The 72,089-nt window shown below is 38.8% G+C and overlaps 5 protein-coding genes across 7 annotated transcripts in view; 1 reads left to right on the top strand and 4 right to left on the bottom strand.

The window, feature by feature from the left end:
- The first annotated feature begins 45,077 nt into the window (after window positions 1-45,077).
- LOC130714665 (protein NRT1/ PTR FAMILY 2.13-like) lies at window positions 45,078-50,225 on the top strand. The gene is made up of 4 exons (XM_057564587.1): window positions 45,078-45,354; window positions 45,676-45,893; window positions 48,078-48,646; window positions 49,248-50,225. Exons 1-4 carry the CDS (start codon window positions 45,264-45,266, stop codon window positions 50,107-50,109), a joined length of 1,740 nt encoding a protein of 579 aa, XP_057420570.1. The 5' UTR covers window positions 45,078-45,263; the 3' UTR covers window positions 50,110-50,225.
- Window positions 50,226-50,914: 689 nt separating this feature from the next.
- On the bottom strand, window positions 50,915-51,607 carry LOC130712729 (uncharacterized). Its single transcript, XM_057562550.1, has one exon. The coding sequence runs from the start codon at window positions 51,605-51,607 to the stop codon at window positions 50,915-50,917; it is 693 nt and encodes a 230-aa protein (XP_057418533.1).
- A 4-nt stretch (window positions 51,608-51,611) lies between these two features.
- LOC130712728 (uncharacterized) lies at window positions 51,612-54,518 on the bottom strand. Its single transcript, XM_057562549.1, has 4 exons — window positions 53,950-54,518; window positions 53,346-53,574; window positions 52,657-53,236; window positions 51,612-52,579 (listed from the first exon to the last, which is right to left on the bottom strand). The coding sequence occupies exons 1-4, from the start codon at window positions 54,516-54,518 to the stop codon at window positions 51,612-51,614; spliced, it is 2,346 nt and encodes a 781-aa protein (XP_057418532.1).
- A 12,068-nt stretch (window positions 54,519-66,586) lies between these two features.
- LOC130714150 (rRNA-processing protein fcf2-like) lies at window positions 66,587-69,304 on the bottom strand. Its single transcript, XM_057564046.1, has 5 exons — window positions 69,174-69,304; window positions 68,983-69,070; window positions 67,221-67,298; window positions 66,987-67,102; window positions 66,587-66,855 (listed from the first exon to the last, which is right to left on the bottom strand). Exons 2-5 carry the CDS (start codon window positions 68,989-68,991, stop codon window positions 66,744-66,746), a joined length of 315 nt encoding a protein of 104 aa, XP_057420029.1. The 5' UTR covers window positions 68,992-69,070; window positions 69,174-69,304; the 3' UTR covers window positions 66,587-66,743.
- A 1,448-nt stretch (window positions 69,305-70,752) lies between these two features.
- Window positions 70,753-72,089, bottom strand: part of LOC130714149 (uncharacterized) — a 3,636-nt gene continuing 2,299 nt past the window's right edge. For 2 of the 3 annotated variants that reach the window (XM_057564044.1, XM_057564043.1), the window contains 6 exons: window positions 71,888-72,009; window positions 71,661-71,745; window positions 71,443-71,578; window positions 71,210-71,371; window positions 70,975-71,092; window positions 70,753-70,870 (listed from right to left, as the gene is read on the bottom strand). In XM_057564044.1, coding sequence (XP_057420027.1) covers window positions 71,075-71,092; window positions 71,210-71,371; window positions 71,443-71,578; window positions 71,661-71,745; window positions 71,888-72,009 — 523 coding nt within the window. In that variant the 3' untranslated portion in view covers window positions 70,753-70,870; window positions 70,975-71,074. The remainder of the gene's footprint in view (window positions 70,871-70,974; window positions 71,093-71,209; window positions 71,372-71,442; window positions 71,579-71,660; window positions 71,746-71,887; window positions 72,010-72,089) is intronic. The other variant, XM_057564045.1, reaches the window with a different exon arrangement.

The following is a 72,089-nucleotide window of genomic DNA, read 5'->3' as shown; positions in this document are numbered from 1 at the left end:
AATAACCTGAAAGCTTATACTCTGATATTTTCTTATACATCAAGCCAAGGTTAGTGGTACCCTTCAGATATCTGAGAATTCTCTTAACAGCAGTTAAGTGAGTTTCTCTCAGATCTGATTGGAATCAAGCGCATAAATGTACACTAAAGAGAATATCTAGCCTAGATGTAGTTAAGTATAGAAGGGAGCCTATCATACCACGATAGAGCTTTTGGCATACTTTGCTACTAGCATCTACTTTCTCCAGAATGCATGTAGGATGCATTGGAGTCTTGGCTATTGTAGCTTTTGTCATATTGAACTTCTTCAGAAGTTCCTTTGTGTACTTGCTCTGATGGATATATGTTGCTTCTGGTTTTTGATCAACTTGTATTCCTAGAAAATACTTAAGTTCTCCCATCATACTCATTTCAAATTCAGCCTGCATCATCTTAGAAAATTCTTTGTAAAGTGATGGATTAGCAGATCCAAATATGATATCATCAACATAAATTTGCACAATTAAGATGTCATCTTTGTTTCCCAGAATCAATTCCTTGGGGTGAGAGGAAATTATTCTGCTCTTCTTCTGAAGCTGCGGATCAGAGGGACCAGCTTCTTGTAAGGCCCGAGTTTTTAAGTTCATGCTAAGTGAATAAACTTCTTATTCACGATTAGGGTTGATGTAATGTGAAGGGAAACCTGAACGAAAGTTTATTAAATGAAATATATTTATGAAGGAGAAAGTTCAGGAAAAGTTCAAGGATTTCATTATGATCGATAAAAGTTATAGCACGATCGTTACACGCTTAAACCTAGGTCAGAAACCCTAGTATATAGCTAATTTTCACTTTTAGGCACGCTGGCAGTTAATTCCAAAAATCTTCAGAGAAATGTTAGAATTTCTCTTCTTCCATATATAACAATCGTTTCGAGGCGAAACTCTAGGATCTACGAACGTCCGATTCCAATCATCGGAAGTTTGCCGAAACCGAATCCCTGGTATTTCAAAACCCTAGAATTTCCCGACTTTGAGGACTTTATCTATTCAGAGCTTCAAATGAATATTCCACACGCGTACACCCATTTCTCTTGATGATTTCAATCTTTCTTCAGAAGGAAGTTTTCCATTCCGACATTCGAGGCAAAAAGCAACTTATCGGGTAAAATAGTTTTACACCGACTTTGCACCGACTTTGCATTAGTTGCCAAAAATACAAGGAGACATCTTCTTAGCTTGGGAATTCCTTTGCCAAAACCTATCTTAGAATTCATGGAGAATGACGCCGGAAAAATCGGATTCGCGAAACTTTCATTTTCCCGCGAATTTCCACCTTCTATATATAGCAAACAAAGGAAGAAAAAACACAATTTTCCTCCATTTTCTCTCCTCTAAACCGCGGCCAAGAACAAGGAAGAAGGAAGAAGAGGTTTTCTTCATCGTTTGCTTGATCGTCGATCAATCAGTTGCTACTTCAAGGTTTCGAGGTATAGTCGCTAATCCTTACCTCCGATCGCTTTTTCCATAGCTTTTCTGTAGAGTTTTCTGAGCGGATAGTTTATGGGTTTTTGCAAAACTATCCTGAATCTTTCATTTCTGATTCTAAACCTCTTCTATGTATGCCCAAGATCACTTCTGCCGGATTAGATTTTCCGTTATGTCGCCGGAATTCCGCCGGAATCAATTTGAACCTAAAATACCCATTTTATGTAGTTTTTGAGTAAAGTTCCAACCTCTAGGCTGAAAACTATCGCCTTAGCTTAGTGTTAGTAGGATTAGTTGTCATAAACGTCGTTAGTAACGTCCCTGCAAAATTTTATTTTTGGGATTTCAGTTTTGAAAATCCTAAGTTAAAAATCATGACCAAAATACCCCTGCGACAGTTTTTGATCCGATAATTTTTCCGAGTTCAGAATACCCTTAGTTACGGCTTATGAAAGCATAGGAACCAAGTTTGATCGAAGAAAAATCGAACCCTACAATTACCTATAGTGGCCGAGAGCTATAAGGGGGGGAGGAGGAAATTTCCTTTTCCGAAAACTTGTCTTTTCGCGCTAGATTATCGTACCTTAGAGTATAGATTACTTCGAGTAACCTTAGTAAGTATCGATAGCTTAGTTTCCGATAGATTCTGATTGATTTTTGTGGTTTTGTTCTAAAGGTGATTTTGAGGAATTTCCTGAGGATCAACACCTTGCTTGTGAAGAAGAGTTTGAAGTTTTTGCTGGAGAACCTTCAGGTGAGGGCTTCTCACTGAATCTCTAGTTAATGCTTAGGGTCGATATTTCGACATTGTTTACTGTTTATGCACTGAGATTGTGTGTGATTGAAAATGTTTTCTGAGGCTTCGGCTGACAATGTAGATGATTCATCTACTGAATGTTTTTGAAGATTGACTTACATGCTATGTGCTATGTGGGTAATCTAGGATGTGTGGTGCATGCTTTATATGCTAAGTGCTAAGTGTTTATGATGCGATTTATTGATATATGACATGTTGTCGATTGTGATGATTTAAATATGCTTTACACTGAAAATCTGAGATTCTGAATGGTGAGAATAGCGGGCAGGTCATGCCGATTTTATTTTGAGAGTTTTGAGAAAGTTTGATAGGACGAACGAGGTTCGGGCCTTGTATAGGGTTTATGGATCGAGACATTCTCTGGAGTCATTTGGGGATTCGAAGATCCCGAGAACTTATAGGAATTGCGATAAGACTAAAAAGGATATTATTTTGAAAAGAAAATTCATAAGACATTAAACAACCTCTAAATCTTTAAGTAAGGGTAATAATCTCGAAAGGAGGCTTTGGATGAAAATCATAGTATGGAAAACGAGAAGTGTCGTTGGATCCAAGTGTTGAGTCTGTTGTTGTTGTGCTGTTGGAGCAGCGTTGGTTGTTGTGCTGTTGGAGCAGCGTTGGTTGTTGTGCTGTTGGAGCAGCGATGTTGTTGGGCTATCCTGGGGATAAGTCCGGGGAACCGTTAGTTCCCGAGTATGTGATACTCTTGTGCTGTTGGAGCAGCGATGTTGTTGGGCTATCCTGGGGATAAGTCCGGGGAACCGTTAGTTCCCGAGTATGTGATACTCTTGTGCTGTTGGAGCAGCGATGTGTGTTGTGAAGTGTGTCTTTTGTCGCAGAATCGACTTTGCCTTAGGGTAAGATTTTAGAGACTTTAATTTACCTAGAACACGTGGCGACGTGTCGAGTGAGGACGGAGACGTTGTTTGACTAATCATTTTGCATACATGCAACATTAATGAGGTATTAACACAGGACGTACTCTGGACCTCGTCGGTTTCCAAAATGGTCATAAGACCCGGAATGCCGTGAAAGAGCGTTTGTAGACGTCTCTTGTAGCAGACCGAAATGGCAGACCTACGGGTTACGGCTGATCTGGCTACCTTGGTTTGGTGTAAGAGACACGCGGGCGGAAATGGTCCCACCGTTGCTGGTGCTAGGATTGATCCGTTGATGTCCATCCCAGAGGCACGCGAGCGGAAATGGTCCCACCGTTGCTGGTGCTAGGATTGACTCGTTGTTGTCCATACCTTTGCTTGGTGTAAGAGGCACGCGGGCAGAAATGGTCCCACCGTTGCTGGTGCTAGGATTGATCCGTTTTGATGCCCATCCGTTTCTGGATTGCATATTGGTTGACTGGGTTAACCTGCATACATATCACGCAACATGCATACTGACTTAGTTGATGAGTGTGGTTGCTATTTGATAAACTTACTTGGAACATGCTAAATGTTATTATTGTCATTATGATTTGGTGGAACATGCAACCCTAGGAATGATATCTCTAGTTATAAGCCTAAGTGGCTATATATTATTTGTACCTATTGGGTTTATTATCTACATAGTTCTTTAGAGTTGACCCTCGCGTCTTCTGTGTGTGTTTTGGCGGACAACGCCTTTTGTCAGATGAGTATTGCGGACTGGTTCACCATGGTTTACCCTTCGGGGGAAACTAGGTTGGGATGCTGGAACAGGAGCGCATCGCGGTAGCGAGAGGATGACGGATGGTGTACATAGACTAGGTCGTTCTGGATTTCGAATTCGGACGACGATCATGCTAGCATGTAGGTTTTTGTGCTGGTGTGAGCTCCTCAAGATGGGATTAGTGTAGGAGTAGAGTCTTAGCTCTGAACATCATTTGTTTCTTTTGGGACAGGGTAGCTTCCCACCTATAGCTTTTGTGTGGTTTCTTAACAGGAATCACAGAGAGTTGGTTGGACTTAGGAGGTCTTGCTTCAGGCCGATGGGCCAGCTGATTTTCAGTTTTGAGGGATGGTGTTGCGGACACTTCACCTTTATTTTCAGTCTGTACATATTGCCTTCGGGCGCTACACTTTTCTTTCCGTCACTGGAGGTTTACTCGTGACGAGGTTAGTACTACAGCGGGGGCTGTTTATGTATTATATATTAGTTCTGATTTTGTTATTGTTGGGTTTTATTTAATTCAGTCTCGTCTTAGTTATTATCAAAAAAAAATATTCACGTTTTTCCGCATTAAGTTTACTTTTGGTTACTAAAGTGACGCCACCGAAATCGGGGTGTTACACTTCTTCTGGAGAATCTACCTCTGGTTCAGCTCGCTCTGAAGCTTTAACTTTATCAGAAACAGTTATGCTCATATCTGCAAACTTTTCAACTAGCTTTGAATTTTCAGAGTCAAGCTTATCGTCAAATCTAACATGAATAGATTCCTCAATAGTTTTAGCTTCAATATTATAAAATCTAAAACCCTTAGAACGATCAGAATAACCAAGTAATAGACATTTAGAAGATTTAAAATCAAATTTATGCAATCTATCCTTAGTATTCAAAACATAGCAAACACAACCAAAAGGATGAAAGTAAGAAATGTTGGGCTTTATATTCTTCCACAATTCATAAGGAGTCTTATTCAGAATTGGTCTGATAGAGATCATGTTCTGAATGTAACATGCTGTGTTTATTGCCTCTGCCCAGAAGTGCTTTGCCATGTCAGTTTCTTGGAGCATGGTTCTAGCCATCTCTTGGAGAGTTCTATTTTTCCTTTCAACAACACCGTTCTGTTGAGGAGTTCTAGGACAAGAGAAATTATGTGATATCCCATAGGTATCAAACAGACTCTCAAACTTCTCATTTTCAAACTCTCCACCATGATCACTTCTGACACGCACAATCCTGCAACCCTTCTCGTTTTGCACTTGGGCAACAAAGGTAGAGAACACAGAATGAGACTCATCCTTGCGGCTTAAGAATTTTACCCATGTCCAGCGGCTATAGTCGTCAACAATGACCATCCCATATCTCTTGCCACCTATAGACTCAATTTTCACTGGTCCAAATATGTTGATATGCAGAAGCTCCAACGGCCTTGAGGTGGAAACAACATTATATGACTAGAACGGGACTTTTGTAAATTTGCCTTTCTGACATGCTTCACAAAGAGCATATGAAGAGAACTTCAAAGTGGGTAAGCCCCTGACAAGGTCAAGCTTACTCAGCTGAGAAATCTTTCTTATACTGGCATGCCCTAACCGTTTATGTGATACCCATTGCTCCTCATTAACAGAAAGAAGGCACTTTACTTTCTGAGATTCGACCTCAGATAATCTGATCTTATAGGTGTTGTTCCGCCTCTTGCTGTTAAATAGAACAGAGCCATCGATCTTACTTACAGCCCTGCAAGACTTTTGACTGAAAATAACATCATAACCCTTGTCAGGTAATTGACTTATTGACAATAAGTTATGCGTTAAACCATCTACCAACAGAACATTATCAATGCATGGACTATTATCAATACCAATAGTACCAGAACCAACAATTTTACCCTTCTCATTGCCACCAAAACCAACTTCTCCTCCAGGCTTAAGTTTTAGGTCTTGGAACATACGCCTTTCTCCCGTCATGTGTCGCGAGCATCAATTGTCCAGATACCATGATTGGTGTTTCAGTGGACCGATCAAGGATATCTGCAACATAGATAATCTTTTCCTTAGGTACCACTTTCTGGGTCCTTTCTTGTTAGTTACCCCAGAGGTTCTAACAACCTTGGGTTTCTCAACATGATAATGCAAAGGAATCTGAACATCATTTTTAGACATAGAGAAAGTCCCCTTTCTACTGGGTTCAGGCAGTGGTTCGGGCAATATAGTACCAGAGGGTACAAAATGTTCATACAAAGATTTTGCCTTAGGCATAGGAGGCTCCTTTCTACTGGGTCTAGAATAGCCAATGACGTACATTCCATTTCTGCTTACGCCATAGATCATTGAAGCCATTAAGCTTCTGTCTACGCTTTTAGCTAGGAATCTTTGAAAAGATTTTTCATATTTCGATTCATTCTTACTATCAGAGGCATCACAAGCAACAACTTCTTCTAATTTAACAATTTGATTTTTGAGCACAGAGTTAGAATTTACTAAAGCATGATTACTCTCATTTAATTCATAAATTCTTTTCTCATGTTCAGTAGAAGCTTTAGAGACAGCAGATAAATCCTTTTTCAACTTTTTATGCTTAGTCAGAAGAGAGTTATATTTATCCATGATTTCTGACAAAGAATCTTTAAGTTCAGAAGTTGAGAAAGATGCGAATACCTCATTTTCATCATCTGAGTTGGGATCATCCTCTGTTGCCATGAGTCTTTCAACAATTTCACCATCAGAATCAACTTCTTCTGACTCTAAGTCATAAAAATTTACCATGAGGCCTTTCTTTGCTTCGAAGTGCTTTTTAGGCTTCTTGTCTTTTTTCAGCTTGGGACAGTCACTCTTGTAATGTCCTGGTTCTTTGCATTCAAAGCAAGTGACTTCTTTTGATTAGGACTTCTTCTGACCGGATGAAGATTCATGCTTTCCTTTGACCTTTGATGAGGCTTTGTACTTGCTCTGCCTGTGTTTCCAGATGCGATTGAGCTTTCTAGAGATTAGTGTTAGCTCATCTTCATCAGAATCTTTAGAGGTTTCTTCAGATTCTTCTGCTACTTGGAGAGCTTTGGCCTCTTCATATTTGGATTTCAAAGCTATAGACTTCTTCCTGTGAGTCTGATGCTCTTCACAATCTAACTCATGACTCTTCAGCATACTTATGAGTTCTTCCAAACTCAACTGGTCAAGGTCTCTTGAAAACGTCAAGGAAGTTATCAAAGGTACCCAGTTTTCAGGAAGACCTCTAAGAATCTGTAAGACCCAAGTTTTTAAGCTTAGAATAAGTGGAAGAGATTTCCATTTACGATTAGGCTTGATGTATCGTGAAAGGAAAACCTGAACAAGAGTTTACCAAATGAAATAAATTTATGAAGGAGAAAGTTCAGGAAAAGCCAAAGGATCGTATCGAAGTCGATAAAAGTTATGGCACGATCGTTATACGCTTAAACCTAGGTCAGAAACCCTAGTATATAGCTAATTTTCACTTTTAGGCACGACGGAAGTTAATTCCAAAAATCTCCAGAGAAATGTTAGAACTTCTCTTTTTCCATATATCACAATCGTTTCGAGGCGAAACTCTAGGATCTACGAACGTCCGATTCCAATCATCGGAAGTTTGCCGAAACCGAATCCCTGGTTTTTCAAAACCCTAGAATTTCTCGACAATGAAGACTTTTTCTATTCAGAGCTTCAAATGAATATTCTACACGCGTACACCCATTTCTCTTGATGATTTCAATCTTTCTTCCGAAGGAAGTTTTCTATTCCGACATTCGATGCAAAAAGCAACTTATCGGGTAAAATAGTTTTATACCGACTATGCATTAGTTGCCAAAAATACAAGGAGACCTCTTTATAGTTTTGGAATTCTTTTGCCAAAACATATCTATTAATTCACGGAGAATGACGCCGGAAAAATCAGATTCGCGAAACTTTCATTTTCCCGCGAATTTCCAACCTTTATATATAGCAAAGAAAGGAAGAAAAACTCAAATTTTCCTCCATTTTCTCTCTCAAAGCCGTGAGTTCACCAAGGAAGAAGGAGAAGAAGATTTTGTTCAATCCTTGCTTGATCGTTGATTAATCAGTTGCTGCTTCAAGGTTTCGAGGTATAGTCGCTAATCCTTACCTCTGATCGCTTTTTCCATAGCTTTTCTGTAGAGTTTTCTGAGTGGATAGTTTATGGGTTTTTGCAAAACTATCCTGAATCTTTCATTTCTGATTCTAAACCTCTTCTATATGTGCCCAAGATCACTTCTGCCGGATTAGATTTTCCGTTATGTCGCCGGAATTCCGCCGGAATCAATTTTAGCCTTAAATACCCATTTTTGGAGTTTTTGGTGTAAAGCTTCACCCTTTAGGCTAAAAACTATCGCCTTAGCTTAGTGTTAGTAGGATTAGTTGTCATAAAAGTCGTTAGTAACGTCCCTGCAAAATTTGGTTTTTGGGATTTCAGTTTTGAAAATCCTAAGTTAAAAATCATGACCAAAATACCCCTGCGTCAGTTTTTGATCCGATAATTTTTCCGAGTTCAGAATACCCTTAGTTACGGCTTATGAAAGCATAGGAACCAAGTTTGATCGAAGAAAAATCGAGTCCCCTAATTACCAAAAGTGGCCGAGCCCTATAGGGGAGGAGGAGGAAAATTTCCTTTTCCGAAAACTTGTCTTTCGCGCTAGATTATCGTACCTTAGAGTATAGATTACTTCGTGTAACCTTAGTAAGTATCGATAGCTTAGTTTTCGATAGATTCTGATAGTATTTCTGTGACTTTGCTTTAAAGGAACTTTTGAGGAATTTCCTGAGGAGCAACGCTTTGCTTGTGAGGAAGAGTTAGAAGATAATCCTGGAGAATCTGCAGGTGAGGGCTTCTCACTGAATCTCTAGTTAATGCTTAGGGTCGATGTTTCGACATTGTTTACTGTTTATGCACTGGAATTGTGTGTGATTGGAAAATGTTTTCTGAGGCTTCGGCTGACAATGTAGATGATTCATCTACTGAATGTTTTTGAGATTGACTTACATGCTATGTGTTATGTGGGTAATCTAGGATGTGTGGTGCATGCTTTATATGCTAAGTGCTAAGTGTTTATGATGCGATTTATTGATATATGATATGTTGTTGATTGTGATGATTTAAATATGCTCTGTACTGGAATCTGAGTTTCTGAATGGTGAGAATAGCGGGCAGGTCATGCCGATTTTATTTTGAGAGTTTTGAGAAAGTTTGATAGGACGAACGAGGTTCGGGCCTTAATTTTGTTTAGTGGATCGAGACATCCTCTGGAAGCGACTTGGGATTGGGAGATCCTGCAAATGTATAAGACTTGCGATAAGACAAAATGGAATCTATTTTATAAAGAAAATTCATAAGACCTTAAATAACCTCAAAATCTTTAAGTAATGATAACAACCTCGAAGGAAGGCATTGGAAGTCAAATCATAGTTTTGGAAAAACGAGGAGTGTCGTCGGATCCAAGTGTTGAGGAGTTTGGTAAGTTCTGAGTATGTTGGTACTCCTTCGCTCGTTGAGCAGTTTGATAGCCATCCAAGGGATGAGCCGAGAAGCTTCACTGAGGCGTGAGACCTTGTGAATGCGGGATACTCCACTGAGGCGTGAGACCTTGTGGAAAGCATGGATCTTCACTGAGGCGTGAGACCTCGTGAACAACATGAAGCTTCACTGAGGCGTGAGACCTTGTGAATGCGGGATACTCCACTGAGGCGTGAGACCTTGTGGAAAGCATGGAACTCCACTGAGGCGTGAGACCTTGTGAGAGCATGAAACTTCACTGAAGCGTGAGACTTCGTGAGAGCATTGATGACCCGAAGAGTCATCGTGAGTGGTTGCACTCATTTTATGATTATTGTATTTTGTCGCAGAATCGACTTTACCTTAGGGTAAGCTTTTAGAAACTTTAATTTACCTAGAACACGTGGCGACGTGTCGAGTGAGATCGGAGACGTTGGTTGACTAATCATCCTGCATTCATGCAACATTAATGGGGTATTAACACAGGACGTACTCTGGACCTCGTCGGATTCCAAAATGGTCATAAGACCCGGATTTCCGTGAAAGAGCGTTTGTAAACGTCTCTTGTAGCAGACCGAAATGGCAGACCTACGGGTTACGGCTGATCTGGCTACCTTTGTGTGGTGTAAGAGGCACGCGGGCAGAAATGGTCCCACCGTTGCTGGTGCTAGGATTGATCCGTTTGATGCCCATCCGTTCCGGAATGCATATTGGTTGACTGGGTTAACCTGCATTGCATATCATGCAACATACATACTAATTTAGTTGTCGAGTGTGATTGTTATTTGTCAATCCTATTTGGAACATGCTATTTGTTATTGTTGTCATTTACGTTCGATATGGAACATGCAACCCCAGGAATGACATCTCTAGTTATAAGCCTAAGTGGCTATTTATTATTTGTACCTATTGGGTTTATTATCTACAAAGTTCTTTAGAGTTGACCCTCGCGTCTTCTGTGTGTGCTTTGGCGAACAAACGCCCTTTGTCAGATGTCTTTGGCGGGCTGATTCATGATGGTTCATCCTTCGGGAGGAACTAGGGTTGAGATGCAGGAACTGGAGCGTATCGCGGTTGCGAGAGGAGGACGGATGGTGTATGTAGACTAGGTCGTTCTGGATTTCGAATTCGGACGACGATCATGCTAGCATGTAGGATTGAGTGTTAGTGTGAGCTCCTCGAGATGGGATTAGTGTAGGAGTAGAGTCCTAGCTCTGAACATCATTTGTTTCTTTGGTGACAGGGTAGTTTCCCACCTATAGCTTTTTGTGTGGTTCTTTACGGGAATCACAGAGAGTTGGTTTGACTTAGGAAGTCTTATTTTCAGGCCATTGGGTCAGCTGATTCTCAGTTTTGAGGGATAGTGTTGCGGGCACTTCACCTTTTCATTTGGTTTGTATATATTGCCTACGGGCGTTGCACTTTTCTTTCCGTCAGTGGAGGTTACTCGTGACGAGGTTGCTACTACAGCGGGGGCTGTTTATATTTTGTATATTAGTTCTGATTTTTGTTATTGTTGGGTTTTATTTAATTCCGTCTTGTCTTAGTTATTATTATAAAAAAAAAAATATTCACGTTTTTCCGCATTAAGTTTATTTTGGTTACTAAAGTGACGCCACCGAAATCGGGGTGTTACATTGTGGTATCAGAGCACGGTCGAGTCTTTCGGGAGTTGTTGGGGAATAGGTCTTCTGTGCTAGGTTGTGTGACTCTACAAAGAGTGAAAATTGATTGTCTGCAAGCGATTTTTCGCTTAAAAATTGATTGAAGTTATTGCTTAATCATATTGTATAGTTATACTAGATGCTATCTTATGATGAGTAATAACTATTTGTTTAACTTAACAGAACATGGTGAATACTAATCAGCTAGCTGAGATGATGGCCACTATGGCCCAAGCGGTAACAGCGCAGGCCCAAGCGGTAACAGCGCAGGCAAATGATAATGCGACGAGGCGTGCTGCTGAGGAGGCACGTGATCAGCATCAGCGCCAGAGGGAAGTAACTCTGGACCAAAACAAAGGCCTCAATGACTTCAGGAGGCAAAACCCACCAAAGTTCTCTGGTGGAACTGACCCAGACAAAGCGGATCTCTGGATTCAGGAAATCGAGAAGATATTCGGCGTACTACAAACTGCTGAGGGTGCCAAAGTGGGCATGGCGACTTATCTGCTACTCGGGGATGCTGAGTACTGGTGGAAGGGCACCAGAGGAATTATGGAAGACAATCACGAGGAGATTAGCTGGAACTCATTCCGGACCGCATTCTTGGAAAAGTATTTTCCAACAAGTGCTCGGGATGAGCGGGAGTCACAATTTCTGACACTCCGTCAGGGAGGTATGTCAGTACCGGAATTTGCTTCAAAGCTGGAATCTTTGGCGAAGCATTTTCAATTCTTTCATGATCATGTGAATGAGCGCTACATGTGCAAGCGCTTTGTAAATAGACTGAGGCCTGATATTGAGGACTCAGTGAGGCCGCTGGGAATCATGCGATTCCAGTCGTTGGTTGAGAAAGCCACGGAAGTGGAACTGATGAAGAACCGGAGAATGAACCGGACTGGAACTGGAGGGCCGATGAGGTCGGGCTCTCAAAATTTTCAGGGCAGAGAGAAATTTCAGAGCAGGGGGCCATATCAGCGTCCTGCTGGAAGAGGATTTACTTCAGGATCTTACATACCCATGACGGGTACTGCTGGAGGTCCCGGAGATCAGACTTTGAAGAAGGAGATGACCTGTTTCAGATGTGGGGAGCCGGGGCATTATGCTAATGCTTGTCCCGACAAGAGGCCCAAATGCTTTAATTGTAACAGAATGGGGCACACTGCCGATCAGTGCAGAGCACCCAAGACGGAGCCAACCGTGAACACTGCTCGTGGAAAGCGTCCTGCTGCTAAAGCAAGAGTTTACACCATGGACGGTGAGAGAGCTGAGGGGTTTGTCAGAGGAGAGCGCAAGAACGATGGTAACCTTCTAACCATTTCTTCTCATTTCAGTATAATATATTCCATTACTCTCGTAGCGTGTGCAAACACACCTAACTTATTTATACTGTCTAAGCTTTGACCTTATAGTTATTACGCCTATTAACACCTTATTTGACCGTAGCTCGTATTTTAGCTATAGAAGTTATACGAGGTTTAGAATGACACGCTAAGCTTAGAAAGTAGTCTTCTACCGATGCGTTTAAAAGGAAGCTAGAAGCTGAAGAATGAATCTCATAGAGATTTCTTATGGATAGTATACGTATGATGTCGAGGGCGTGTAGTTCCGTAGCGGAATCGTTGAGGATGTGAGGTCAGGATAATTGTGACTATTGGATGATAGGAACTCATTGACTGTTCTAGTGGGGTTTTTCTAAATTTCACCTTCGATGTATTAGGCTTGATCAACTTAATATTGAGGGGGTGATATTCGGAATCAGAGCTGGCTATGGACTTTGATAGAAGGATTGGTAAGATTAACTTGATTTGATCGAGGATTAGTCGGATTTGGGAGGAAAGTTCGTGTTAAGTAATCGATTTTCTTTGGGAAGGAGTTGTCGTTGTAAGAGATGAATATTCTTTTAGGAAATGTTGGAGAGCTACAGAGCATCAGAGATCCAAACTTGGAAAAGGTTTAGGTTTTAAGTCTATTAATTCTTGTCATAAGTGTATAGGACTTGAAGTTGTCATAATTTGATTGGGAGATTAAGAAGTTTATCGACAAGATGGTAATCAAGTTACAAGAAGGAAAGTGTTAGTATTAAGATGAACACTTGAGGTTGTCATATTTGGACAAGCTGCTTAAAGTCTAAGAGTGAATGAAACTCGTTATGGATTTCGGTGATACAAGCTAGAGATTAGCGAGTGAATTTTGCTAAGTGGAATGAGAATCTTAGGGTAAAGATTGACTTCAGAAGCTGGAGATCATATTCGAGTAAGAGTTTTAGTGGTGTTATCATTGATGATTGTAGTTAAACCTCGGCAAGTTGAAAGATGATATGTCTGTTGAGACGCCGTTGGTCAACATTGGGACTAGAATAGTGAAACAATCGAAGGGAAAGCAGAGTGCTTTAGTAAGAGTTATTTGGAACAAAGACACAGACGATGCCATATGGGAGTTAGAGGAAAAGATCAAGAACAATAGTCAGAGCTTTTACTGAACCCTAAGTTTCGAGGACGAAACTTTCTTTTTGGAGGGTAGTAATGTAAGACCCAAGTTTTTAAGCTTAGAATAAGTGGAAGAGATTTCCATTTACGATTAGGCTTGATGTATCGTGAAAGGAAAACCTGAACAAGAGTTTACCAAATGAAATAAATTTATGAAGGAGAAAGTTCAGGAAAAGCCAAAGGATCGTATCGAAGTCGATAAAAGTTATGGCACGATCGTTATACGCTTAAACCTAGGTCAGAAACCCTAGTATATAGCTAATTTTCACTTTTAGGCACGACGGAAGTTAATTCCAAAAATCTCCAGAGAAATGTTAGAACTTCTCTTTTTCCATATATCACAATCGTTTCGAGGCGAAACTCTAGGATCTACGAACGTCCGATTCCAATCATCGGAAGTTTGCCGAAACCGAATCCCTGGTTTTTCAAAACCCTAGAATTTCTCGACAATGAAGACTTTTTCTATTCAGAGCTTCAAATGAATATTCTACACGCGTACACCCATTTCTCTTGATGATTTCAATCTTTCTTCCGAAGGAAGTTTTCTATTCCGACATTCGATGCAAAAAGCAACTTATCGGGTAAAATAGTTTTATACCGACTATGCATTAGTTGCCAAAAATACAAGGAGACCTCTTTATAGTTTTGGAATTCTTTTGCCAAAACATATCTATTAATTCACGGAGAATGACGCCGGAAAAATCAGATTCGCGAAACTTTCATTTTCCCGCGAATTTCCAACCTTTATATATAGCAAAGAAAGGAAGAAAAACTCAAATTTTCCTCCATTTTCTCTCTCAAAGCCGCGAGTTCACCAAGGAAGAAGGAGAAGAAGATTTTGTTCAATCCTTGCTTGATCGTTGATTAATCAGTTGCTGCTTCAAGGTTTCGAGGTATAGTCGCTAATCCTTACCTCTGATCGCTTTTTCCATAGCTTTTCTGTAGAGTTTTCTGAGTGGATAGTTTATGGGTTTTTGCAAAACTATCCTGAATCTTTCATTTCTGATTCTAAACCTCTTCTATATGTGCCCAAGATCACTTCTGCCGGATTAGATTTTCTGTTATGTCGCCGGAATTCCGCCGGAATCAATTTTAGCCTTAAATACCCATTTTTGGAGTTTTTGGTGTAAAGCTTCACCCTTTAGGCTAAAAACTATCGCCTTAGCTTAGTGTTAGTAGGATTAGTTGTCATAAAAGTCGTTAGTAACGTCCCTGCAAAATTTGGTTTTTGGGATTTCAGTTTTGAAAATCCTAAGTTAAAAATCATGACCAAAATACCCTTAGTTACGGCTTATGAAAGCATAGGAACCAAGTTTGATCGAAGAAAAATCGAGTCCCCTAATTACCAAAAGTGGCCGAGCCCTATAGGGGAGGAGGAGGAAAATTTCCTTTTCCGAAAACTTGTCTTTCGCGCTAGATTATCGTACCTTAGAGTATAGATTACTTCGTGTAACCTTAGTAAGTATCGATAGCTTAGTTTTCGATAGATTCTGATAGTATTTCTGTGATTTTGCTTTAAAGGAACTTTTGAGGAATTTCCTGAGGAGCAACACTTTGCTTGTGAGGAAGAGTTAGAAGATAATCCTGGAGAATCTGCAGGTGAGGGCTTCTCACTGAATCTCTAGTTAATGCTTAGGGTCGATGTTTCGACATTGTTTACTGTTTATGCACTGGAATTGTGTGTGATTGGAAAATGTTTTCTGAGGCTTCGGCTGACAATGTAGATGATTCATCTACTGAATGTTTTTGAGATTGACTTACATGTTATGTGTTATGTGGGTAATCTAGGATGTGTGGTGCATGCTTTATATGCTAAGTGCTAAGTGTTTATGATGCGATTTATTGATATATGATATGTTGTTGATTGTGATGATTTAAATATGCTCTGTACTGGAATCTGAGTTTCTGAATGGTGAGAATAGCGGGCAGGTCATGCCGATTTTATTTTGAGAGTTTTGAGAAAGTTTGATAGGACGAACGAGGTTCGGGCCTTAATTTTGTTTAGTGGATCGAGACATCCTCTGGAAGCGACTTGGGATTGGGAGATCCTGCAAATGTATCAGACTTGCGATAAGACAAAATGGAATCTATTTTATAAAGAAAATTCATAAGACCTTAAATAACCTCAAAATCTTTAAGTAATGATAACAACCTCGAAGGAAGGCATTGGAAGTCAAATCATAGTTTTGGAAAAACGAGGAGTGTCGTCGGATCCAAGTGTTGAGGAGTTTGGTAAGTTCTGAGTATGTTGGTACTCCTTCGCTCGTTGAGCAGTTTGATAGCCATCCAAGGGATGAGCCGAGAAGCTTCACTGAGGCGTGAGACCTTGTGAATGCGGGATACTCCACTGAGGCGTGAGACCTTGTGGAAAGCATGGATCTTCACTGAGGCGTGAGACCTCGTGAACAACATGAAGCTTCACTGAGGCGTGAGACCTTGTGAATGCGGGATACTCCAGTGAGGCGTGAGACCTTGTGGAAAGCATGGAACTCCACTGAGGCGTGAGACCTTGTGAGAGCATGAAACTTCACTGAAGCGTGAGACTTCGTGAGAGCATTGATGACCCGAAGAGTCATTGTGAGTGGTTGCACTCATTTTATGATTATTGTATTTTGTCGCAGAATCGACTTTACCTTAGGGTAAGCTTTTAGAAACTTTAATTTACCTAGAACACGTGGCGACGTGTCGAGTGAGATCGGAGACGTTGGTTGACTAATCATCCTGCATTCATGCAACATTAATGGGGTATTAACACAGGACGTACTCTGGACCTCGTCGGATTCCAAAATGGTCATAAGACCCGGATTTCCGTGAAAGAGCGTTTGTAAACGTCTCTTGTAGCAGACCGAAATGGCAGACCTACGGGTTACGGCTGATCTGGCTACCTTTGTGTGGTGTAAGAGGCACGCGGGCAGAAATGGTCCCACCGTTGCTGGTGCTAGGATTGATCCGTTTGATGCCTATCCGTTCCGGAATGCATATTGGTTGACTGGGTTAACCTGCATTGCATATCATGCAACATACATACTAATTTAGTTGTCGAGTGTGATTGTTATTTGTCAATCCTATTTGGAACATGCTATTTGTTATTGTTGTCATTTACGTTCGATATGGAACATGCAACCCTAGGAATGACATCTCTAGTTATAAGCCTAAGTGGCTATTTATTATTTGTACCTATTGGGTTTATTATCTACATAGTTCTTTAGAGTTGACCCTCGCGTCTTCTGTGTGTGCTTTGGCGAACAAACGCCCTTTGTCAAATTTCTTTGGCGGGCTGATTCATGATGGTTCATCCTTCGGGAGGAACTAGGGTTGAGATGCAGGAACTGGAGCGTATCGCGGTTGCGAGAGGAGGACGGATGGTGTATGTAGACTATGTCGTTCTGGATTTCGAATTCGGACGACGATCATGCTAGCATGTTGGATTGAGTGTTAGTGTGAGCTCCTCGAGATGGGATTAGTGTAGGAGTAGAGTCCTAGCTCTGAACATCATTTGTTTCTTTGGGGACAGGGTAGTTTCCCACCTATAGCTTTTTGTGTGGTTCTTTACGGGAATCACAGAGAGTTGGTTGGACTTAGGAAGTCTTATTTTCAGGCCATTGGGTCAGCTGATTCTCAGTTTTGAGGGATAGTGTTGCGGGCACTTCACCTTTTCATTTGGTTTGTATATATTGCCTACGGGCGTTGCACTTTTCTTTCCGTCACTGGAGGTTACTCGTGACGAGGTTGCTACTACAGCGGGGGCTGTTTATATTTTGTATATTAGTTCTGATTTTTGTTATTGTTGGGTTTTATTTAATTCCGTCTTGTCTTAGTTATTATTATAAAAAAAAAATATTCACGTTTTTCCGCATTAAGTTTATTTTGGTTACTAAAGTGACGCCACCGAAATCGGGGTGTTACAGGATCCTCTTGACATGATCAGCAGTGGTGTAGCTTTTGTTGAGAACTCTTATTCCTGCAACAATCAGCTGGAATCTGGAAAACATATCTCCAATGGATTCACCAGGTTCCATCTGGAAAGCTTCGTACTTCTTGATCAAAGACAGCGCCTTTGTCTCCTTCACTTCTTTGTTTCCTTCATGAGTCATCTTCAAGGAATCAAAGATAGACTTAGCATACTCACGATCTGTTATCTTCTGATATTTTTCATAGGAGATAGCGTTGAGAAGAATGGTTCTAGCTTTATGATGTTCTGAGTATTTCTTATTGTGCTCAGCCGTCATCTTCTCTCTTGAGATCTTTTCGCCATCAGCATCAACTGGACGCGTGTAGCCATCCACGATGATATCACAGAGATCAGCATCGAAACCAAGAAAGAAGCTTTCGATTCTATCTTTCCAGTACTCGAACTTTTCTCCATCAAAGATAGGAGGCTTTGCACTGTAGACATCTTTTTGCACATCACGGGTGGTAGCCATCACAGTTTTTCACACCGGCCCGGATCACTGAACACTGTTAGGTGTGGTAATCAGAACATTCGCTCTGATACCAATTGAAGGTATGAAAAACGATAGAAAGGTTCATAGACTCTTTTCCAAGGAATAGGATGTCCAATTACAAGGTCCAAGCCTAAAGGAATGAATCAAGCTTTGCAAGGATTTTTCCTTCAAATTAAGAATGATGGTTGGGCCCAACATGAAGGCAGATTTGTCAAGAGCCCAATCTCCATGTTAAAGATGCATTCATGAGCTGAAATTATACAAATTAGAGACTAATAATTATTGGACCTTCATAACTACAAAATAAGTCCAATATTTTTATTCTCTTTTGAATTTTCGTATTTAATTTAGGGGTGAATTTTCTGATGACATTTTGTATTCCCCCTAGTTGGTTTTTAATGTCTTTTATGTGCCTTTGACTCATCTTTAGGAATAGTGGGTTTTTACTCAAGTTTCCAATGCTAGTGGAGCTATAAATCTCTAGTGGAGTCTATTAAATGTTAGTGGGAGCATTATTACTTATTGGAAAGAGTAGCATCCCACTTAGCCTATAAATAGGGACTCAATGTATGGAACAAATCAGTTTTTGAATCTGAATGATATTGAGTTTTCTCATATTGTGAGAGCTTCCCATTTGTTCTTGGGTTAAGAACTAAACTTGATAACTTTGGTTCTACCGGCAGGTCGCGGTTAGGGTCAAGTTCCCTTTTTATCTTTGATAACTTTGGTTCTACCGGCAGGTCGCGGTTAGGGTCAAGTTCCTATCTTTTGTCCCCGGTTTTCAAGACGATCCTTTGTGTTCCCAAATCATATCATTTTTCAACTAAAAACTTTTCCCTCTTGAGATTTAGACAAATATCTCGAACAAACAACACAAGGTGCAAAGATAAGAGATGTAAGGCCCAAGTTTTAAAGCTTTGGATAAGTGAATAAAATAAAAGAGTTTATTTGATTAAGATAAATTTGTGAAGGAAAGAGGTTCAGGAAAAGTCCAGGAATTTATCGAAAAACCGATAGGAGTTATTGCACGATTAACCTACGCCTAATCCTAGGTCAAAGGTATTAGTGAATAGTTAATTTATACTTTAGGACGCGATGGAAACTAATTCCAAAAATCTTCAGAGAAATGTTAGAATTTCTCTTATTCGTCTATAAACAAGTATTTCGATGCGAAACCCTGGAACGTACGAACGTCAAATTCCAATTCTCGGAAGTTTGCCGAAACGGAATCCCTGATAGTTCAAAAACCCTAAAATCGACGGACGATGAAGACTTTTTCTATTCGGAGCTTCAAATGAAGATTCCACCCGCTATCGCCTACTTCTCTCGTTGTTTCTAATCTTTCTTCAGAAGGAAGTTTTCTCATCCGACATCCACTGCAAAAAGTAACTTATCGGGTAAAAAGGTTTTACACCGATTTTGCATTAGTCACCTAAAATAGAAGGAAACTTCTGTTGAGTTTTGGATTTCTGTCGTCAAAACCTATCTTAGAATTCACGGAGAACGAAGCCGGAAAAATAGGAATCACTCTTATATTTTTATTTTAACTCTATGAGTTAAATCCTCCGGTATCTAAACTAATCTGTACCGGTTTACAAAATATCTTCTCAAAATATCTCCCTAAAATATCTATTCGTTCTTATCCAGTCTTTGATAAATATCTATTCATTCTTATCCAATCTTTGATAAATATCTATTCGTTCTTATCCAAACTTTGATAAATATCTATTCGTTCTTATCCAATCTTTGATAAATATCTATTCGTTCTTATCCAATTTCTGATAAATATCTATTCAACCTTATCCGATCCTTGATAAATATCTACTCATCCTTATCTAATCTCTACAAAATATCTTTACCAAAATATCTTCTCAAAAATATCTATCCATCCTTATCCATCCACCAATGCATCCTTATCCAAACTTTGCAAAATATCTCCATTTCCTTCACTATATATAGGTTATAAGCTAGAAAATGAAAATTTTGCAAAACTCACCCATTTCTTTCCCCAAAACCGCGGCCAAGAGAGGAGAAGAAGAGGAAGTTGATCTTCGTGAATTCTTACCCGTTTGCTTCACCGATCGTTGCTAATCGAAGACCTTGAGGTAGGTAAACTATTTCTCTCTTCTGATCGTCGTTTCTGTCGACTTCTCCTATGTCTTTCTGAGTACAAAATTTTGAGGTTTTTGTAAAACTGTTCAAATAAGCTGATTTCAGCGTCTAAACTTCTTCCCTGCATGCTCCTGAGCGTGTTCTGCGGATTAGATTTTGTCAGATGTCGCCGAAATTCCGCCGGAATCAATTCTTGCTTCAAATACCCATTTTTAAGCAAAGTCGCAACCTTTTAGCTTAGAAATCTCGACTTGGCTTAGTGCTAGTAGGATTAGTTGTCATAAACGTCGTTGTTGACATCTCCATCCAATTTGTTTTTCAAAAATCCAGTTTTGAAATTCTGAGTTTAAAATAATGACCAAACTACCCCTATGTCAGTTTTCGATCCGAAAATTTTTCCGAGCTTAGATCCGCCTTAGTTACGACTTATGATAACCTAGGAACCAAGTTTGATCGAAGAAAAATCGACCCTCCCAATTAGGAAAAGTGGCCGAGAGCTATACCAAGGGGGGGAGGAAATCCGACTTTTTCGAAAACTTGTCCTATTGCGTTAGATCGGCGTACCACGGAGTTGTAGTGTTCCGTGTGACCCTAGGACTTATTGTTTGCTGAGTTTCTGACTCATTGTGATTGATTTCTGTGAAATTTCTTTAAGGCTCGTTTGAGGAATTCGGAGGACTTGAGGAGGAAGATCGTGAAGGAAAGTTCAAGGAGCGAGCTGGAAAATCAACAGGTGAGGGCTACTCTCTGAATTACTAGATAATGCTTTAGGTGTCGAGGAATTCGACTTGATTTATGTGTTATGCACTTAATTGCTAATTGCCTGAAATGATTTCTGAGGCTTCGGTCGATCTTGTAGAGTACTTGATGCCATGATATTGTGTGCTAAATGATTCACATGTTATGTGCTAAATGGTTAATCTAGGATGTGTTGGAATATGTTGTTTATGTTTATTGATTGAGCTGATTTATTTATGTTACTCCACTTATATCTGTTATGCTTCAGAGTGAGGATAACGGGCACGTCATGCCGATTTTACTTTGGGATTTTGGGAAAGTTTGATGGGACGGACCGAGGTTCGTACCCTATTATTGTTTTATGGATCAAGACCTTCTCTAAGGAAAATGAGTTTGAAAATGATATTGGAAAAACCCCATTTGAATTCATGTAAGAACTTGGGTTGTTCTGTCTAAGGCAAGAAGGGCTTTTAATGAGGCATTGTGCCCGGCCAGCTTACCTGGGAACTTCTCGGGCCATTACTTGGGTGATGATGGACCTTTTGTTTTGAGACCTTCTCCAGGGAATCATTGGAATTATGGGATCTTTGAAACTAATAGGATTAGAGACGAAACTTAAACAATTTCATAATGAACCTCCATAATGTATTAAACAACCTCAAAACCCTTAATATAATGATAAAAGACTCAGACGAAAGTTTAGGGCTCGAATATTAGTTTTGAAAAATGAGAAGTGTCGTCGAGTCCAAGTCTTGAGGAAACTTACAAGTTTCCGAGTATGCTTATACTCTTTCGCTCGATGAGCAGTTTAATGTTTGGCTATCTAAAGTTTAGCCGGAGACTATAAGTTTCCAAGTACTTCGGTACCTTTTCGCTCGATGAGCAGTTTATTGATTGACTATCTAAAGTTTAGCCGGGAACCATGAGTTCCAAAGTACATTCTTCTTCTTTTGATTAATTCATTTTGTCGCAGAATCGACGTTTGCCTTAGGGTAGGCTTTTTAGAGACAATAAGTTAGCTAGAACACGTGACGACGTGTCGAGTGAGGTCGGAGACGTTGTTTGGCTAATCACTTGCATTCATGCACTCATTTTGAGGTTAATACACGGCGGATTACCGGACCTCGGTGGATTCCAAAATGGTCCTAAGACCCGGATTTCCATATTTAGGACACTACGGTGGTCCTTAGTAGCAGACGGAATGGCAGACCTACGGGTTCACTGCTGATCTGACTACTTTTGTGTGGTGTAAGAGGCGCCCGAGCGGAATGGTCCCACTTTGGCCGGTGTTAGGGCTGACTCGATGGTGTCCATCCTTCTTCCGGAATGCATTTTGTTACCCAGCATTGCATTTCATGCAACATACATGCTGACTTAGTTGCTGAGTGTGATTGGTACCTGTTTATCCTATTTGAGGCATGCTACCTGTTATTATGATCTTTTATATTCATTGTGAAATATGCAACCTTAGGATGTTATCCCTAAACTTATAAGCCTGAGAGGCTAAATAATTATTATCCTATATATCTGGTTTTATTATTTATATAATTCTTTGGAGTTGACTCTCGCGTCTTCTGTGTGTGTTTGGGCGGACTACGCCATTGTCAGTTGAGTATGGCGGACTGGTACGAGACGGTCGTCCCTTCCGGGGGGACCAGGTTTGAGATGTTGGACCAAGACACCCCGGGCTCATGGGTGGTCGACCCCGCCGGCCACCGAGCTATCTATTCGGGGCGAATAATGGAGGATCGCATTGACCGGATACCAAGCCTGACGCACGGAGTTTGGAGGCACTACATTGTCAGCTTCAACTTGCCACCGGGTGTACACTGCGGGACTGGGCGGCAGCTGTTGATTTGGGATCGGGTGCAGAACCCGCGCGACCAGCTGTGGAGACCGATGCAGTCATCGACATGGTCGTCTTGGATTCAGATTCAGACGACGATCTTGGGGATGCATAGTTGGGATTAGTGTAGGAGAAGCGTCTTGGCTCTGATGTTCAGTCTTTCGTTTTGGGCAGGGTAGGTCCCCGACCTTTAGCTTTTCTTGTGGTTCTCTTTACGGAAATCACAGAGAGTTGGTTGGACTAGGGGGTCTTGTTTTAGGCCATCTGGGCTGACTTATTCTCATTTTGAGGGTTTGTGTTGCGGACACTTAATCCTTTCTTTTGAAATGTACCTTTTGCCTTCGGGCGTTACTCTCTTTTGCTGTCCGTCACTGGAGGTTTACTCGTGACGTGGTTTACTACTTACAGCGGGGGCTGTAATTATTATTGTATACTAGTCCTGTTATCTTCTGTTGTCAAGCTCTATTTCTTTCCGTTTTAATTTTGTATTATCGAAAAAAAAAAATATTCACGTTTTTCCGCATTAAGTATTTCTTTTGGTTACGAAAGTGACGCCACCGAAATCGGGGTGTTACACTGTGGTATCAGAGCTTGTCGAGTCTTTCGGGAGTCTTTGGGGAATAAGTCTTCTGTGCTAGGTTGTGTGACTCTGCAAAGAGTAAAAATTGATTGTCTGCCAAGCGATTTTTCGCTTAGAATTGATTGAAGTTATTGCTCGATCATATTGTATAGTTGTGCCAGAGACTATCTTATGATGAGTACTAACTGTTTGTTTGACTAAGCATAGGATGGTAAGCCCTGACCGTATGGCGAAGGCAATAGCTACCATGATTGAGGCAATGATGAATCAGGCTGCTGAGGATGCTTACAGACGCGCTGAGGAGGCGGCACGTGAGCAACCTCAACCGCTAATCGAGGCGTCCAAGTACCAGCAAAGTAGGTTGGACCGAGCTGGAACTGGAGGACCAGTGAGGTCAGGTTCTCAGGAGTACCGTCAGTTGGGGCCGTATCAGCATCCGAAGGAGAGGGGTTTTACCCCAAGATCTTTTAAGTCTTCGACTACTGCCACTCCAAGGGCAGGAAGCCAATCAGCACATCCTGAGGTGACATGTTTCAGGTGTGGAAAGAATGGACACTATGCTAATGCATGTCTGGACCAAGGGCCTCGATGTTTTAATTGTAACCAGATAGGGCATTTGGCCGTGAACTGTAAGACGTTTCAGGCGGGACCGTCTGACAACAAGATGAAGGGTAAACTTCCTGCCATATCTAAAGGGGCGAGGAAGCAAGTAACGTGTTACAGGTGCAAGAAGGTGGGGCACCACTCTAACAAGTGTCCAGACGGGAGACCTCTATGTTTCAACTGCAATCGCCCGGGGCATCAAGCCAAGGATTGCAATGTAACCTGGGTGGAGCCATCTGTGCCTACGGTAAAAGGAAGACATCCTGCTGCACGGGGAGGAGTCTATGTCTCGTGCGGCGAGGGAGCTGGTAGACTAGTCAGAGGAGAGCGCACAAACGATGGTAACCTTCTAACTATTCTTTCTCATTCTAGTATAATACACTCCACTACTCTCGTAGCACATGCGACGCACCAATTTTACTTATATTGTTTAAGCTTTGACTTTATAGTTAGTACGCCTAATAATACTTTATTTGACCGTTGCTCGTGTTTAAACTATAGAAGTTACACGAGGTTTAGAATAACACGTTAGGCCTAGAAAGTAGTCTTGCACCGATGCGTTTAACCAGAAGTTAGAAGCTGAAGGATGAATCTCAGAGAGATTCCGTATGGATAGTATACGTATGATGTCGAGAGTGTGTAGTTCCGTAGCGGCATCATTGAGGATTTAATATCAAGATCTTTGTGACTACTGGATGTTAGGAACTCATCGACTGTTCCAGTGGGTTTTTCTAAATCTTTACCTTCGATGTATTAGGCCTGATCAACTTAATGTTGAGGGATCAGATGATAAAATGACTAGTTAAGTTTCCTGAGGTACAGTTATGATTTGATCTTCTAGGGAATAAGTTCGGATTTAGGGGAAGTGTTAAGGATTTTAGGTAGGTGTAAAGTGGTTTGTGAATAAGTGAAGGTTGGTTTTATGGTTCGAGTAAGGGAAGTCTCGAAAAAGGGGAGATGACAATGATGGATTGTAAGATATTAAGATGATGATTAGCTTATAAGTTGCTGATGAATGGATGTTAAAAGGGATTGGGTCTAGCGATGCACGAGGTATTAAGACTCAAGTCGAGTTTTAATTTGAATGATGAATAAGTAGAAGATTGATTTCATGGTGCGAATGAGGATAGTTACGAAGTTGGAACTAACGTTAAGGGATTAGTAGATTCCAAGGGAATAGTTCGTCTATGAGATATAGTAAGATCGAGTTAAGTTTTGAATCATGAGTAAAGATCACGAGGACAGGTTGAACATCCACACTCTGGAATGGCGGAGGTGTACTGGGCTTAAGCAGAATATCGGACGAACGAAAGTAAACAAGCAAGTGGTTAAGGCTGTGCGATTGCACAGAGTGCCGACCGATATTATTTCCAACATAGACCCGACACGAGTAGTTGAGCCGGATGACATAGAGCTGAAAGATGAACTGTCTTTCGAAAAGCGCCACCAATTAGCATTGGTGACAATCATTTGGAACAAGGACTTAGGCGAGGCTACATGGGAGCTTAAGGAACAGATCAAGGAACAGTATCCAGAAATTTTTACTGAACCATAAGTTTCGAGGTCAAAACTTTCTTTTTGGAGGGTAGTAATGTAAGGCCCAAGTTTTAAAGCTTTGGATAAGTGAATAAAATAAAAGAGTTTATTTGATTAAGATAAATTTGTGAAGGAAAAAGGTTCAGGAAAAGTCCAGGAATTTATCGAAAAACCGATAGGAGTTATTGCACGATTAACCTACGCCTAATCCTAGGTCAAAGGTATTAGTGAATAGTTAATTTATACTTTAGGACGCGATGGAAACTAATTCCAAAAATCTTCAGAGAAATGTTATAATTTCTCTTATTCGTCTATAAACAAGTATTTCGATGTGAAACCCTGGAACGTACGAACGTCAAATTCCAATTCTCGGAAGTTTGCCGAAACGGAATCCCTGATAGTTCAAAAACCCTAAAATCGACGGACGATGAAGACTTTTTCTATTCGGAGCTTCAAATGAAGATTCCACCGGCGATCGCCTACTTCTCTCGTTGTTTCTAATCTTTCTTCAGAAGGAAGTTTTCTCATCCGACATCCACTGCAAAAAGTAACTTATCGGGTAAAAAGGTTTTACACCGATTTTGCATTAGTCACCTAAAATAGAAGGAAACTTCTGTTGAGTTTTGGATTTCTGTCGTCAAAACCTATCTTAGAATTCACGGAGAACGAAGCCGGAAAAATAGGAATCACTCTTATATTTTTATTTTAACTCTATGAGTTAAATCCTCCGGTATATAAACTAATATGTACCGGTTTACAAAATGGATCACAGAGAGTTGGTTGGACTTAGGAGGTCTTGTTTTTAGGCCGTTTGGGCCAACTTATTCTCATTTTTGAAGGTTTGTGTTGCGGACACTCAACCTTTCCTGTTGGTTTGTACATATTGCCTACGGGCGTTACTTTTCTTACTTTCCGTCACTGGAGGTTTACTCGTGACGTGGTTTTCTACTTACAGCGGGGGCTGTAATTATTATTGTATATTAGTTCTGTTATTTTTGTTGTTGAGTTTCATTTCTTTCAGTTTCTAATTATATTATCGAAAAAAAATATTCACGTTTTTTTCGCTTAAGTTTTCTTTTTGGTTACTAAAGTGACGCCACCGAAATCGGGGTGTTACATTGTGGTATCAGAGCTTGTCAAGTCTTTCGGGAGTCTTTGGGGAATAGGTCTTCTGTGCTAGGTTGTGTGACTCTGCAAAGAGTGAAAATTGATTGTCTGCAAGCGATTTTTCGCTTAGAATTGATTGAAGTTATTGCTTAATCATATTGTATAGTTATGCTAGATGCTATCTTATGATAAGTACTAACTGTTTGTTTCACTTAACAGAACATGGTGAATACTAATCAATTAGCTGAGATGATGGCCACTATGGCCCAAGCTGTGACGGCACAGGCGAACGATAATGCTATGAAGCGTGCTGCTGAGGAGGCACGTGATCAGCATCAGCGCCAGAGGGAAGTAACTCTGGACCAGAACAAAGGCCTGAATGACAGCAGGAGACAAAATCCACCAAAGTTTTCGGGTGGTACTGACCCGGATAAGGCGGATCTCTGGATCCAGGAAATCGAGAAGATTTTCGGTGTTTTGCAGACTGTTGAGGGTGCCAAAGTGGGCATGGAAACTTATCTACTGCTCGGTGATGCTGAGTACTGGAGGAAGGGCACCAGGGGGATTATGGAAGCTAATCAGGAGGAGATCAACTGGAACTCCTTTCGAACTGCATTCTTGGAGAAGTATTTTCCAACAAGTGCTCGGGATGAGCGGGAGGCACAGTTTCTGACACTCCGTCAAGGAGGTATGTCTGTACCAGAATTTGCTTCCAAACTGGAATCTTTGGCGAAGCATTTTCAATTCTTCAATGATCACGTGGATGAGCGCTACATGTGCAAGCGCTTTGTTAATGGACTGAGGCCTGACATTGAGGACTCAGTGAGGCCGCTGGGAATCATGTGTTTCCAATCTTTGGTTGAGAAAGCCACAGAAGTGGAACTGATGAAGAACCGGAGAGTGAACCGTGCTGGGACTGGAGGGCCGATGAGGTCGGGCTCTCAAAATTTTCAGAGCAGAGGGAAATTTCAGAACAGGAGGCCGTATCAACGACCTGCTGGGAGAGGGTTTGCTTCAGGATCTTACAGACCCATGACGGGCGCTGCTGGTGGTTCTGGAGATCAGACTCAGAACAGAGAGATGACCTGCTTTAAGTGTGGGAAGCCGGGACACTATGCTCGTGCTTGCCCCGACACGAGACCTCAATGCTTCAACTGTAACAAATTGGGGCATACTGCTGCTCAGTGCAGGGTACCCAAGACGGAACCAACCGTCAACACTGCTCGTGGAAAGCGTCCTGCTGCAAACGCGAGAGTCTACACCATGGATGGTGAAGATGCTGAAGGGGTCGATGGGCTGATTAGAGGAGACTGCGAGATTGACGGTAATCTCCTAACTGTACTTTTTGATTCCGGTGCAACGCATTCATTTATCTCTAGAGAATGTGCGACCAGATTAAGACTTCCTATTACTGCTTTGAGCTTCGATCTTATAGTTACCACTCCTGCCAAAACTCTACTTGCTAATACGGCATGTATGTATTGTCCGGTAACATATAACAATAGAGTCTACCATGCTAACCTAGTATGCCTAACTCTTAAGAACCTAGATGTTATCCTAGGAATGGATTGGTTGTCCCACTATCATTGTCTTTTGGACTGCAACCGAAAGAGAGTGGTATTTCTTGATTCGGATCTTTCCGAGTATCTATCTGCCAATCACATTAGCGTCTCTTTGAACGAGGGATCTCAAGAGTATTCCGTTTTGCTAAGCTTGGAGAGTAAAGGGAATCCGGAAGTTGATAATATTTCAGTGGTGAGAGACTTCGTGGAAGTTTTTCCTGGCGATGTACCTGGATTGCCGCCTGTACGCGACATTGAGTTTGCTATTGACATCGTACCGGGAACAGGGCCGATTTCGATTGCACCATATCGTATGGCACCTGCGGAATTAGTGGAATTGAAGTCCCAACTAGAGGATCTTCTGTCGAAGGGATTCATCCGACCAAGCGTTTCACCTTGGGGAGCGCCAGTCTTATTGGTGAAGAAGAAGGACAGGAGATCTAGATTATGTGTCGACTACCGACAACTGAACAAGGTAACCGTCAAGAATAGGTATCCGTTACCTAGAATTGATGATTTGATGGATCAACTGCGAGGAGCGGCGATATTCTCAAAGATCGATCTGAAGTCGGGTTATCATCAAATCAGAGTCAAGACTGAGGATATCCAGAAGACGGCATTCAGAACCCGTTATGGACACTATGAGTACTTAGTGATGCCATTTGGGGTGACAAACGCACCTGCCATATTCATGGATTACATGAACAGGACTTTCCATACATTCTTAGATCGGTTCGTCGTGGTGTTTATCGACGATATTCTGATATACTTAAAGAATGCTGAGGACCATGAGGGGCACTTGCGACAAGTCTTACAAGTACTGAGGGAGAAGGAGTTGTACGCCAACCCTTCTAAGTGCGAATTTTGGCTCGAAGAAGTAAAATTCTTAGGCCATGTGATCTCTAAGGAGGGCATAGTTGTGGACCCAGCAAAGGTAGAGACTGTAATGTCATGGGAACGGCCAAAGACAGTGACTGAGATCAAGAGTTTCGTTGGTTTGGCGGGATATTATCGTCGCTTCATCGAAATTTTCGCCAAGATTGTTGGACCTTTGACTCAACTTACGAGGAAGGATCAACCTTTTGCATGGACCGAAGCGTGCGAAACTAGTTTCCAGACGATGAAGGAACGGTTGACGACGTCACCTGTACTTGTTCTACCGCAACCAGAGGAACCGTATGAAGTGTATTGTGACGCTTCGCATCAAGGTTTGGGATGTGTGCTGATGCAACATCGGAAGGTAGTTGCTTATGCTTCAAGACAACTGAAGGTTCATGAGAAGAATTATCCAACTCATGACTTAGAGCTAGCTGCCATCGTATTTGCACTGAACATCTGGAGACATCACTTATATGGATGCAATTTCACCATATTCAGTGATCATAAGAGCTTGAAGTACCTGTTCGAGCAGAAGGAGCTGAACATGAGACAAAGACGCTGGATGGAATTTCTCAAGGATTACGAGTTTACTCTACAATATCATCCTGGAAAGGCTAACGTTGTTGCTGATGCCTTGAGCAGGAAGATACATATCTCGTCAATGATAGTTAAAGAGCTGCAATTGCTGGAACAATTTCGAGATTTGAGCTTGGATGTGAGATTATCCGAGGGAGAACTGAAGTTTGGGATGATCAGAATTGCCAATGGATTGATGGAAGAAATCCGAGACCAACAGTTACAAGATGAGTTTCTGCTCGGGAAAAGGAACTTGGTAATTCAGGGTAAGGACCCGAAATTCAAGGTAGGAAGTGACAATATCCTACGGTGTAAGGATAGGGTTTGCGTACCTAACAACCCTGACTTGAGGAGGTTGATTTTGGATGAAGGTCACAAGAGCAAGTTGAGCATTCATCCTGGAATGAAAAAGATGTACCAGGACTTGAAGATGAATTTTTGGTGGCCAGGAATGAAAAGACAAGTTGCTGAGTATGTAGCTGCATGTTTGACATGTCAGAAGGCGAAGGTGGAACATCAGAAATCTTTAGGTATGCTACAAAGCTTAGATGTACCATAATGGAAATGGGATAGCATATCAATGGATTTCGTCGTGGCTTTGCCAAGAACTCAAAAGGGATATGATTCTATTTGGGGAATAGTGGATCGTTGACTAAGTCGGCTCATTTCGTACCTGTGAGAACTACGTACAACGTGGAGAAACTATCAGAGATATATATAGCGGAGATTGTACGCCTTCATGGGGTACCGACCAGTATTGTTTCCGATCGAGATCCAAAGTTTACTTCACATTTTTGGGGAGCTCTTCAGGAGGCGTTGGGAACGAGGCTGAGACTAAGTTCTGCTTATCATCCACAGACTGAGAGAACTATCCAATCATTGGAGGATTTGCTACGAGCTTGCGTGTTAGATAACAAGGGCAGTTGGGAAAACCTATTGCCATTGATTGAGTTCACATACAACAACAGTTTTCATACGAGCATAGGTATGGCACCGTATGAGGCTTTGTATGGCCGCAAGTGTAGAACACCTTTGTGTTGGTATCAAAATGGAGAGAATCTGTTAGTAAGACCAGAACTTCTGCAACAGACAACCGAGAAGATCAAGCAGATCAGGAAGAAAATGAGGACTTCTCAGAGTAGACAGAAGAGTTATGCAGATCAAAGGCGCAGAGCTCTAGAATTCGAAGAAGGAGACCATGTATTTCTGAGAGTTACTCAGACTACGGGAGTTGGTCGAGCAATCAAGTCAAAGAAGCTTACGCCCAAGTTCATTGGACCTTATCAGATCACTCGTCGAATAGGACCAGTCGCTTATCAGATTGCACTACCTCCATTTCTATCGAACATTCATGACGTATTCCATGTGTCACAACTGAGGAAATATATTGCGGATCCGACACATGTTATCGAACTGGATGACATTGAGCTGAAGGATGATCTGTCTTTCGAGACACCGCCAATTAGCATTGGTGACACCAGGATAAAGCAGTTGAGGGGAACAGAGATCGAGTTAGTGAAAGTCATTTGGAATAAAGACACCGGTGATGCGACATGGGAGCTGAAGGAGAAGATCCAAGAACAGTATCCAGAACTTTTTACTGACCCTTAAGTTTCGAGGTCGAAACTTTCTTTTTGGAGGGTAGTAATGTAAGACCCAAGTTTTTAAGCTTATGCCAAGTGAATAAAATTCTTATTCGCGATTAGGGTTGATGTATCGTGAAGGGAAACCTGAACAAGAGTTTACTAAATGAAATAAATTTATGAAGGAGAAAGTTCAGGAAAAGTCTAAGGATTGTATCAAAATCGATAAAAGGTATAGCACGATCGATATACGCTTAAACCTAGGGCAGAAACCCTAGTAAATAGCTAGTTTTCACTTAAAGGCACGATGGAAGCTAATTCCAAAAATCTTCAGAGAAATGTTAGAACTTCTCTTAATCCATATATAACAAGCGTTTCAAGGCGAAACCCTAGGATCTACGAACGTCCGATTCCAATCCTCGGAAGTTTGCCGAAACTAGAACCCTGATAGTTCAAGAACCCTAGAATCAACCGACGATGAAGAATTTTTCTATTCGGAGCTTCAAATGAAGATTCCACACGCGTACACCCATTTCTCTTGATGATTTCAATCTTTCTTCAGAAGGAAGTTTTCTCTTCCGACATTCAATGCAAAAAGTAACTTATCGGGTAAAATAGTTTTACATCGACTTTGCATTAGTCACCTAAAATACAAGGAAACCTCTTTTGAGTTTTGGAATTATGTCGCCAAAACCTATCTTAGAATTCACGGAGAATGAAGCCGGAAAAATCGGAATCGCGAAACTTTCATTTTCCCGCGTTTTTCCATCCTCTATATATAGCAAGAAAGATAAGAAAAATCACAAAACTTCACCATTTTCTTCCCAAGAGGCCGCGAGTTTGCTAGAGGAGGGAGAAGAGAAGATTTTCTTCATTTCTTGCTTGATCGTTGATTCAACAGTTGCTACTTGAAGGTATCGAGGTATAGTCGCTAATCCTTACCTCTGATCGTCTTTTCCGTAGCTTTTCACTATGTCTTTTTGTGCTCCTAGTTTTGAGGTTTTTGAAAAACTATCCATATAACTTCATTTTTCTATCTAAACATCTTCCCTACGTGCCCAAGAGCATGTTTAGCTAATAATACTGCGCCGATTCTCGAAAAACTACCGTCGAGTTTCAATTCTGCTTCAAATACCCATTTTGGGACAAAGTTCCGTCCTTTGGGCTGAAAACTATTGCCTTAGCTTAGTGCTAGTAGGATTAGTCGTCATAAACGTCGTTGGTGACGTCCTCATCCAATTTGTTTTTCGAAATTCCAATTTTGAAATTCTGAGCTAAAAATATTGACCAAAATACCCCTGCGACAGTTTTCGATCCGATAATTTTTCCGAGTTTAGAATACCCTTAGTTACGACTAATGATAACCTAGGAACCAAGTTTGATCGAAGAAAAATCGACCCGCACAATTACCAATTGTGGCCGAGAACACCCTAGGAGGAGGAAGAAAATTCTTTTTCAAAAACTTGTCCTTTCGCGCTAGATTATCGTACCTCGGAGTATATACTACTTCGTGTAACCTTAGTGAGTATTGATTGCTGAGTTTCTGATAGATTCTGATGGAATTCTGTGGTTTTACTCTAAAGGTTCTTTTGAAGAATTTCCTGAAGAGCAAGGAGCTGATTGTGTAGGAGCATTCGAAGAGAATCCTGGAGAATCTACAGGTGAGGGCTACTCACTGAATTCTTAGTTAATGCTTAGGTGTCGATGCTTTCGACTTGATTTACTGTTTATGCACTTGTTTGTGTTTGACTGGAAAAATGTTTTCTGAGGCTTCGGCTGACAATGTAGATGATTCATCTACTGACTGTTTTTGAGATTGAATTACATGGTACGTGCTAAATGGTTAATCTAGGATGTGTGATAAATGCCTATATGCTAAGTGCTATGTGGTTATTCTAGAATGTGTTGATATATATGATATGTTTGTTGACTGTGCTGATTTAACTATGCCTTTTCATATATACTGTGGTACTGAGGAGTGAGAATAGCGGGCAAGTCATGCCGATTTTTATGAGAGTTTTGAGGAAGTTTGACAGGACGAACGAGGATTCGGGCCTAGTTTTGTTTTACGGGATCGAGACATTCTCTGGGAGTTATTTGGGGTTAGGAGATCTTGAAAACTCATAAGATTTGCAATAAGACTAAATGGAAATCTATTTTGTAAGGAAAACTCATAAGACATTAAACAACCTCTAAATCTTTAAGTAATGATAATAATCTCGAAGGAAAGCTTAGGGTTCAAATCTTAGTTTTGGAAAACGAGAAGTGTCGTCGGATCCAAGTGTTGAGAAAAATTATAAGTTTTGAGTATTGGTACTCTTGTGCTCTGGGAGCAGTTGTGTTGTTAGGCTATCTGAGAGATAAGCCGGGAAACAGGTAGTTTCCGAGTATGTTGATACTCTTGCTCGTTGAGCAGTTTTGACCATCGGATGGAGATGAGTCGGATGATTTGGAGATCATCATGAGAGAATGTGTTGTTGTAAAGAAGTGTCTTTTGTCGCAGAATCGACTTTACCTTAGGGTAAGCTTTTAGAGACATTAATTTAGCTAGAACACGTGGCGACGTGTCGAGTGATGTCGGAGACGTTGTTTGGCTAATCATTTCGCATTCATGCACCATTAATGAGGTATTAACACGAGACGGACTTCGGACCTCGGTGGATTCCAAAATGGTCATAAGACCCGGATTTCCGCGTAAGAGCACTATTAGGCGACTCTTAGTAGCAGACCGAAATGGCACGCCTTCGGGTTTTATGCTGATCTGACTACCGTTGTTGTTGGTATAAGAGGCACGCGGGCCGAAATGGTCCCACCGTGCCTGGTGCTAGGGCTGATCCGTTGATGTCCATCCTTTCCGGAATGCATTTGGTTAACTGGGTTAACCGTCATCTGCATTTCATGCTACATGCATACTGACTTAGTTGCTGAGTGCGATTGATAATTGTTAAATCCTATTTGAAGCATGTTAATTGTTTTTACTGTCGTTTATATTCATTGTAGAATATACAACTCTAGGATGCTATCTCTAGCTATAAGCCTAAGTGGCTAATCTCTTATCTGTATCTATTGGTGATATTATTTACATAATTTCTTTGGAGTTGACCCTCGCGTCTTCTGTGTGTGTTTTGGCGGACTACGCCCATTGTCAGATGTCTTTAGCGGATTGGTTCATGATGGTCCACCCTTCGAGGGGGACTAGATATGAGATGATAGATCAGGATGACCCCGGCGCGTGGGTGGTCGACCCCGCTAGCCATCGCGCGACGTACTCGGGGAGGATCATGGAGGATCGCGTAGACAGAGTAGGACACTTGATGGAGGGAGTGCTGAGGAGGTGCACTGTCAGTTTCAACTTGCCGCCCGGAGTGCACTGCGGACCAGAATTAGGACCACCACCACCACCGTCATCTTCTGATGATGAGGAACCCTCAGAGGAGGAGCCGGTGGGAGTGACTTCTTCAGAGTCCAGCTCACCCACGGTTGCTATCATTGATGATCATGGTTCGGGCCCTAAGCCCGTGAGTCCAACACCGGAGCGCATCACGGTTGCGAGGGGAGGACGGATAGTATTTGTAGACTTGGTCGTTCTGGATTCAGATTCAGACGACGAACATGCTAGCACATAGTTTTGCGTGCTGGTGTGAGCTCCTCGAGATAGGATTAGTGTAGGAGTAGAGTCTTAGCTCTGACCTTCATTTGTTTCTTTGGGGACAGGGTAGTTTTCCGCCTATAGCTTTTTGTGTGGTTCTTTACGGGGATCACAGAGAGTTGGTTGGACTTAGGAGGCCTTGTTTTTAGGCCGTTTGGGCCAACTTATTCTCATTTTTGAAGGTTTGTGTTGCGGACACTCAACCTTTCCTGTTGGTTTGTACATATTGCCTACGGGCGTTACTTTTCTTACTTTCCGTCACTGGAGGTTTACTCGTGACGTGGTTTGCTACTTACAGCGGAGGCTGTAATTATTATTGTATATTAGTTCTGTTATTTTTGTTGTTGAGTTTCATTTCTTTCAGTTTCTAATTATATTATCGAAAAAAAATATTCACGTTTTTTTCGCTTAAGTTTTCTTTTTGGATACTAAAGTCACGCCACCGAAATCGGGGTGTTACATCGATCCCAAAGAAGCTCCTCCCACAGACTCCCCCTCCGAGGGGTTCTCGTTGTCAGACGACGACGGTGGTGGTGGTGCTCTTGCACCAGGTCCACAGTGCACGCCGGGTGGTAAGTTAAAGCTGACAGAATAACGCCTCAGTACTCCCTCCGTCGAGTGTCCCAACTCGTCGACACAATCCTCCATTATTCTCCCCGAATAGATAGCTCGGTGGCTAGCGGGGTCAACCAACCATGAGTCGAGGATATTTTAACGCCCCCATTTCTCGAGTGTCACACAGTAACCAAACCGTCTCAATTTTCGTAAATAATTTTCGTCGTTCAATTAATTAATCTTCAATTAGTGACAAAAGTTCATTTTATGAAACTCTTGAATAATATCAACTTTCAAAAACCACGCGGGAATAATCAATGTCATAAACCTCGAACTTAAAATTAACTATTCGATAAACAACCGAAATGAATACGAGTCATCGGACCGAACCCAAAATCAAATTACATCAAATTGTTAAACCAAAACTGAAAAAACCAAAACTGAAAGCAATAAAATAGTTTCAATGCCCATCCTAGGTACTCTCAACCCAAAACAGAAAATGGAAGTCTCTCAACCCCATAACCCTAATCCTTTGCCTCGTCGTCATCGTCATCTTCGTCCTCTTCTTCTTCCTCGGTGGTGGGTTCATCGTCTGGTATCGGCTCATTGGTGAACTCTCCAAGCATATGATTCCTCAAGCCACGATAGATGTCACCCTCTTAATCGAAGTAAGAATTGACTAGCAGACAGAAGAAGCTCTGAACCTTCCGCTCATCCTTACTAAGGTTCTCACTAACCCACTCCTCGCCTTGTGGCTCCGTAAGCTCGTCATCTTTCACTTCAGACTTTGGTGGCTCCTCACGTTCCACTGATGGCTCTTTCTGCTCAACCTCCATGTCCTCTGAAGGATCTAGCTCCAACACAGTCTCTCGGATAGAAGATTCCTCTAACTCCAAGTTCAATGGGGTTTGGAAGCGAGGGGTGCGAATAGTAGCTTCACCCTCCCGTTATGTTGTTGAACCTCGACACACTCTCCTTTCTCTCGTTGGTTCCCCGAAGTGTGGCATTGCCGACGTAGATGCGACGAACCTGGTGTGCGTCGGACACCCACTCCTCGTCCTTATCCTCGTCATGGAGAATTAGCTACCAGGAATGCACCGTGTTCGTGGTCTGAACCATCTGCCCCCCCCCCCCCCCTAAAACAAACAAGTAAACACATAATTGAGGGTCAGTTCCCATGCAAGACTCACAAATAATCACAGTTCAAATATAAGCATACGATTAACAAGAGTCTCATAATCTCACATCTCAAGTTAGCAAACCAAAGGTTTAGTTAGACTAACGTTCTCACCATTCACACAACCGCCTCAACACCTTGGCCAATCTCGATCATCCGCAGATGAACACACAAGGGGACCACACAGTCAACCCAAGTCACAAGGAGACCGCACAGTCAATCCATAAGTTCTCAAGGAGACCACACAGTCAATCCTTATCCCATGACTTAATCATGGTTATCACGTGGAGACCACACAGTCAATTCACAAATTCACCCTCGCGTGGAAGTAACTGTTTGTCTCTAACAACACCATCGTTCTCATGGTCCATAGCCTATACCCTGGCACTATAACCAATCACATCAGTACTTGTAAGCGAAGTCGCATCTCTAGGCTTTACTACTAATGTCATGTTATAGAGGTAAACCATTAAAGCATCATACATAGCACAATAACAAGAGGTCTAGGGTTTGATCCCTTCTCCTCACAAGATCATCAAATCATCATACATCTCTCATCAAGTAAACAAAGTGAATGCCTAGCCCTAGGGAGTGTAGGGTTTCGGCCATGCGTCATCATTTATCAACTAATCATGTTGTCGTATTCCTTGTCATATCATGAAATAAAATTCCAGCACCTTCATCAATACATGTCTATCAAAATCTATTCGCCTAAACCCTTGTTAATTAGGGTTTCCGCCACAATTAGCATATAGGGCAATCAAGGACTCATAAACATGCTTTATCACATATTCCATATAAATTCCAAAAACTCTTCAATCATGTGCATCATCACAAAAATTTGTCTCAACACATGTTATTATAGATTCAAAACATACATCAACTTTTCCATGTTTTTGCCTAAGAATTTATCATAAAATCATGGAAAAACTCGTTTTGCATAACCAAAACAGAAACTTTGTGCCCTAAGCATACTTACAAGTACCACACGTTTAAGATCATAAAAACCCGCAAGCTTTCACACAAAACCACAAGATTTAGAGCATGTAATGCCTAAACTTTACCCAAACTAGAACAACCCTCACCTTGGCCTAAAACTTGAGAAGAAAAGATGAAGATTGAAGAGATGATCCTTGCTCTTCCTCCCTTGCTCGACTCCCTCTCTTCTCCCTTGATCTCTCTCTCTCTCTTTCTCTCGCAGCTTCTCTCTTTCTCCTAGGGTGGCGGCGGCTCCTTCTTTCCCTCTCTCATAATCTTTCTTTCTCTCTTCTTTTTGCTGAGTGAAATACGTGAATGAAAAGTGTGTGTAGGTGCTTTCTATTTCAGCCTTATACACTAGAATGAAAGTGAAAAAGCCTCCGCCCTTTTTCTCACCAAATACGCGGCCTCACAAGCCCAAACTAGGGGTTTTTTCAAATTTTCTATCTCCCAAATTATTTGTATGAACATAAATAATATTCAGCCTTTTTCTAAAAAAACTGAATATAAAATTTAAATAAAGATATAAACTCTCTTCCTTATTTAAAACCTCAATCTTTCCCCCTTTAACCAGATTTTTCCCTAAACTCTAGCAAACAAATCAAGAAAGAATCTTCCCTTATCTTTCTCTTCAAATTTTCGGCCATCAATTCCTTGGCCTCCAAGCAACACGCAAATCACCTTATTTTGAGGTCCAAAACCCCACAAAATAATTATTTTCAAGCACCCAAACATTATTATTTCAAAATAATAACATTTCCATACCCTTCATAAAATTTTCATAAGCATAATCAATCAATAAAACTCATTCTTCACTAAATTCCACACTTATTATTTATTTCAAAATAATACTTACAGATATCCTGATCTATCATCTCGAACCTAGTCCCCCCCGAGGGGTGAACCATCGTGAACCAATCCTCCATGGACATTTGACAATGGGCGTACAACCGCCAAAACACAAACAGCAGGCGCAAGGATCAACTCAGAGAATTACATAAATAATACACCCAATAGATAAAGTTTACGGAGATAGATACTTAGGTTCTATAGGCTTATAATAGCATTGTAAGTAGTATATCCTCCAATGAAACATAAATGACAATTTAACAATTATCAAGTAAGATAACAAATATCAATCACATTCGACAATTAGGTCAGCATGTATGATGAGATGCAATGACATGCTAAGGAACAAAAATGCTCCGGATAGATGGGCACCATCGAGTCAGTCCTAACACCGGCCTATTTTTTAACCATTTTCGCTCGGGCATCTCTTACACCAAACAAATGTAGTCAGATCAGCCGTAACCCCCAGGTCTGCCATTTCCGTCTGCTACTAAGAATCACCGCAGTTTTCTTACATGGAAATCCGGGTCTTATGACCATTTTTGGAATCCAACGAGGTCCGGCATCCCACCCTGTATAAACCCCAATGTATGAATGATGCAATATGATTAGCCAAACAACGTCTCCAACCTCACTCGTCACGTCGTCACGTGAGAGCTAACTTATTGTCACTAAAAAGTATACCCTAAGGTAAATGTAGATTTTTCGACCAAAGACAATTAAATATAAAAAAGAGTGCAATCACCCTTGATGACTTCTCGAGTCATCTGACTCATCCAATTCTGATGGTCCAAAACTGCTCAACGAGCGAAAAAGTACCAATGTACTTGGAAACTTATAGTTCTCCGACTTATCTTTTAGAAAGCCAAACAACAAAACTACTCATCGAGCAAAAGAGTACTGACATACTTAGAAACTTATCAGTTTCCCCAAAACTTGGATTCAGCGACACTTCTCATTTTCCAAAACTAATATTCAAGCCCTAAGCTTTCACCTGACATTGGTATCATTATTTAAAGGGTTCAGAGGTTGTTTAGTGTCTTATGAATTTTCCTTGTAAAATAGTTTCCATTTAGGTTTGTCTCTAATCTTATGAGTTTAAAAGATCTCGTGATCCCAAGTAACTCCCAGAGAATGTCTCGATCCACTAAAACAATAACAGGGGCCCGAAACTCGGTTCGTCCCGTCAAACTTTCCCAAAATCTCATCATGAGTATGGCATAACTGTCTGTTATCCTCACTCTGACGTACAACAGATATATGTGTAATTGCATAACCAAATTAGCACAATCCAACAATCATGGCACATATATCAACACATCCTAAGATTAACCATTTAGCACACAACATGTGAATCAATCAACAACAATCAAAGCGATAAGTAAATCCCAATCAACAATGTCAGTCGAAGCCTCAGAAAACGGAGACACACGTCTCAATTAGTTCACTCGATCGAAGCCTCCTGAAAACATTTCTCAGTAAATCTCAATCAAGTGCATAAACAATAAATCAAGTCGAATTCGTCGACACCTAAAGCATTAGCTAGTACTCAGTGAGTAGCACTCACCTCTAGTTCCTCCAGTGCGTTCCTGCAGGGTTCCTTCACGATCCTCTCCTTCCGCTCCAAGAAATTCTTCAAACGAACCTTTGAGCAAAATCACAAAATTTCAATCACAACAAGTCAGAACTAATCAAACAATAATTGTTAACGTTATACGCAGCATTATAAGCTCCAGAGTACGATAACCTAACGCGATACGACGAGTTTTCGCAAAAGAGAAAATTTTCTCCTCCCTCCCTTAGGAGCTCTCGGCCACAACACATCAAAATGTGTTCCGGCGCTTTTTCTTCGATCAAACTTGATTCCTAGGTTATCATTAGTCGTAACTAAGGTGAATTAAAGCTCGAAAAATTATCGTTTACTAACGCTTTTGCCCTATGCATAAGCGAATAAGACTCGCGCTATAACTTATATCGATTCTAATACTATTCTTAGCATTTTCCTTAACTTTCTCCTTCATAAATCTATTCCATTCGATAAACACTTGTTCCGGTTTCCTTCACGTTACATTGAACCTAATCGTGAATAGAAATTTCATTAATTTATTCTAAGCTTAAAAACTTGGGTCTCACAGAAAGAATGTGTGTAACACCCCGATTTCGGTGGCGTCACTTTAGTAACTCAAGAATAAAATAAAGCGGAAAAGCAGGTATTTTTTTTTTCTGATATTGGTTAAATAAAAAGACTTGCCGATATAAAGACTCATCCCAATCGCGTTTAACAGCGGTTAATATACAATACTATTACAGTCCAGCTGTAACTAAAAGCATCGTCACGAGTATCCTCCAGTGACGGAAAGTAACATCAAGTAACTAAAAGTATTGCCCAACGGCAAACAAGTGCGACTCATAAATAGAGTCATAAGTTTTATAAATACAGTCCTCCGAAGAGTAAGTCAGCCCAAAACGGCTTCCAAAAAGAGACTTCTACGTCCGACAAACTCCTTGTGATCCTCATGGAAGAGAACCACACAAAAAGCTAATAGTCGGGGACCTGCCCTGCCCCAAAATAAGCAATGACAATCAGAGCTATGACAACAACACCCAAAGTACTACACCCCTAACATCGACCCTCATCTGATCCTGCATGAGGTCCGGGTCCTCGTCGAAACTTCAGTAATGGTCATTACGCTTCTGGTCCTCCTCGAGTGACGAATCATCACTAATCGTCTGACGGACGCCTGGCAGCAGGCCGACCGCCCAAACACAAACATACAAACAAAGCCAAGGCGCTAGGGTCAACTCACAGAATATAATAAATAGTACAAGCAACATGTGAAGAATAAGGGGGGTATATATATATATGTTGTATATATACTTATATGTTCTGTATTGCCTACCCTAAGGTATATACATGGCATGTTATCAATGCTCCAATAAACAATTTAATATCTACTATCTCAAAAGTTCGATAAGCAATATCTCGACAATTCAATAAGCAATATCTCAACAATTCCAAATTGGGGCGCATGTATGCATGCAATGTCAATTCAAACGTCGACCCCAATAAATATGCATGTCGAGTCAATCTAACCCACTGGGTTGAACATAAGGACTCGCACACGCAGCAAATGACAACGCCAAGTCGGTTCGCTCAATGGAGTCGAACATACGGACGTTGCGCGTGTCCAATGACTATCGCCGACTCGATCCAATCCATTCGATTGAACTTACGGATCCGTACGTGTCGAAAGGTTGTCGCTGAATCGATCCAATCCCTCGGACTGAACATACGGATTCACGCGAGTTAAAATGGCAATCGCTGAATCGATCCAATCCATCGGATTGAACATACGGACCCACGCGTGCCTGAATGACTACCGCCGAATCGATCCAATCCATTGGATTGAATATACGGATTCACGCGTGTCAAACGATTATTGCCGAATCGGTCCAACCCGTCGGGTTAAACATAAGGATTCGCGCCCGCTATGCCGAAGATACACTCTTGGTGTTCTTCATGAAGGCCAGTATATCGACCGTCCCAACCCCGAGTATATGCATGATGCAATATGTTTAGCTAAACATCGAATCGTCCTCACACATACGTGTTTAACTACAAATGTCAATTTAAAAGGACCCGAAGGTCAAAGTCATCTTTGCGACTAGGCTGTGAAAAGCCGGAGTACATATTGCACTCAGTGACATTTCCATGGTCACTATGGTTCATCCCCGTGACAACCATCAAATCATCTCAAGTTCAAGGCTTTTCGACTATTTCCCGTTTTTCACAATCATTTCCAACTCTTAAATTTTCCCAAAGGTCTCGTTAATTAATCAAAGCATTTCAAGTTGAGTTAATTAAATTATGAGGTTTATTATCGAAATCCAAGTTCCATAATTTCTTCAAGTTCCAAATTCCAACTATTCAAAGTTTCCCAAACCTCCCAAATAAAATCCCCGGGAAAAGTCTAAGTATTCCAAAGAGGGCTAGATCTCAGACCTCAGGTCAGGACCTGCCTATGGTTTCCTCTCAACCCGAAAGATCAACAAAATTAACTCAAATGACCTACGCTCCGCAATCGCGTCAACACGCACAATTCGATATCTATTCAACAATATTCAGCTCTAAAGAGCGATACAACAATAATACGTTGCGGGAATCATAAGACAGAAACCAGTAAACGGCCGAAGCCTCTCAGAAAACGGAGACACACGACTCATATAAGTTCACTCGGCCGAAGCCTCCATAAAATATTTTTCCATAACGCGATAAGCAATATCCAAGCAATATTCAATATCAAGCAATATTCAAGTCGAAGTTATCGACGCCTACAATGCAAATAGCTAGTAAATAAGTTGCCCTAACCTCGAGTTGTTCCAATCTCGCGGCGTAGGTCTCGCTCACAAGCTTGTTCAGTCAATCCCAAAGTTTCCACAATTGAACCTTTGAGCAAGCAAAGCAATAATGAATCAAAACAAGTCGATACAATCAAAACAATCCTAACTAATGTTCGACGAAGCTCAAGAAGCTTCAGAGTACAACATCTAGGCACGAATGGAAGGGCTTCCCCCGAATGGATGAGTTTTGACTCGATTCAAGTTTTGTACAAAAACACTTTATTCGCTAAAACGTGCATAACTCGAGCTACAGAACTCGGAATGACACGAAACCGGCGCCAAAATTTCAACAATTGAAAGAGCTACGCAATGGCTCAGGTCATAGAGACCCAAAAATTATTTTTGGACACGGTACCCAAGCTAATAGGTTTCGGCCACTATGGAAAATAGGGTTTTTCGAACTTTTTCTTCGATCTAAATCAATTCCTAGGTATTCTTAGGCGATATCTAGGCCAGGGAAACTCTCAGAAAAATTATCGGGTCGAAAACTGTCGCAGGGGTATTTTGGTCAATATTTTTAGCTCGGAAACTCAAAATCAGAATTTCAAAAAACAAATTAGATGGGGTCGATCCTAACGACATTTATAACAACTAATCCTTCTAAAGCTAAGCTCAATCGTGAATTTTCAGCTTAAAGAACGGAATTTTACCCAGAAATGGGGTTTTCCAACAGAAATTGATCCCGGCGGCATTTCGGCGACATTCAGCAGAAAACAACCGGATATTCACGCTCTAGAGCACGTAGGCAATAAGTTTAGACACCAAAATCAGCTTATTTGGACAGTTTTACAAAAAGCTCAAAACTTTGAGCACAGAAAAACATAGAGAAAAGCGACAGAATTTACGATCAGAGGTAGGGAAAAGCATCAGTACCTCGAGGTCTACGCGTAGCAACGAACGGAACGACGATCGGTCAAGAATTGGAAAAAATCACTTTTCCTCCTTCCCCCTTGGAAGCCCTCGGCCGTGTGTGTGTTTTTGTGATTTTTTTGTTTTTTTTTTTCATTTTTCATACTATATATAGGAAATGGAAAATGTGGAAAAATGAGAATTTCGCGATTCCGATTTTTCCTACTGATTCCAACGTATTTTAGACACGATAATCTTCCCGCTGAATCTTCTAATTCTCCAAAGAAATATCAGTATGATTTTTGGTTTTCGAGACTTGTTTTTAATGTTTACCGGCTTAAAAATGCACTTTATGCACTTTATGATTTTGACCTCGGATGCAGAAACTTCCTTCTGAAGAAAGATCTGGAACGTCGATTAGAGTGGGCATACGCGGATGAAATCTTTATTTGAAGCTCCGAATAGAAAAAGTCTTCATCATCCGTTGATTTTAGGGTTTCTGAACTATCAGTGATTCGGTTTCGGCAAACTTCCGAGTATTGGAATTTGGCGTTCGTACATTCCAGGGTTTCGTATCGAAACGCTTGTTATGGAAAGGAATAAGAGAAAGTCTTATATTCCTCTAGAAGATTTTTGGAATTTATTCCTACAGTGTTCCAAAGGTGGAATTAATCTTTTCCTAGGGTTCTTGTCCTAGGTCTAAGCGAATACTAATCGTGCTATAACTTTTATCGACTTTGATACAATCCTTAGCCTTTTTCTGAACTTTCTCCTACACAAATTTACTCCATTCATTAAACACTTGTTCAGGTTTTCCTTCATGTTGCATCAAATTAATCGTGAATAAGGAATTTCACTAATTTATTCCAAGCTTAAAAACTTGGGTCTCACAATGTGTCTCATACTTTTTTTTTATAAGCAATGTGTCTCATACTTATCTATATTTCTATCGAAAGCATAACAATCCCTGCCTGAAATACCACATGGCAGTGCATGCAAACAACAATAATGATTAAAGTCTCTGTGGAAGCAGTCACCACCAAGTCAAAGCAAGCGGTCAGTAATTATGCATATAATTAGATTAGCCTTTAATGATTCGTCAACCTTGTAAATTTTATAAATACGGTGTTTGATTATCCATAATATTCACGAAATATAATTCATTCACCGATGAAAGTGTCTCGTCCGCTAGCTTGGCCAAAGTCGCAACACGGTACGCCAGCTTATTTACTTTTTTTTTCCAATTTGGACGGTCCCCTACTTGAAGTTTTTTCCTTTCTTTTTGACGGTCCCCTACTTGAAGTTGAGTTCACTAGATCATTGCAAAAGCAACACGTAACTATTGTGTGCATCCAGTTGGTGCATGACTTAGTAAACGTGTCTTCCCACATGTCCAGTGTCTCTTTCTACGCGGATATTCAGGCATCCCAATTTTATGATGGCCATAAATCCTTAGTCGACTCTCCATTCATTCATTCATTCATTCCATATTTTTTTGTGCACATAAATATGCATGGGACTAAGCCATCTTGTTCCTTAGCTCTCAAAACCCGACCAACGCCTTAACATGAGTCCACAAAGTCAGAGATATTATTAATACAAAAACCACTGCGACCACATTAGTTTCTCAAGTGAAAGTGAGAAGATAATGGCTTCAAAGGAAAATAAGGCTAAGAAAAATCCTCATTCCAGCCCAAAGAAACAACCAGGAGGATGGAAGGCCATGCCCTATATTTTAGGTCAGTTTTATATTCTAACCATCTTTAATTTCTTCTGGTCCGCAAAATCTCCACATTTTTTATCAACGGGTTGTTCGTTCAAGAGGTATATATATATGTGTAATTTTCTTTAAACAAAGTCTCGGGTTTAAGCAGTTTTATGGATGAAAAAAATCTATGTTCAAAGAATTAGCTTCACCATAATATAAAATATTCTCTTTTCAAACAGCAGTATTGCCTCCAAGTAGATGATACTTGTAAATTCTAAAAATCATGACATTTTTCTTTCACAAAATTAAGAAAGAAAAAATTTAATTTATTTGTTGTTTGATGTTTTTGCAGCGAATGAAACATTTCAGAGATTGGCAATTTTTGGGTTGGTTGCTAACTTTATGGTGTATTTAACAAGAGAGCTTCACTTGGAGCAAGTATATGCTGCTACCATTGTGAACGCATGGTTTGGGTTTTCAAACTTTGGCCCCCTACTGGGTGCCTTCATTTCTGACGCTTATGTCGGTCGCTTCAGGACTATAGCTTTTGGTTCAGTCGTTTGTCTTCTGGTAAGGACTTATTTATCTCTATCCCTGCCCAGCCTGTCAAAACTTTTGTGGTTAGCAGATTTTTAGGATAGAAGAACATGTTATTTTTTTCTTCTCTCACAAATGTAAATACACATTTGGGAAACTATCCTAGAGTTTGAACTTGTGTGATTTCATTATAAATATCTATACCTTACCTAGCTATCATTAGCCTTTGTTGGTATAGAACATGTGATAATTAACTAGCTACTTGATTATTTTTGTCGGTTTTGATAAGTGAAGGACAAAGATATGTTTGTCAGGCAAGTTGATAATTTCAATCAATTACTACTAAATACTTTCTCGGTCCATTATTTATAGTCACTATTTTTATTTTTTTTCTAAAAAACATATGTCAATTTTTCGATGTTACCAAAGCTATTCCATAACGTATGTTGATGAGACTAATTCTCACCTCATTGTCACTCTACTAAACGGTAGAAAAATGAATCACCACACCAACACACTTCATTAAATATTAATCATTTTATAATATATATCAAGATATAAAATGTGAAGAGATCTGGGCTTTAAGCCCTCCACATTAGAAAAAAAAAATGTAAAGAGATCTAATAGTAGCAAGAAAAGGTATACACATTTACTTCAAATTTGTAGCCAGATTGAAGTCAACAAGCTAAATACTCCAAGACCCTCTTTGCTAGTTTTTTGTTGCTAACACTACAAGAAAACAGTGATGTAGTGACCCCCACTAAATGGGTAAAAGTTGTAAGAAGTGATTACAACCCTCATTATCTTCTTACATTTTGTGAGGTTTCTTTTTATTCCTAAGTATAAGTTTGTGATTCAAATAGTATGAAATTAAAAAGATAATGATATTTTAAAAATTTATTAACTTGGATATATAATTTTTTTTATGGAAAATGAAATGACGAATAATTAAAGTAGAGAGAGAGAAAGTCCCCAAAAGATAGCTCAAATGGTAAGAGTTGAGACATATGAGTTGAGGAGGACAAGGTTCAGAAGTCAATCCTTCGATGATGTAATTTGTCTTTCCGTTGTACCAAAAAAATTAATTTAAAAAGGACTTTATCGGGAAAATAATAATTTATGAAGGTTAATACAATTTTTTTAGAAAGGTGTTACTACTTTTTTAAATTCTAGTTTAAGGTGGTATAATAATACATGTAGTAATACTCAGAGATATAAATTGTGCAAACCTAACCGACACCTCATTTTTCTTTTTACCTATCTTTTATCCTATATTATATAAACAAAGGGTTAACGATGAAAGAAGTGACTCGTATAATTACTTGTGGTTGACTTTTAAGACTTGGGTTACCTCTCTTCTTTGGTTACCATAATAATTATCCACTACCTTCAAGTATTCTACAAAACTTCTCTTTTTACCAGTATTCTATAAGAATTCTATTTTTACAAGTTTTCTTTTAATAAATCTATTTCATGTTTAACAACCTTCACAAAGAATAAAGAGAGGTTTCGACTTAAGTTCTCCTTGAGAGGTAGTAGTAGATAATGTATGCTCTAAGCACTCTTGTGTTTTGACTAGATGTTTTGGCCCAAATACTACTCATGGAGCTAGGGTCAGTCTTGGGCCTGTGCAAGCAGACCCACAGTCCAAGGCCCCCAAAAAGAAGGGTCTCCAAAAAAAATTCGAATTTTTTTTACAGCAGTTATCCTTTAAGAACCGCTGCTGTAAATAATCTATCTTTTACAGCGGTTCGGACCGCTGTATAGTCTTTTACAGCGGCGAGCTCTACAGCGGGTCCGAACCGCTGTAAAAGGCCAAATTTAACCGCTGTAAAAGACATTTTTTGGCGTAGTGTTCTCATTAAACTTTCTCCAAAAAAATTTAGGGGTCCATTTTTATTATTTACCCAGGGCCTCCAAAATGTCGGGACCGGCCTTGCATGGAGCTTTAACAATTGCTTGAATGAAAGAATAGATGACTTAGAAAAGATAGCATGTATGAAAACTTGAATTGAGCTAACAGTCAAAGTAACTGGTCAATATCCAATTAACTGACAGAACACTTTGTGCTGATCACTTTGATCAGTCACTCCCTCACCCAAAAGTGGAGAGGGATTTGGATGTTGAAGAAATTGTTTTCCTATATATTTATTGAGTATATGTTAGACAAAGATCCTTCTAATTAAGTTTTGTGTTGAATATACATTTGTTAAACAGGGGATGATGGTGGTGACTTTAACATCCTGGATGACGCCTCCACCTTGTACTCCTGAGCAACTAACACTGGGACAGTGTGTCAGAGCAAGCAATTCTCAAATGGCTGTGCTGTTTACAGGGCTTGGCATTCTAAGCATTGGTTCAGCTGGAGTGGCCCCTTGCAGCATTCCCTTTGGTGTTGACCAATTTGACCCAACCACAGATGAAGGGAAGAAAGGGATTAACAGCTTCTTCAATTGGTACTACGCCACATTCACCTTGGTATTAATTCTCACTCAGACAGCCGTGATCTATATACAAGACTCCGTGAGCTGGAAGTTAGGGTTTGGGATCCCAACTCTGTGCATGTTCTTGTCAATAATCTTCTTCTTTGTTGGAACGAGGGTCTACGTGTATGTGAAGGCTGAAGGAAGTGTTTTTTCTGGTGTGGCCCAAGTTTTTGTGGCTGCATACAAAAAGAGAAAAGTCAAGTATCCAAGTCAGGAAGAGATTAATGATGGAGTTTTCTTTGATTCCCCATTTTGTGGGACTGCTGTTTCGTCAAAACTCCCTATGACCAAACAATACAGGTAAGATATTTCTACCATTGAATGATTGAACAATATTGTTGGTGGGCTGCACAAAGATAAATCATGAAAAATCTATATATCTTCTACACCTATAGTTATGCCTATGCTGGACAAAGAAAAATCTAGTTTACAAGTTTCAGATATGATTTATGTGTGAATTAAATATTAAAGTTGTTCTAAAAATGATACTCAAACACTCAAATAGTACCTAACAAGTGTCTAAGGATCCCCTTTATTATTTGATGAATCAGAGAGAAGCTATGATGTCACTTGACCATCTCTCCATCGTCGATTTTTGCTTATCTTCTCGGTGTCCAAATGCAATTGTGTTTATGTTGTTTTTTTTTTCTCCATTATAGAAGTGTCTTTCTTCAATAAATAAATTATTTTTAAAGAAAGATTATCGAAATACAATAAAGATTGATGTACTTTAATTTTATCGGAATGATCTGAAAGCTTACGAATTAGCTTACCCTCTTGGCATGTAATTCTAATTTCTAAGTACATAAGCTGATATATTTTTCAATATATATATACATATATATATATATATATACATATATATATATATATATATATATATATATATATATATATATAGGGTGTTGAACAAAGCTGCTATAGTAATGGAGGGTGAGCTAAATCCAGATGGAAGTAGAGTAAACAAATGGGAACTTGTGAGCATCCAGCAAGTTGAAGAAATCAAATGCATAGCTAGGATCATCCCAGTATGGGCTGCAGGTATCCTCAGTCTCACTTCCATGTCCCAACAAGGAACATTCACCGTCTCACAAGCCTTGAAAATGGAAAGACACCTTGGACCCAATTTCCAAATCCCAGCTGGTTCACTCGGAGTCATATCACTACTCACCATTGCTTTATGGATCCCACTCTATGACCGGTTCCTAGTACCAGCACTGAGAAAAAAAACCAAGCATGAAGGTGGCATCAGTCTCCTCCTAAGAATGGGAATTGGCATGGTGTTCTCTGTTCTATCAATGGTTGTGGCTGGCTCGGTTGAAAAAGTAAGAAGGGATTCAGCAGTTTCAAATTCAAATGCTCCAATCTCAGTTTTCTGGCTTGCTCCTCAGTTGATCCTTATGGGTTTCTTTGAGGCCTTCAATATAATTGCCCAAATTGAGTTTTTTAACCGGCAATTTCCCGAGCACATGAGAAGCATTGGTAATTCCTTGGTATCATTATCTTTTGGTGTGTCGAGCTACGTGAGCAGCATTATAATCAACACAGTTCATCATACTACTGGAACACATGACCACCAAGATTGGTTGACGAATGATATAAACGCTGGCAGAGTAGACTACTTTTATTACCTCATAGCCGGGATAACCACCCTTAACTTGATTTATTTTATATATGTCGCAAGAGGATATCAATACAAGGGGAGTGTGCAGGTTGACCTCCATGACCATGATGATGTGGAGTTAGGATCACTCAAAGGCTAGCTAGCAAGTAGCAATATCTTACTATACTAGATTATATCCCGTGCGATGCAATGCACGAAGAAGCGACTCTACTATTTGTTAAAATTAATTAATCAATTTACATATTATACTTTTTATTTCGTTTTTTTTATTTTAATATTCATGTGTATTAGACACATATATACATATATATACCGAACGGTTGCCGACCGCAGTGGTAAAAACTGGTTATTTAAACCCTAGGTCGAAAGTTTGATTCTTAGAAACCGCACTCTTGAAGAAACATTTAGTCTTCGCCACATCCGAGTCGAAAGAGCAACTTAGCACACTAAAATATATAAAACTAGGATTATAGCCCGTTGCCGTGCGATGCACGGACGAGCGATTATATGAGTTATAATTTTTAATTCAATAATTTATAAAATAAATAGATTTATTTACATACCTATGGTAATTAATAATGTTTCCAGCTATAAAAAGATAGGTGATATAAAATTATTTTTTAACTTCAGTGTATATTAGATAATACATGAACATTTGATTATTTAAAATGATTATATATTATTAATCTGAAATATAAAACAAACTCGTTTCAAAAAAATAACAGAATTTACCTAATTTATATTTTTTTTTTCCTTAGTTATAATAGGATTCATAATTTTTTTATCATAGAATATGGAAAGTAATATTTGTTGTTAAAATTGGTTATATTTTTTAATACGGAAAGCGATGCACAAAAACCGTATATATTGTTGATAAACATTTGAATTTAGACAAATATATATAATATCAAAAGATAATGGAAAATAATACAAACATATTAAATCTAGCAATTGTATATTCTTTGGAAAACCTCCTTGTACACAATATTTTTTGTTACATCTCTTTTAGTAATATCTTCACTACAAATTAAAATCTTCAAACCAGATCTTGACTTCACTCGAGAAATAGCAACATATAATTGACCATGAGAGAACACAGGATTCTGTAGATAAACTCCAACTTCAGACAATGTTCGACCTAGACTTTTATTTATAGTCATTGCAAAAGAAAGAAGAAGTGAGAATTGTCTCCGTTGGAACTTTATTGGCATGCTCTCATCAGTGGGCATTAAATTCATTCTACCAATAAAAACTTTTGTACCAGTATGAGTCCCTGAAATAACAATTCCACCAATGACATTTGGTTCGAGATGCTTAACAATAAGTCTAGTACCATTGCAGAGCCCAGTAGATAGGTCCAAATTTCTCATGAGCATAACGGGAGCATCGTTTTTTAAAACCAACTTATGATCATGTATTCCAGAGCATTTTATATCATTCAGAAATTCAGTAGTCACCCAATCAGCCTCAATACCAATTTTCTCATTGACGCTCCATATGGAATCAGAACTCAAATACGTTGTCTCGTTACTCGGAAATAATGACAACATATACTTGTTAATTGAATCTACAACATCTAATGTCGGCACAAGTATCGCTTTATCTTGGAAATACTGGGTAGAACCAATATTCTGCATAATGTTAGGGTAAATGGTTTGGAATCTCATGAATAGGATTAGAAGAATGATGAATCAACATATCTTGAGGTATTTTGATCTCGGCATCACCGTCATTATACTCACCTAGATTACCATCACCAACATCTAACACCCATTTGGCAAAACAGTTAACCACATAATCCGCATTTCCAAAATTAGTGCTGAGACGCATATTTTCAGTCAAAGTGAGCACCTTACAATGTCTCCAAAGACGAGATGAATTAACAGTAGCCATCACTACCTCAGCTCTACTCCATTTAGGAATCACTGGTAAAATTTGTCTAAAATCACCTCCAAGCACAACAACTTTACCACCAAATGGTTTGTCTGGGCTGCCATTAGCAGAAAATCGCATGATATCTCTCAAAGTTCTATCTAATGCTTCAAAGGAAAAACGACTAACCATTGGTGCCTCATCCCAAATAATCAAGCTAGTTTGTTGTAATAACTCCGCTTTAGGACTTCCTTGTTCAATCCCACAACATGAATCCTCATACACATTAAGTGGGATACAAAATAGTGAATGCGCTGTCCGACCACTAGGAAGAAGTAGAGAAGCTATACCACTGGAAGCAACATTTAAGATAATTTCTTTCTCTGATCTTAATTTGTAGGTGAGGATTTTCCACAAAAATGTCTTCCCTGTCCCTCCATAACCATACACAAAGAAAAATCCACCCTTATCACTATTGACAGCAGTCATGATATCTTCATATACCTTTGTTTGTCCACTATTTAGCTTATTAAAACACACAGAATGAAATTTGCTCATCTCAGATGTATCAAAGTTCAGCTCATTGAAAAGCAACACATTACCGTACTGTCTGAGAATAGAGGGATCAACAGAAGGAAAACAATGGAAATCAGAGAGACTTTTTCCATTGATCATCAACACTTTCTGTATCTCCATTAAGCATAAATCTTTCAGGCGTTGTTCATCAACTACCAAATCTGTAATAAATAACAAAAATTATAAACTTAAATTATAATTTCAATACATTAGCTAATAGAATAATTTAAAAATATACCAGGATTGTTGTGCGTCCTTCGCATTTCATGTACTAAACCATCTGCCAGAAGATGCCAGGTTTGCTTCCATACCTCTAAAGGATCAGCCATAGAATTTGCCATTAAAAATGTAACAAATAAATGTCTCATATATAAACCAGAAGCAAGCAAACCAGCATCACGTATAGCATTAATGAATTCACGATCATCTTTTAGTAGCCCCAATGCAACACAAGCACCTCTAAAACTTTCATGTGTATGATCACTGACTGTTCTCAAAACTTCAAAACTCCTACAACCTTGTTGCACATTAAGAAGCATCCTTAAGTAATACAACTCCCCTGATCCAGGAGGAACAAAGTTCATCCGACCAATACATAATCCTTGTTTCCGTGGACGCCAAGCCTTGTCCTTCGGATCATAAACAAATGCTCCAGGGTATTCTGCATATGTTAAACCCCTGCCATCTGGATACTTAGAATTTGCCTCCATCCAAGCCATGAACATGCTATTCTTGATCTTATTTCTTTCAAGAACATCCTCAATTGATTCATTTTCATTGAACAATATAATTTGCTTTTTTGGTAAATGGTAAATGAGCTTCAACACAGGTGGCCATTTATGATGAATGTTAAATTTGAATATCCTCCAAAGCTGCTTCACATGGTGAAAGATATCTACAATCATAATATTGTTTGATTTCGTCTACCTCAACAATTTGATCAACATTATTTGCACCAGCAGACATTGACATTGTTACCCTGTCAACTCCCTTGTTTATGTACTTAAACAAGTATTTTATGGAGTTCGATTTGTTGCAATATTCAATGTTGATATGAGCCTGGTATTTCATCAAAAGTTTTGCATTGTACGGAACAACAAATCCATTATCCAAATGAACTCCTCGTCTTTCAGTTGAGATTCTAGTATCTCTCCTTCTATAAATCGGGTAACCATCATTATCAAATGATGTAGCATGTAACGCCCCGATTTCTCGAACGTCACGAAAAGCCAATTAACATAATTTTCGTAAAGAATTTTCGCCGATTAATTTATTAATCTTTACTTAGTGGTAAAAGTTCCTTTTACGTAAAACTCTTCAATAACCATTAGTTTCAAAAACGCGCAGAATCATTTAACCAAGATAATCGACATATCCAAAATTAAACTTCATAAATAGATAAAATCCGTGGCCACACCCAGGTGTGTAAACAAACCACATTGTAATACTCGTCGATTTGATTACATCAAGAATTCAAAATAAAGTACTTGCAAACTAAACGTTAAAGATAAATCAACGCTCTCATTTCCACCCATGGTCCTGATTACAGTCTGCATAGTGTCCAGCCCACATATTCGAAGGATCTGGCGTTTCTGCTCCCTGTTGAATCTCCGCTTGCATTTCCAGATTCCACATCTTTAACTCCTCTATGGTCCATTTGAAACCTGGCGGCACATCTGGTACCTCGGGAGCAAGATCCTTGAGTCCCTCATCGAGTCCATACTCGGGTGGTGCCACTGGGCTCATAGGCTCCTCCTTTGGTATCAGAAGTCCCTCCGCAGGGTTACGATACTCCGAGTTCACCGAAGGCTCGCTTCCCACGCCTGGTTCATAAATCGGAATCTCCTCTAGATCGGACTCCGTACTGCTAGCAATCTCCACAGGAAATCCAAATCGGGAAGGTGCATGAGGAAACCGAATCCTTCCTCTAAGGGGCTGAGTCACCACAACCTGTCCACTCGGGTCACGCTTGAAGATGATAGCGCCGCCGACATATATGTTCCTCGCCTGGCGGTAGTCGGTGCCCCAGGCTAAGTCATCATCAAAACTAGGGAGATAAATCTCCCAGTCCTGATCCACCAGCTCGTCCAGAATCACCATCTGTTGGCGTTAAGCGCCCAAACAACAAATAACAAATAGCGAGGGTCAACTTCTGACTCTCAAATAGTTCCTGTCTAAGCATGTTATAAACAACTAGATATTCCAAAAATATATTCAACGGAATTATATCGATAGGGTTAATCACATAGCCTAAGTTTTAGTCAGTCTATGCGTCCTCACTTTTCACACAACCACCTTTCACCTTGGATCCAACACCATTCGTCCAGCAGACGAACAACACCATGAGCAAAGCTCACAACATCATGGCGTTCCTTGGAACGACCACAGCACACCATGGGTCAGACACCCACAAGTCATAACATCACGGTTCAAACCGCATTCACCCTCGCGTGCAAGTTATCCGTTTTGTCTCTAACGGAACCACTGTTCTCATGGTCCATAGTCCTAACCAGACCTATGTTCCACTAATCATAGTCTCTACTTGCATGCGAGTAAACATCATAAAATCCTAGTCTCATGTTACTACTTCAAGTAAATAGACAGGCATTTTATCTCATGCTACTGAAATTAAATAACATCATGCATAATTTCATTTAGCAAATAAGGCATACTTGAACTAGCATACATCAACTAACTAGTTCTATAGCATACTATGAATTTATCATACTAACTTAATAATAAATCATACATCGTATCATCACTTAGCATAATATTGAATACTAATACTAAGCATGTTATCAACCACACTCGCATACAACTTTTCACATGCAGGAAAGCAGTAAGACTTCTCTAGACGGAAGTGCCCTCACCTTTGCTACGCTTTCCACGTGAGATCGAGTACGTTCGATCTAACCTTTCCGTGCGCGAACCTGCACGGACCAACAAACTAGGGTTAGAATTTGAAGGAAAAAGGAGCATCATTTCCCCCCCCCCCCTCAAATATTCGAACCCCATCCCCTAAAATCAACCAATATTACATCTTCTTCTTGTAAACAAGAAGAAGAGTACTTGAGTTCACTACTTCCCGAAGGAAACAGAGCTTAGTTACTATAGGAATTATTTCCTATAGAGGTCAAGAAGAACTCTGGAGAGGGAGAGAGAGAGACTCACGAAAATTTAGAGAGCTCTGAGTTGTGATTTCCCATCACCTGAGACTCCTATTTATAGTGGAGGATGTGGAGGTAAAAATACGATAAAACCCTTAATTTTAGCCCAAGCCCAAGGGCAAAATATAATTTTTAATTAATTTTGATTCAAATTAATTTCTTTTCCACCAAGCAAGTAACCAACTCCCCTAAATTCCCTCTAACAACATCTTGGCCGTCCCCCCTTCTAGTTTGTTAGGATATTTTTTTTTCTTTTAATTAAAACACTAAACACATGGAAATAGTTTTCAAATTTGAAAGAAAACAAAACCATTATCCTAACAAAAGTTTCGGCCACTCCATAGAAGTAAATATATCTTCAACTTTTTTTTTTCTTATTTCCCAAAATAACATTAAATCCAATTAAAAATTTTATTCAAATAAAATTCCAAAACACTTTATATTTACTTAACAAATAAATAAGTAAATCTCCTCCTCCAATATAATAGATATAAGTCTCGAAAATTCCCTTTTATGCATATTCTATGCACTGCTCGAATTTCATGCATGTGCATGCATACATATCGACTTCTCGCGCCTTACGTAATAATTAATAACGTAATAAATTACTATACAGCCGATATGGTAACAATTGATCAGTAATTTCTCCTTACCGAATAAAACATCGTACTTTATATTATTCTTCAATAATACAAAACATAAATAAATCACCGGGTCTTACATAGCATCCACAAATTTTTTGGGAAAAAACTTTGAACATCGCCCATTCTTCATGCAAGGAGAGCTCTTCCTACTAACTCCACACGGGTCATGAACCATGTAGTTGGACACACACTCAAACAACAATGGATAAAGAACAGGATCTGGTAACTCAGCACATATAACTGAATCAATCAAGCTAGTTGAATGTAGTTTATCCTTAAGACTAAGCCACAATAAAATATGAGCATGTGGTAATCCTCTTTTTTGGAATTCAATAGTATACATACCTATTTTAATAGTAAATTCATTAGAATAATTAATTAATAAGATGCATTAACTGAAAATAAAAACTTATAGGAGATATCAATGTACACTTACCTGCAATAACCTTGCCAAAGAATTCTCCTTTTTTTAGATCATTCATAAGCTCATCTAACTTCATCTGAAAAACCCTACAAGTTAGGTATGGACGATCATAAGCAGATAAACCACATGCGGAAACATGACGATTGATTTCTGGCCATTTAGGATTACATGTCATTGTCAGGAACAAATCAGGATACCCATAAGTTCTGCATATAGCCATAGCATCCTGAAAATTGTTGAACATATAACGTCTTCCACCAGTAAATGAAGATGGAAGAACTATTCTTGATCCAACCAATGACAAGTTGGTATCACCACGATGAATTGCTTCTTCAATACCTGATAAAAAGTGTCTCCGAATGGTATCTTGATTATTCCTTATGAAATATAATCTTTGAGACTCTATCATTGACTAACAATCAACAACAAATTGTTGTAACAATCGCCGAGAAAGCAAGATTCTCTTAGACTCAAATGGCCTCTCCTGGAGCCTGAATGCCACCCACTCACGTAATGAAATATGGTTTCTTTTACAACTAACCATGTTTTCATACAAATCATTGAAACCAATATCATCTGAGAAAACTCTTTCCCCATAAGGAAACATCAAGGGGTACTGCAATGGCAAGAATGATGAATGAGTTTCATAAATCCTCTAGAAGTCACCAGTTTTAGACCGAAGAATAATATCACGACCACAGTCAGAACTATCAAAATCCCCAACAAATAAAGCCGCAAACTTTGGAGTATCACCTTCCGCCGGGAGGAGACTTCCTATGCGGTGATAATTTTGACCACTTATAACAAATTGAGGTGGCCCCCGACCATCATTAAAAGTACCATCAACTTTACCACCTATAGAGGTGAACGCGAACATACTATTATAAGACCTGATGTTATCAACAAAGTGAGAACTCCGTGGATCATTATTTGTAAGCAAGTTATGTAACAATTCGGGTGGATCTTCCAAATATGGTAAAGTAATTTTTCCTTTCATGCAACAAATAGAGAAATCTGGACAGTTTGAGCTTCTTGATTTTTCAGCTCTTTCCTGGTACCAAGTAATTGCTCCACAATGCTTACAACACATTTTCATCTCTCCAAAATCAAAATACGCTGAAAAAACAGTAAACTTTTAGCAACCATATTCATCTTAAAAAAAATTAAAAAAAAAATGCCATATATCTTACTCGATCTGGGACTCAGCTCCATCAAAAATCGAATTCATTTGAGCATTACCAGTAGATTTCTCCTTATTGTTCAATAGACTTGTAGATCCTTGATTTTAAGATTTAGACAACAAAATAATGTAAGAAAATAAGGCAATCAAAAGAGCTACAACTATTGAGATAGAAACAATCATAAATTACAAGGATATATGAATAAAAGGTTGAATATTATATTATATACTAAAATTAAATACTTCAATACCTATATTGGATGAAGAATCAATCTGGGTCAAATTGGATGTTAAACTACTTTCGGGCAACTCCCACTCCACCACTGAGTCAATAAACCAAATGATAGATAATAAATACTTTTGTAAAAAAAAGATTATAATTATAGATAAAATAAATCATGAGAACAATCTTTTCATATAGACTAATTAGCGCAGAAAAAATATGAAGAACGAATATTAATAAAGGTAACTCTTTGTCCTAGAATACCCTTGGGCTAATTTGATTATAAGAACTGGTTATAAGAGAGACTTATTAAGAAAAAAAACAATGCAATAGATCACTAAAACACCAACTTGATTTACACTAAAAATAAAGAACCTAAACTGATTTACTACTAATACCTGAGAGAAGAAAAAAACCATGACATAATGACAAACCTAAAATTATTTTCTTTTATATTCCCAATAACAAAAAAAAATTAAGGGTAAATACTTCAATTCATCCGCTGACCAAGATTTAGATTCATTTCTTCTTGTAGATCTTGAACACAATGGTGGAGATCACTACTACAGAATAGACCTTTTGCCACGCCTCAATTGCCACGGTTATAGGCGGAACCGTGGCAAAAGGTCAGTTACCACGGTTATAAACGGAACCATGGCAAAAGGGCACAATATTTTATTATTTTTTTAAGGAACCGTGGCAATAGACTAATTTTTTAGAAACCACAACAAAACAATCTGGCTCGTCACTCTCGCGTCTTTGTCTCCCACTCTCAAGTTTTTTCTAAGAAGAACCCTAACCCTCTGGATCTGTTCCCTCCCCTCCCTTTTTGTTCACTGCATCACTCATCCTCTCCCTCTCTTCTCACTGCAAGTAGCCTTCTTCTCCCTCTCGCTTGTCAATCGCTCTCTCTCTCTCTCTCTCTCTCTTTCTCTCTCTCTCTCTCTCTCTCTCTCTCTCTCTCTCTCTCTCTCTCTCTCTCTCTCTCTCTCTCTCTCCTGCTCCCTCTCGTTCGTCGTCACGTCGTTCGCCGTCACGCCGTCTCCGTTCTCAGTTCAATTACTGCCGTGGGAGACCCTGATTAAACCTCAAGCTCTCTGGTGAGTTTGTTTTTTTAAAATAAATAATTGTGCTCTGTGTGAGAAAATTTTATCTGGAACTGGAACCTGATCTCCACCACTATGCCCTTCTTTCTTCTCCCTATGTAGCAGAATTCTGAATGGTTTCCTCTTAAAATTTTCTGGACCATTCCACAAGGGGCTGTCCTTGGCATGCCTTGTTTCATGGTTGGCATAGATAGTTGAAGAAGGAATCTTTGAATGAGCTGAGTTCATTTGTAAAGAGGGTGAATCAAATATGCTCTTCTCCTTCGAATTTTTTCCGTGTTTGTTCGAAGAACCAAAGCTAAAAGCTGCTTTGAAGTTCTGCCTTGTTTTCTTTTTCTTTTCCATATTAAATATGGTTTTAATATCTAATGTTTTCCTATTCTGCAACTTAAACCATAAAAGTTACTATTAACAATAATTTCAAATTTCAACAAATATACAGCCAACTAATTTGTAGCCAATGCCATAGTGGAATTTTTTTAGTTATGTTTATTGATCTTGAATGAAAGTCAGGACAGTTGGTCTTGAAGGATTGATAGATTCTGTATTATGCAGTAACCTATGGTTAGCTGATGCCTTTGGGTGAGGAGTGCTAAGTATCTATTTTCTTCCTGCTTGTTAGAACTAGTCTTTCATCTTTTATGATGTTCTAGAATATCCATGGCCTACTCTCATGCTTCTAACGTTGTTGCTCTTTTAAAGGTTGCACACCCTGAATGTTGTTTTGCACTAGAATGCTCTTTTTTCAAAATCCTTTGTTTCAAATATGTTAATTTAGCTTGTTGGCTGTGGTTGCGGGAGAGTGTGAACTGGTGCTATTTATGTTGTCATTGCTGCCATGCTTCCTCTTTTTCCATCTGTTTCTAATGGTCGTTTTTTGCTTGTTGTGGGCTGTTTCTCTTCCTATGTGCGACATCTGGATAGTGAAAGATTAGGCTTGGACAGTCCTTTGTGGTAGCTGCAGCGATATAGAGTGCTCTAGCCATAGTTTTCCTCATATTTCCTAGTTGTTTTTATTTTGAGTTGTGTTTGAGGATGAATGTGAGTGTACTACTGGTGAGGAGCTAGCTAAATATTTATTACAATCCATGTTTAGTTTGTATTCAATGGTAAAATAAGAGCTCAACATCATTGAGAGTAATGTTCTTGAGCTCTCAATGATTGTTGTTGTCATTATAATATATGTTGTCCTTGGGACCTTGGATCTAAGTTGGCAATAGTTTGTAGTTTCTGATTGTTAATTTCTTCTGCAGATAAATGGTGTAAAATTCAATGAGTATTCATCTGTTATAGTTTCAGCGGGATATGATCAATCATTGCGTGCTTGGGACTGCAGATCCCACAGCACTAAGCCAATTCAGGTGGATTTCTTCACAATCCAGAACTCTTTTTCCCCTCATTACATTGAATGCGCTCATTAGCTTTCTACTGGTTTATTGATCATGAGTTGTAGTTCATGTGCAGATTATTGACACATTTGGAGACAGTGTGATGTCTGTTCGCTTAACAAAAATTGAAATTATTGGGGGAAATGTTGATGGAACTGTTCGAACATTTGACATTCGTATTGGCAGGTTAGTCGCAATGTAGTTAGAAAAGTTCATGACCTTTTTCTTATCCCGTAATTCATGAACTCATGTTTAAAAAACCATACCAAGTAAATGAGCAACACATACTTGGTGATATTTCATATTGAATTAGATAAACTACCATTAGATTAGACACTTTTATTGTTGCCATAAAATTTATCTTCATTATGAAATTTAACAAATCATGGCATGCTCCCAAATAATTGTGGGAAACAAGTTGATATACTGTGATTTATATATCTGCATTTTTGGACTACTCTTTGTTGATTCCTGCACATATTCATTTTAAAGCATGTCCTTCATTTGTCTTAAGTAACTTTACTATGTTAATCTTCATCTCACATTTGTCTTAAGTAACTTTACTATGTTTCTGAAAGTAGCATGTAACACAGATAATGCAGAGCTAAAGCTATATATTTGTGCTAATTTCAGAGCAAACAGTGCTAGAGGTTTTACAAGAGATGACCTTGTGACACAGCTTAATGCTTTGAAGGTGGTAGCACTTCCATGATTACAATATGGCATTACTTTGCTTATAATACTTTTAATTTTTTGCTTTAATATGCTTATATTTTTCAATTCATGCTTCCAGCAATTTCTTTTGAATGAATTCCTCTCTTTCTCTATGGGTCAGAAGATCATATTACATGTAAACATTACACTTGTAATTTACCTCTTGTTCCTTGTATCATATGTGACTTGCTTCCAGCCTTAAGTCTCTTTTACTGAATATCAGGTCCCCTACAAGCTTTCAATGTATTTGGATGAATTTGTTCGTATCAAAACTGGGTTGCAGGTATGATAGTGAGATAGTGAATTGATTATAAAGCTGTGTTTATTTGAAAATTTCCTAACTAAGATCATGAATTTCTATGGTGTGAAACAATGACTAGATGAAAAAATCTGTCGGGACTGAACTTTGTAGTATATATTTTCTACTTTATGTAACAGTGTAATAGCTTAAAAAGTTAGATAGTGTGAAAGGGTGTTTTAGCTGGCCACTGACCTAGTGTGAATACATCTCTTATTTAATTTTTTTCCCTATGGGAGCTGTTAAAAGTCATGTGTCTTGCTGTTATTATCAGTTACGAGAGTAAGCATGACTTTCTTATGAAGTTATTCACTATTTGTAGTTTCACATTTCAGATCATCATTCATGCTGGCCTACTCAGAAAGGGTTTATGCTCAGTTCAGGATGAGATCAGTGCAGGTCAACTTGTCATATTTTCTTGTAGAAGGAATGACTATAAGTCTACAATATCTGAAGTTTCTTTTCCCTTCGTTCTCCTAGTGTTTCATAGAATATAGGATATGTGAGTCACCAACTAGTATCATTTAGGTAATTAGCCTAGAAATCTTTAGAAGGAGCCATATGGCCAAGGGACATACAATTTATGTATTCTATGTTTTGCGGTTTGCCAAATATGTTAATTAAAACAAAGAAAACTTCAAGCTCTGCCCGTATTTCCCTTTTTATAATTAAATGAAATTCTTATCTTACATGGCTATATTCTCATACAATGAGTGACACATTCTCAAGTGCAGGTTTAATAGTTTCTGTTGAACTGATGTAGCTTATTTGGTTTAAGTTCTTGAGAGAGTGTGTTCTCAACAACAATTAGTATTTTTAGACAAATTTGTTAAGTGACATGGGTTTTAGTATTGTTTTGTTGTTGGCACATTTGAGTAATTATCTTCTAGGATATGTTAATGTTATTCTGAACATGAGATTTTATGTAATTTATTTCTTAAAAAATGTACTGCAATTTATGCATAGAACAGGTCAAATAAAAAAAAATCTGGATGTTGCAATTTCCCAAACCATAACCGTGGCAATAGAGTCTACATATTGCCACGGTTAGGCACTGGACCGTGGCAATAAGGTCTATATTGCCACGGTTAAGCGCGTAGCCGTGGCCATATGTGTACCCTATTGCCACGGTTAAGTACGTAACCGTGGCCATATGTGGATTCTATTGCCACGGTTACACTTGATGACCTGTGGCAATAGGCTAACCAATTGACACGGTTCAACCTTGAACCGTGGCAATAGAGCAATTGCCACGCTCGCTATCGCCACAGTTAAACCGTGGCTAAAGGGCATGCGGAACCGTGGCGAAAAGTCTTTTCAGTAGTAGTGGATTCACATATATTACTAACAATTTGTTTACACCTCAATACAAAAACATCAAATTTAACATGGCATTTTGAACCTTTTAAACACTTCTGAAATCATCTAAAAATATTTCAAATTAACAAAATAAACTATCATAGTTCAAAGTATTTTTATTTTTTGAAATTGAGTGTATATCTCTATTTGTGACACTATAATAATTTTATATGATATAAAATGCATCGTTAAACCTTAATGGGTCTAAATAGAATGCATGAGAATAATAATAACTCTAGTGTTAATTAAATGGTAAGTTACAGAGTTGTAGAGGAAAAAAAAAACTAACTCATTTTGATCCTTTTCTTGGACCGTTGCAGGTTGGGCTTTCTTTGTGACGATCCAGATTTAGACTTACTCCCAACCATTCCTAAAACACAAAAATAAAAATTTAATAACTTTTGGTATACACCAACTATTTGAATTGTTACTTTGTTACAAATATCTTCAAATAAATTAAACCAAAAAAATCAAAAAAATCTAAGATTCATATCAAAATGACATAAAAATAATTGAATCAAAGTTTTAAAAACCTAATGACACCGTAAATAAGAAATCATCAAACTAATTAAAATTCATCAATAGCACATACCTATAGAAGTATAGTTAATTTTGACTGAATGATTAAACAGGGTATTCCATTGTGCTTTAGAAGGATTAGATAGGAGAAAATGTAACCTTTTGAAGCAAATTTATATATAGAACCAACTTCTTACCTGCAAATGAAGCAATAAAAAATAACTCAAGATCATTTCATGTACTAAATAATGAACGATTAAACTAAAATAAATTTATACTTGCCAAAAAACAATGGTGCAATACATACATGAAAACACCAGACAAGGAACTAACCAAATGAGAAGGTGAGACAAAAAAAGTTTACAACCCACAATACTATCATCGTATCATATATATAAAGAGAGCAATGGGTGTGAGTTATTAAAAAAACTGGGTCAATTCAATACTATCAGAATTGACAATATGTCATTCTAGTACATATCATTTAAAATAAACAAATAAAATGACATAAAAGTACACTTTGTCATATCATTTTGACAACATGTGTTCAATCCTCCAAGAAAGAAACTGCCGAATTCACTGCTGCTTGAAGGAATTTGACGGCGTGATAGATGGCCAATTAAAAAAGTAGCCACCATTTTTTCCTGGCCAATTAAATAGATACACATTATCATATAGCATTAAATGCATTACTCAAAGAATAGTCTCTTTGCATAGAATGACATGATAGATGCACATCCTACACGTACATAACAACTAACCAAGACATGATTGATGGTTGGAGCAAAACCAGTAACGATATATACACACCTTATTTTTTAAACACTTTATTTTTATCTATTTTTATTTCTATCTCTCTTCTCTTATTATTTATCACATTTCATACTTTTCCTCTTACTTTAGAACGCTATGTATTATGTAACATGCATATAAAAATAGAATATGTATCGATAAATGCGAAAATTTAATTGTGAAATTACACATATCTCCTCGTCTTCTACATCAGCTTGCAACCTCATTTTTCAACCCATCACCAGCCTCTTTCTACCTCTACCTCTCTTAGAGGTGTAAAATAAACATTATTCGATATTTTCACTTATAATTTCACCATTAAACGGTGGTGAGAGTGATAGTCACAATTAAACGATGTATTTAAAAATAATAACTACTTGGAAATAATAAATAACAAACGGTAACATATTTTTTATTGCATCTTTGATCACCAACTTTACCTTTATGAACTGGAACAACTTTTTTAAGAGGTTAATATTTAAAAGTATACATTCAAGAGCATTCAAAAAGTACAATTCGATACGACCTCTCTTTAAACCTTTCTCTCTCGTTTCTCCATTTCATATGGTAATTAATTAGAAGAATCTAACTTTGGTCCCCAACTCCATTCTTTCAACAAAAACGATCTCCATCTCATATGACGATATTTTAGTATAAACAATTTATTTGAAACACATATTTTAATATATTAACTTAAGGAAATAAATTCACAATAATTCCATTGATGGTGCAAACGTAAATGAAGAAATAAGGTTTCTAACTTAAACAAAGTTAGTTCCAAAAAACTTAAACTAACTTGTTAATTACTCTATTCTACACATTCTTGAATATATAACCTCAATATTTTGGGTACCCCTTAAAATATTTTTTCTTGTTTCAATATATATGTCTAAAAAGAGATGAATCACACATTTTAAAATTAAAGTCATTTTATTAATATTGGAGACCAGATTAATTTCTTTTATATTTTATCTTTAAGGGTATATTTTAAGGTGATTTATTATTCTAACTATATAATATTACACAACAAATTAACTTTTGTTAAAAACATAATTATCTTATTTTCCTGAAAAAAAAAACATCTTGCAACATATGAAGTACTATTTATCATAACAAATTTCTATAATAATAATGAATAAAAAAACTTATCAAGTAGTATGTTTTATGATTCTATCTTAAATTATAACTTTAAGAAAAACCAACAAAATGCACCTCCATGTTACTAAAAAAAACACCAAGAGCATTTATTGAAATTATAGACCTGCTACTAATTTGAAATTAAATTTTTTTAAATAATAATGATCAGATATAGATTTATAGACTTGAATTATAAAATACCATAACCGGTCAAAATATAAAAGACCATTGCTTAGTTGAAATTAAAATTGTCTACAATGTACCATCAGTGGTTTTGCTACATTCTTTAATAAGATAATATAATACATATTAATGTAAAATATAATACTTGAACTCTGTGCGAGGAATAGACAAACAGAAAATTATATTGATAAGCTAGAAGTGATTTATGTGGATAGTGTTGCTCACAACATATTACAAAACAAATCTCTTTGTGGCACACATCTTCTAACTGGATAATAAACATATTAAACCCACAAATAAGTCAGACTGGACCTAATAGATAGGCCCATAGTACCAAAAGGTGGCCTCATAACATAATCATATAGAGTCTGAATATACTAAGCTACCCCATTATACAAACACTACACCAAAATATGGCTTTTACAGCGGTTTTTTTGGCCTTTTACAGCGGTCCAGAACCGCTGTAGATCTCGCCGCTGTAAAGCCTTAACAGCGGTTCTAACCGCTGTAAAAGACTCATTATTTACAGCGGTTGATTTAATAAAACCGCTGTAAATACATACCTACAACAGCTGTTCTCTAAAATAACCGTTGTACTTGAGTCTTCTTTTACAGCGGTTTCATACAGTAACCGCTGTATTTGATAATATATATTACAACGGTTCCACCACAGAACCGCTGTAATTTGTTTTTTATTTTTTTTTCTGAAAAGAAGATATATTGATCATAATTTAACCGAAAGGGTACACATTTCAAAAGCTATGAAAGCTTACTGCAAAATCAATACACATCACCAAACTAAAACAAGGTATAACACAGTAACATAAGCTAAAACAAGGTATAGCATATAAGCACAGTAACATCTCATGTAAACAGAACCTCTGTTCTTATAGCAAGCATATGGACAGTAATTTCATGACAGCAAAAAAAAAAAAACTCCCATAAATGAGTTTTTGCAATAGAAATGTGCCTTGAGTCTCCAAATCATAAGGACCCTCTCCCCATTTGAGTCTTCCAAACAAAAAAGATCAACATTTTCTAAACACAGGATATCAACTCAGCCATAAAATAAACATTTTCTGAAGCATCAATAGGTTTTACAGATAACTAGGATATTTTCAAATAATGATAATAATTCTAAACTCATCAAAGCATTTAGGAGAGTGTCTACATCTTAAAAAGGGTGGAAATTCAGCAATTCCTCTTTTCTTTTGCTCGCTTCCGGGAACTCCCGCCTTTAATCTTCCAATTTTCATTCCCAGCTGGTTTGTTTTGTTCTTCAATTTCTCGAACCTTCCGCTTCCTAGAAAAAAGTTGATAAACAACGAGTAAGTAGCCTGACGAGCATAGGAAAGTGCATGAACAAGTTTCTATTTTCATTGAGAGGCATTGTCTATTTAAGCAGACAATTATATACTTCACTGCCTATCTTACCTATAGGCTACAAGGTTTTGATCAGCAAGCAGCTCATCTGCTAATGATGCTCTCCTCTCCTTCTTTGTTAATCTTCCTGAGAAGAAGTCCAATGGAGAATCTACAACTGTTCCCATCTGATGATATTCCAATGATCCAAAAATTAAAGCTAACCATATTTGATGTAGCAAATCTATATTGAAGCATATGCTTGTCAATGATCAACATAGTAGTAGTATACAAAAATGAACTTGCCTGGAAATACTTGGGAAGTGTCTTTGATTTTGAATCACCCTTCTTGTAGTGACGCTTGGGATCAATGGCACCCCTCAACTGTTTCAAGATAAGAGCGGTGTACCAAAACAAGATTAGATAGCATGACACAAATTGACGGGATACATTCAAGTTTGTGTGTCTGAAAGGGAAGCTAAAAGTATGGAATAAAGAAGATTTTGAAGACTTGAGGAGCAGGAGGAATGAGGTTGTGCAAAAACTAAATGAGTTGGACCGCAAGGAGGAGGAGGGGTTGTCGGAGGAGGAAAATAATGAGAGAAAGTGGTTGCTGGATGAGTTTTGGACAGTGCTAAGACTCCATGAATAACTTCTATACCAGAAATCCAGGTCTAAGTGGCTCAAAGAAGGGGATCAGAATACAAAGTATTTCCATTCCCTTATTAATTGGAGGAGGCGTACAAATTCAATTATGGGGCTGATGATTGATGGTAACTGGGTGGAGGATCCACAAGCAATTAAAACAGAGGTTCAAAATTATTTTGAGCAGTGCTTCACAAATTCTCTTGGGACTCTAGTGCGATTGGACGGGATTTCATTTAAATCAATTTCAGATGCCGATAATGAATTGCTAACAGGGCGGTTTGGGATGGAAGAAGTAAAGGGAGCTGTGTGGGAGTGTGGAGGAGACAAAAGCCCAGGACCAGATGAATTTAATTTCAAATTCATTCAGAAGTTTTGGGACCTGCTGAAGGATGATTTCCATAGAGTGCTTGAGGACTTTTGGAATAGGGGGTGTGGCCTAAAGGATGTTACAGTTCGCTGATGATACCATCTTTATTGGTAGGGCAACCGGACAAGATGATACCTGAAGTCCTGAACTACCAAGATGGCAGTTCATTACTTGCACACACACAATAAGAATAAGCGCTTACTTGCACAAGTGCACTAAAGATGCATCATTAGTATCAAAAGAAACTAGAATCGTGTAACCTTGCTGATCATGAAAGATGAACTGAACACTATGAGCAATTAACAAAGGAAACTAGAATAAAATCACCATGGATGAAAAGACATTCAAGCACTTTTGAATGCAAGCCAGTTTCAAGAAAAGAACTCCATCCATGATGGAAACAAGACAAGGCAACAAGGAAAATTGCTAAAACCACTAAGTGACATCAAAATTTAAACTCAACAAATACACCACCTAAAGTTCTGAGACCCAATCTTATATAGGCTGCTAAACTAATACCACAAAGAGCAATTATGAGAAATAATGTAAGCAATCAATCAAGGAATGCAAAATCTTGCAGTGAATTCACTCGTTGGGGAAAAACAAAATCATAAAGGAAAGTAGGTAGGTCTCACCTTAGCAAAAAGAATGATGAATAAAATTAGTCCAATTCCAAATTCTGAATTTTAAGGACTGGGATCTTCCAAGCCCCCATTAGTCAATCTCTCTTGTTTTGGCTTACTAAAAGAGCATACACAAACCTTTCACATAACATTAAAAAGAGAATTGCATTGCCAGAAACAAGATTGTTTTGGCTTACAATAATACTCCAGCCAGTAGTGAGCAAATGTCGCCTTGGCTGACCTTAAAAAATTACCACATGGACTTCCTGTATCACTTATAGTCATTATATGAACCAAAACCTTTCATATAACATTTCAAAATGATAGGACTCCAGATTCTTTACTTGTCTATTTTCAAAGAAGAAACTCAAACCAAAATTAACTGAAGATGCATCAAAATAGAAATAACTAAACAAAATGAAAAACCAACCTCCTTCATCAAAATTAACTAAAGATGTTGCTCCTTCATTCTTCTCTCTAACGTCAAGTTTCCACAAAATGTCCTCATCAATTTATATCTAAACATACCAAGCATGAAGCATAAATGTTGTCTAACCAAAGACCAATTTTATTTTAGCAACAAATACATCAGAACTCCGTAGCATCAGATCAAAGTATTACCTTATGAGGAAGAGGAAAATTGCTTGTGGAGAGGATTGAGGAACAATGGAAGGTTGATAATGAGAACAGGGCAACAACCGTGTAGGAAGCGACCCAAAACAAGAGAGGCAGCAGGGACGGAGGCAGAGGCGACGGCGGCGGAAGGGATGGAGGCGGCGACGGCAAGGACGGCGGAGGCAGGAGGTGGCGAGGGCTTTGAGAGAAGTAGCAGGTCGAGATTATGTCGTGAGGTTGTAGAGTTGGATGTAACTGGAAAAATAAGGGTTTGCAGTTACAGATGTAATTTTACAAAATCAATAAAGAAAATAATACTTATATATACAAAACGAATAAACTGACAAAAAGCGTGTAACAGCCCAGTGGAAAGGACTCATTATATTTACTGTGGTACCTCGGGTTCGAATCCCACACAGAACATTTTTTGAACAATTGTACAAATCTATCATAAAGTGAATCTAGCCTAGTGGAAAGACTATCCCCTTTTATTAAGGAACCTTGGTTCGATCCACGGAACCTGAATTCTTAATTTTTATTATTTACGTTACTTTTACAGCGGTTAGTTTAATAAACGCTGTAAATAGTGGAACCTATTTTTTACAGCGGTCAGTATATAAACCGCTATAAAAGCCTATTACCGCTCCGTGTTTTTGTGTTTACAAACGCGCCTTGTAAGAGAACCGCTGTTAAAAGGTAATGCTTTTACAGCGGTTAGTTTAATAAAACGCTGTAATAGCCTATCAACCGCTCCGTGTTTGTGTTGTTACAGCGGCTGCCACCTAAACCGCTGTCAAAGGGGCGCTGTAAAAGCCCTTTTCTGGTGTAGTGAAAAGAAAGGCATAGTCTTATACTATAAAGTACTCAGCCATGAACTACATCATCATCATCAACCTTTAAGTACTTGAGTTCTTCAACAACATCCTCAGTCTTATCATCATGTTCCACAACAACTTTAACAGACTCCTCATGATCAAGTGCTTCATCTTTCACAGCAACGTCATCAGACTCCTCATGATCAATACTCATAGCTCCAAGACGATCAATTGTTACTAAATGATCAGTAGTCAATTCAGTCTTCTTCATCACCTGATAATCATCAGAATTGAACTTAAGCTGATTGTCATTGTTGCCATTATGAACCTCACCATTTAATTTCCTTTTAACTTGCTTCGAAACAACAGTGGTCTTGCTACTTTCGCCATCTCCAGCACCACCTTCAGATTGGTTTTCATAATTACCTATGACCTATACAATAACACCCATTGCAATCAAAAGAGAAATACATGATTTCCTGAAATTTATTATCATTAACTAAAACTTTCTGCATAAATTACCATTTGTCAAATAACATATATAATATAATATATCTGACATCTACAATAATCTAATATCACAAATGTCAGAATGTATAATAAGTTATGGTGTTTATTTCAAATCAGAGACCAAAATATTTATTGAAACAATGAATTTTACAACATAATCTAAAAAATAATTTACAGCATTCAAACCTCCAATGGATTGGCAATTGTTTCTTCAGTGTGAAATGCAGAAATGATCTCAAGATCAGAACAGATCCTGAGAACCTGATAGCAAGGAAGTCCATTCAACGTTAAGCCAACTATTTTGGAGACCTTGAACAAAAGTTCCTTTCCAACAACTTTCTCTTCAACTTCAGATGGATAATAAGCATCAAACTCTTGCTTTATGACAGGACATATCACAGCAAAAACAAAATTACTGTTAGATACAATTCTGAAATCAAAATGTTTATCTATCATGACAATAGACGATAAATTAAACACACCTCTAAATCAGAAAACACACGTTCAGGTGTGAGTTTCATCAACTCCTGCACCTCTGAGTGATTTAACACAAATACATCACTCTCATGACCATCAAAGACCTCAACATTTACCCGATACCTATCAAAGACATCAATCAATAAATTAATACAATTTTTCTTCTAATATCAAAGATAAGAAATAGCTATATCTAATAACTACTAACTAATGACTAAATACCTAACATGAATTACTTACCTGCGAATCATGGTGTAGAAAAACCGCTGGCAGGTGACACTCATACACACCAGTCCGAACAATCAATTCTCCATGACATATACAAGATGGATATGTCCATGCTTCATTTTTCAGCGCATCAACAATGCCGCCATGGACAATATAAATAGCCTCCTGTGAAAACTGTAATATTTAACTTATTATCACTTTAATTTGGAATAAGCATAAACATACATGAATGACTATAAATTTACCCCATCAGATTCACTGAGTTGAGAGATAGTTTTCTTTGGGTGCAAATTCAGCATGTCTTGTTTCATATTAACTTCAGGAACACGAGGTCGAAGGAACTGAACTGGCTCATCAGTCCGAATGCCTCCCGCATAAAGACTACACATAGCCATAAAACAATCAGAAGCTTGTAAATTTTTTGCAGCATTAACATCCTAAGAAATCAAAGAGTTTAAATAACCTGTTTGTAAATGAAGAAACAACCTCAAAGCCTGGATTGATGAATAGCTTAGATGTGTGAGGAAGAGTACGCATAAATAGAAGACCTAAAAACATAAAAAATTAAATAGATTTATTAGTAATATCAAAGACATACATTCACAATTTGGAAATATATAAATTGGCAAAATTGAAATAAGATTAATAAAAAAAAGGATTTAAAACAGGTTTAACAAATGAGGAAATTACCATTAACATTTCTAACTTGAATAAACTGAAGAATCAACACAGGCCTCTTAGTCCAATTAGAGCAGAGATTGAGCATCAGCAACTCAGCAAGTTCTCGATATAAGAAACAACGCATAATACCCCTAATTTATACACATACAAAGAAATTTAAACAATGTAGAACAACAAAACAAAATTCAGAACACTAAAACTCCAGCAAATA

Source organism: Lotus japonicus, chromosome 4 (genome assembly GCF_012489685.1).
Source record: "Lotus japonicus ecotype B-129 chromosome 4, LjGifu_v1.2".
NCBI lineage: Eukaryota > Viridiplantae > Streptophyta > Magnoliopsida > Fabales > Fabaceae > Lotus > Lotus japonicus.
The sequence above is the reverse complement of the archived record's forward strand: the minus strand, read 5'-3'. Positions and strand labels throughout refer to the sequence as shown.

Excerpts from the sequence above, each read along its gene's own strand:
- LOC130714665 (XM_057564587.1), top strand. The coding sequence starts at position 45,264 with ATGGCTTCAAAGGAAAATAAGGCTAAGAAAAATCCTCATTCCAGCCCA. Across the intron at positions 45,894-48,077 it reads GTTCAGTCGTTTGTCTTCTG|GGGATGATGGTGGTGACTTT; the intron begins GTAAGGACTTAT and ends TTTGTTAAACAG. Across the intron at positions 48,647-49,247 it reads CCTATGACCAAACAATACAG|GGTGTTGAACAAAGCTGCTA; the intron begins GTAAGATATTTC and ends ATATATATATAG.
- LOC130712729 (XM_057562550.1), bottom strand. The coding sequence starts at position 51,607 with ATGCAGAATATTGGTTCTACCCAGTATTTCCAAGATAAAGCGATACTT.
- LOC130712728 (XM_057562549.1), bottom strand. The coding sequence starts at position 54,518 with ATGGTGATTCTGGACGAGCTGGTGGATCAGGACTGGGAGATTTATCTC. Across the intron at positions 53,575-53,949 it reads GACTGTAATCAGGACCATGG|AAGGAGAGATACTAGAATCT; the intron begins GTGGAAATGAGA and ends CCCGATTTATAG. Across the intron at positions 53,237-53,345 it reads ATGTTGATCAAATTGTTGAG|CTCATTTACCATTTACCAAA; the intron begins GTAGACGAAATC and ends CCTGTGTTGAAG.
- LOC130714150 (XM_057564046.1), bottom strand. Across the intron at positions 67,103-67,220 it reads CACTTCCCAAGTATTTCCAG|ATGGGAACAGTTGTAGATTC; the intron begins GCAAGTTCATTT and ends GAATATCATCAG. Across the intron at positions 66,856-66,986 it reads CAAAACCTTGTAGCCTATAG|GAAGCGGAAGGTTCGAGAAA; the intron begins GTAAGATAGGCA and ends ACTTTTTTCTAG.